The 60,948-nt window shown below is 43.4% G+C and overlaps 1 protein-coding gene across 3 annotated transcripts; it reads left to right on the top strand.

The window, feature by feature from the left end:
• Positions 1 to 537: 537 nt before the first annotated feature.
• On the top strand, positions 538 to 42,116 carry SUOX (sulfite oxidase). 3 transcript variants are annotated; one of them, XM_077297568.1, is made up of 4 exons: positions 538 to 742; positions 7,568 to 7,610; positions 35,418 to 35,592; positions 38,425 to 42,116. In XM_077297568.1, exons 2-4 carry the CDS (start codon positions 7,576 to 7,578, stop codon positions 39,886 to 39,888), a joined length of 1,674 nt encoding a protein of 557 aa, XP_077153683.1. In that variant the 5' UTR covers positions 538 to 742; positions 7,568 to 7,575; the 3' UTR covers positions 39,889 to 42,116. The 3 variants fall into 3 exon arrangements, with proteins under 3 accessions (XP_077153683.1, XP_077153684.1, XP_077153685.1); XM_077297569.1 differs by lacking the exon at positions 538 to 742 and adding an exon at positions 751 to 1,036 and having other exon boundaries at positions 38,425 to 41,877; XM_077297570.1 differs by lacking the exons at positions 538 to 742; positions 7,568 to 7,610 and adding an exon at positions 27,656 to 27,764 and having other exon boundaries at positions 38,425 to 40,272.
• Positions 42,117 to 60,948: the final 18,832 nt, after the last annotated feature.

Here is a 60,948-nt window from a genome sequence, read left to right as displayed (position 1 = left end):
GTGCGCTATGTATTACAGTCACTGCCCGTCCTCCAGCGGCCCGGTGCAGCTGCTTAGACATCGGCCTGGGGGGCATATGCATTTCTGCGACCTGGCCCAGCCCGCCCCTGCATTGATCAGGGGCGTTGTCTGTAGCAAATGCAGGAAAAGAAATCTCCAGCGTGAAACTCCAGTTCAGTAAAAAGTCCAATGTTTTATTGATAAATTTAAAAATCCAGCATCAAAATTGGAAAGACCTGATGACAATGGGGTCCCATAGATAACACTGGGCCGAGTGCTGTGTGATGTTTTCTGGCATACCACTTGTCTGTATGCTAGTGTGACTCCGCCTAAGTGTGAAAAATCCACAGGTAGAATTGCACGTGCTTCCATTCACACGGTCAGTATTTTACCTCAGTAGTTATATGCCAAAACCAGGAGTGGAGCAATCAGAGGAAAAGTATAATAGAAACCCGTCACCACTTCTGTATTTATCACCCACTCCTGGTTTTGGCTTACAAATACTGAGGTAAAATGCTGCCCGTCATGAGTGACTGCCCAGTCTCCTGCACACAGGTCTTCTCCAGAGCTGAACTTCACTTTGCTCCATGTGCACAAACTCATTGAAAGGGTCAAATGGGGTGTCGGGTCGGGCCGCCCCCTCTGACGTCACTCTGTGTCCCCTATATAGGGGCAGATCGCGGCTGAGCTCCCGTGCGATCCATCAGTCAGAGGCAGAAGTGAGGACGTGCTCCGCAGTCAGGTAACTAAGCGCCTGTGGGGGGCGTCCTCCTCCTCCATCATCCTCTGGAGCCTGCGGGAGGAGGCTGCAGCTCCGGGTGGAGGGACACGTGTGCGGCTGTCACGGGCGGGACGGGGAGGACCTGCTGGCTTTGTGGTGACACAGCTGCTGGTTTGGAAACCTAAAAGCTGCGACTCCAGTTCTGCAAATAGAGAGGCTGAGTGTCAGCCAAGGGGGCGTCCAGCTGCCCTGCACGGACCGGGCTCCTCCGTCTGCCCCTGTGCGCACTGCTCTGAGGGGCTCTGCGCTGAGGCTGTAAGTTCCCCGGCTCTGCGGTTTGGGATCTCTGGCGGCTGTGATCCTTTGTGATCCTTCCTCCCTGGCACTGAGGCTCGGTGCCCGGTGTGAGGGATCCGCTCTTCCCATAGGTCGCCGTGTACACGCCCGCTTGCAGCACTGGAGATGCAAAGCTAGAAAGCTGCGACGTGTTCGGTGCGGAGCGCGTGTGTGTGAACACCGGGAATACTGAGGGGTTGGCACAGGCGGCTACCGGGAATACTGAGGGGTTGGCACAGGCGGCTACCGGGAATACTGAGGGTTTGGCACAGGCGGCTACCGGGAATACTGAGGGGTTGGCACAGTGTTTTTTTCCCTTTTGGCAGGAGGGGACGGCTTCTGCTTCAAATACTCTTTGAAATACGTTTTTTTTTTTTTTTCTGTTGGTATAAATGGGAGACTCGGTCTGTAGCTGAGGTGGCGGCAGGGGCAATGAGGGATTTCTGCTTTTAAAAACGAATAATTTGAGGCAGAAAAAAAGTTAAATCCATTCCACTAAAGCTGCATATTTTATATGGGGGAGGGGAGTGAAGTCTTTAGATTTGTGAAAAGCTCTTGTGCTCCACATAGAACATTAATGTCCTTGCCCTTCTAGGTGATGGAGGGGGATGGGATGTGATCTAAAGTCCTGCAGATTCTGTGGCATAGAATGTGACGGCCATGGCTCACAGACAGAAGTAATGTGGAGGGGTTGTTATATATTGTCCTATCTGCTGTCTGGTCTCCTTCCACTAAATGGCTAATCAGGGGGAAGGTGCACTTTGTAGCAGTGGGTACTCAGGACATACTTCTATCCTTTTGACACTTCTTGTAGTATATTGTGTTGTAGTTCTGTATTTCCCCTAAGTATTTAGATACATTATTGCTGAGACAGCCTTGTTTACATGCAGAAGGTAAAGGCTCCACAGATGTTACACTTCTCACAGCTGGTAGTTTGCTACATTTGTATCCAATCTCTGTAATCCTCTCACAGCTGCTGAACTACCTGAAGAATGGATTACCTTCCACTGGGTGCTACGGGGTAACATTCTCCTTGTGTAGTGACGTGCTGGCTGTGGCATGCCAAGGTATGGAGGCTTAGCTGGATGCAAACTCCCAGTCACAACTGCCTGAACACTGCGATTGGCCACCTAACTTTGCCTTCGGCCCCCAGTAATGGAGGGGTGATGTGAGAGGGCACAAAGACCTAGGTTGAAAAAATACTGTAGGTTTGCAGGGAGTAATGTCCTAATCTGTAAGGAACAAACAGCAAAAAAAGGAAAAAAAATCATCCTTTTGAATCCCCTTAATTGATGTACAATCGGCATAGCTGTGACCAGTTGTAACGGTTTATACCCTGTGTACTTTTCTTTGCTATATAAACAGTTACCTGGACAGGAATGCGCTGTAGAAATGCCACCGTACATCGTATGCAGCCGGTGTCCGAGCCAATAGAGATGCAGATACAGCAGCTTAAATAGCACTGGTGCCTTTATCCTGTGGTTTTTGGACCTAAGAGTGTTATTGTGGACTTCAATGTATTCATTTTCCTGATCGCAATGTATACCATGGGATAGTGTCCCGCTTCTTTCTTTTTCAGAATCTTTCTATTTTAAATGTTTTTATACTATGTTTTGAAGATAATTGTACTTCATCTTTACCTGAGTAATAGTTTGCCAATGGTAATCTGGTAGTGGTTAATAGACTGTTTTCTCGTAAAATAATGATAATGTTGGTGATTTGAGTACATTTCCTGCAGAATGTCAAGTTCTCATGTAGTGAATATCGGGGGGGTGGAATGTATGTTTCCCCTGTTAATATAGACATTATGTAACTGACGTCTAGACCTAGAGGCCATATTGGCCTTGTGCTCCATTGCTTCTTCTTCACTTTCTGGTAGTAGAATTGTTGGTTGTACATATGGAGTCACAATTGTAAAGACCGTTGTGCACAGTTTGAGTAAATGGGCCATACAGAAGTAGAGACCATGAAGCTTCCTTTGTTTTACACACTTTTTGGCGGTTTCAGCTGTCCGCTCCTTATCTCCCCCTGACACCTGCGAAGAGAGAATGCTCCCATAGACCTCAGATGGTCGCTGGCCCCTCCATGCATTACATGGTCAGCCGTGAATTTGTTTCTAATGCTCTGAGCTGATTCTTCTCCTGGCATGAAGGTGTTGTATTGATGAGCCAACCCCATTATTATATCTTTGAATATAGCCAGCATTGTAATTTGGGTGTAGCCGAGCTTGCCATCTTGTTTACTAGTTCTTGATGTTGTCGGTGTTCTGTAGAGGGTGCGGTCCCCCTGAAGCTTCTGCCGCTGCTGATAAATGAATAAACATTTCCCCATGTGTGTTTAGAAAGAAAACAAAATCTACATGGAAAATAATTTATTTACAGTTTATTTTCCTACTCTCACAGCCAGAGTGTTAACAAGATGTTCTTACATTTGTAAGTAGTTTAGTTGATCGTATTCATGCGGTAATGTGAGGGTTTTTGTTTTGATTTTAAACACAAATGTTTGGGGAAGGATGAATTCTTGGGGCGTTTGCCAAAGGTCTTTGGCAGAGAGCAGATTTTTACTCTCCAGAATGGGCAGAGAGGATCAGTCATTCATCCAGATTAATCTAAATGGGGTATCCAAAAGAAGAGACTAGGAAAAAGTGAATAACTCAAAGATGGTACAGTATACACCTGTCCATAGGTTTTCTTATATTTTATACTTTTTCTGAGAGCTGTATTAACTTAGTAAAACTTTTGATTTTCAGGGCCCCTTTTATAAAGACCTGATATAAAGAATTGTATGTCCATCTTGGCACCCATACGTTGAAGAAGCAGAACTTCCTCTTTCTGCAATTAATCTTGGTATTTCAGATTAAGGTATCTTTAAGCTGGAGAATTGTACATACTTAGGGATCCTAGAGACAGTATATGTCAGCTGAACAATGGTTTGGCTGACTCCTCCACATTCAGGAGTTCTCGCTCTGCCGAATGCTCCTGTGTTCTGAGACGCTGCGAGACTCCTGTAGCTGATCTCCCTGAGAGCCAAAAGTTCGGCAATTTAAAATCAGACGTACTTGATTCTCATTTCTCTACATAATCACCTGTTGGGAGGCCCCCATACAACTTAGTCTAATGTGTATGGAGAACTTAAGACGTTAGGCTAAGGTTACACATTGGACTGATGTCTTCGGGGACCATAAAGTCCCAAATTGGTTTTGCCTGTGTTGTTTTTTTTTGTTGTAGTTTTTGTTTTTTAAAGTCTTTGCAATAAACTTTACTTTTGACAATACAATTTATTACATCAAATCAGTGTTTGGTGTCTTATTTAGTCTCACACTGACACTGCAGCACTGTGGTAAATGTTGCAGTGAAGTTTATGATGCTACAATTAGCTGCTTAGTTTATCAGTCCTCACTTAAGATAAGCGGTTATATTGATTCCTTATGAACCATCTGATCTAAGCAATGTTATACACTGCCTCTCCTGGAGATTTTCCAAACTTGTGGCTCATTCTAGAATTGTGTCAGTGGTTATCAGATGGTGTTTCCTTAAGCTGATATATTAACTTGCAGTTTTGGTAAAAGAGTCTGCTCTGAAAAGTTCCCTTTCGACTTGTGTACACATTCTGTTCCTGAACTGGAAATGGCGGTGTATTCACATTGGGAGGTTGTAACACCGATGTTGTGTATGCTGTTCATATTTCATTTATCAGAAATGTAAGATGTAGTGTATCCAAACACCACTGAGTGAGCGCCACCTAAAGCTGACCATAGATAGAAAGTTTAGCTTAATGAATGATACTGACCAAATATTTTGAAACGTTATGAAGAGTTTACATTTGCCGATTGCACAGTATCTACAGCTTTCCTACTCCCTGCTCTTTTCACAGCTACCTCCGCAGCGAGCCTAATTTCCCCATACTTTTATGGCTGGACCTGGTGGTTAGGAGCACCCGGAATGACCTGATAGTCAAAACTGCAAAATAGAGCGAGCTCTGGGAAGTGGGAGCTCTGCTGACAGCAGCCCTAATCTATTATCACACACACTAGAATTAGCCGTGGATCGTACCTGACTCTGCCTAGACGACTCTTCACAGCCTGAGAGGTAACTACCCCTAAAGAGAAATATAGCCTCACCTTGCCTCAGAGAAATTCCCCAAAGGAAAAGAGCAGCCCCCCACATATATTGACTGTGAGTTAAGAGGAAGGCACAAACATAGGAATGAGACAGGTTTCAGCAAAGGAGGCCCGACTTACTAAAATAGACAGCAGATAGATAAAGGGATCTTTGCGGTCAGCACAAAAAACTACAAAAGCCACGCAAAGTGAGCAAGAAACCCCCCGCGTTGACTCACGGCACGGTAGGTGCCAATCTGCAACCCAGAGCTTCCACCTAGCGAGACAATATCATGAAAGCCAGCTGGACAAAACTTAGCAGGTACTCAGAAATATATTCAGCACACAAATGAACAACAAATGAGCTTAACAGGGACTTGGCTTCTGCTGAAGTAGACAGGACATCAGGAGATCCAAGAGAGATCTGAACCAGTACAGATACATTGACAACTGGCATCAGGTAACGATCTGAGCAGAGTTAAATAGAGGAACCAGCCCAGTCTTAAACGATGCAGCTGAGGGAGCCACCTCCAGACCAGCAGCTCCACTTTCAGCCACCAGAGGGAACCCACGGACAGAACTCACAGAAATACCATTCCTGACCACAGGAGGGAGTTCGAGAACAGAGTTCACAACACCATACACTGTGTGCAGAATTATTAGGCAAGTTGTATTTTGATCACAAGATACTTTTTATACATGTTGTCCTACTCCAAGCTGTTCAGGCTTGAGAGCCAACTACCAATTAAGTAAATCAGGTGATCTGCATCTCTAATGAGGAGGGTTGTGCTTAATTATTAGGCAACTTCCTTTCCTTTGGCAAAATGGGTGAGAAGAGAGCTTTGACAGGCTCTGAAAAGACCAAAATTGTGAGATGTCTTGAAGAGGGATGCAGCAGTCTTGAAATTGACAAACTTTGAAGCGTGATCACCGAACAATCAAGCGTTTCATGGCAAATAGCCAACAGGGTAGCAAGAAGCGTGTTGGGCAAAAAAGGCACAAAATAACTGCCCATGAATTGAGGAAAATCAAGCATGAAGCTGCCATGATGCCATTTGCTACCAGTTTTGCCATATTTCAGAGCTGCAACATTACTGAAGTAACAAAAAGCACAAGGTGTGCGATACTCATGGACTTGGCCAAGGTAAGGAAGGCTGAAAAACGACCACCTTTGAACAAGAAACAGAAGATAAAACGTCACGACTGGGCCAAGAAATATCTTAAGACTGACTTTTCAAAGGTTTTATGGACTGATGAAATGAGAGTGACTCTTGATGGGCCAGAGTCTGGATCAGTAAAGGGCAGAAAGCTCCACTCTGACTCAGACGCCGGTAAGGTGGAGGTGGGGTACTGGTATGGGCTGGTATCATCAAAGATGAACTTGTAGGACCTTTTCGGGCTGAGGATGGAGTGAAGCTCAACTCCCAGACCTACTACCAGTTTCTGGAAGACAACTTCTTCAAGCAGTGGTGCAGGAAGAGGTCTGTATCATTAAAGAAAAACATGATTTTCATGCAGGACAATGCTACATCACATGCCTCCAACTACTCGACAGCGTGGCTGGCCAGTAAAGGTCTCAAAGCAAAAATGACATGGCCCCCTTGTTCACCTGATCTGAACCTGTGGTCCCTCATAAAATGTGAGATCTACAGGGAGGGAAAACAGTACACCTCTCAGAACAGTGTCTGGGAGGCTGTGGTGGCTGCTGCACGCAATGTTGATCGTAAACAGATCAAGCAACTGACAGAATCTGGATGGAAGGCTGTTGAGTGTCATCATAAAGAAAGGTGGCTATATTGGTCACTAATTTATTTGGGTTTTGTTTTTGCATGTCAGAAATGTTTATTCCTAAATTTTGTGCAGTTATATTGGTTTATCTGGTGAAAATAAACAAGTGAGATGGGAATATATTTGGTTTTTATTAAGTTGCCTAATAATTCTGCACAGTAGTAGTTACCTGCACAAACAGCCAAATCTAAAAAAAACCACTCCAACTTCCAAAAATATTAAGCTTTGATATTTGTGAGTCTTTTGGGTTGATTGAGAACATAGTTGTTGAGCAATAATTAAAAATAATCCTCTAAAACACAACTTGCCTAATAATTCTGCACACAGTGTACAAGTCAGTAACCTCTTTAGGTAGCAGTTTCCTATGTCTAAATAGCTGCTGTAAAGCTGCTCTCTAAATGTTAAGTTACTTGGTCAAGATTGTTGCTTCCATATTAATCGGAAAAGAGAATACAAAAATTGAGATGTATTTAAAAAAAAAAAAAAAAGAGAAAAGAGCAAAATAATGGCCTGTTTATCAAGTGCAGAACAAGTAGCCTTGTTTATGAATATACACTCACATGTTGTGTTTCTGTGTGTGGTTTTTGTTTTAAATCCTAACAATTTGCTTGCTTTTAATTTAGGGTAAAACATGGCCCTACTATGCAGCCTGACCAAACCACATAGGTAAGTAAGCAATCCATTTTTAATTATTCTGTTTTTGGGGTACCTATAGGGATGGCATCATATTTTCAATTTCTGTATTTTTAACTATGTTTTGGGATACAATTGTGTAGACTCTTGCCAATTAATTAAATGTCCTTTTCTAAGAGAACAGACCTGGCATTTGTGGATAAATATAAGTTGGCGCCAGCAATCATGATGCCAGCAATGACCAAACAAACGTGGGACAATCGCTCCATTTGTTTACCTCTTATGGCTGCCATGATGCGTAGAAATCATAGCATTTAGTGGTCAGGATCGGAGTTCTCGAATCCTAATCATTACAACAGGTGTGTGGTTGTCAGTTATTGCCACTTTTCCTCTGGTGATAGAGTGGTCACACTTAAAAGGTTATGCTAATATATGCACAACATGTGGTGATTGCACACTTATGATTTGCTTACTTCATGCTATGCTTACTTCATGCTAGAATTCTCAGCATGAAATTCTGTGTGGGGGTTATGACATTGCTGTCTTGTTTAATAAGTAACACTAGTAACGCAGGCTTCTGCTAACCAGTATGTTTTTATTTGTACGCCCCCCCTTTTTTTTTTTTTTTACCCGTGTGTGCAGTGAGCCTCATCGCCTAATGTTGTTTCTTTATTATACAATACACAACAGTCTGCCCTATATTGTGCCTCATCTGTACAAAATCTAAGCAAGCAAAGACCTATGTAGGAAAGGACAAGCAATCCAGTATTTAGTAAAAACTGTAGTGGCTTAAAAATTCAAGCCAGTACATGGGACTCCTGCACTATTCGTTTTCTTGGAATAGAAGTGCGCTTGACTTCAGTCTCCATTCAAGAGTTGGCACCATGTGGGTTTTATTTTCATCCCTAAGTAGGAAGGAAAGGATATTACAGTCTTGGAATACCCCTATAATGCATGTTAGGCAATATGGTCCTCATATGGCTCATTTACATTGCAAGATAATCGTGAATGAGCATTATTAAAAATGCTCATTTCATGATGCTTGTTTGTTGGGTGAAATGATCTTTTATGCAGCATAAAAGATCATTGATCTCTGCGTTGCATTGTCCTGTTTAAACAGGACTTGAACGGTGAAGAAGAATGGCAGAATAGATCACTTGGTCGCATCTCTTACTTCAGCCTGTGTAAACAGTCATTCAAGTGACTATGGATTGGTATAATAATAATCATCTTTATTTATATAGTGCCAACATATTCCACAGCGCTTTACAGTTTAACAGTTTCAAACACAGCAGTCATAAGTAACAACGTTGACAATACAATAATTAAAGCAAAATAAGACAACCCTGCTCGTGAGAGCTTACAATCTACAATGAGGTGGAGGAGATACAAAGAACAGGGATGTATTTACAATGATGGTCCAGCCATCTTCAGGGGGTGGGGGATAGATGGAAGTAGTGAATGGGCTACACACACAAACATAAAATGACTTTGATTAGGGAACGTGATAGGCCGCTCTGAACAAATGTGTTTTGAGGGAGCACCTAAAACTATTCAAATTGTGGATGGTCCTAATATCTTGGGGTAGAGCATTCCAGAGAATTGGCGCAGCACGGGAGAAGTCTTGGAGTCGGGAGTGGGAGGTACGGATTAGTGCAGAGGTTAGTTGAAAGTCATTTGCAGAGCGCAGCGGTCGGTTAGGCTGATAGACTGAAATGAGGGAGGAGATGTAAGGGGGTGCTACACTGTGGAGAGCTTTGTGGGTGAGAACAAGGACTTTGAATTGGATTCCATAATGAATGGGCAGCCAGTGTAATGACTGGCGAAGAGCGGACACGTCTGAATACAGATTAGCTAGATGGACAACCCTGGCTGCTGCATTAAGGATAGACTGGAGAGGGGAAAGTCGAGTGAGGGGGGAGGCCAATTAATATAGCGTTACAGTAGTCCAGGCGGGAGTGGATCAAGGTGATAGTGAGGGTTTTTGTTGTTTCCATGGTGAGAAAAGGGCAGATTCTAGAGATTTTGTTTAGGTGTAAGTGGCACGAGCGGGCAAGAGATTGTATGTGGGATGTGAAGGAGAGATCGGAGTCAAACATAAAACCCAGACAGCGTGCCTGCTGTCGGGGTGTTATTATGGTGCCACCCACGGAGAGGGAAATGTCAGATTTAGGGAGATTAGTAGATGGCGGGAGCAGAAGAAGTTCAGTTTTGGAGAGGTTGAGTTTCAGATAGTGGACATGATGTTGGAAACTGCGGATAGTGAGTGGCGTTCTGTAGTACAGCGGGGGTAAGGTCAGGGGATGACGTGTATAGTTGGTCTGTCCAATTGGGGCTGTGTAGAGAGAGAAGAGAAGGGGGCCAAGGACTGAGCCCTGAGGTACCCCGACAGTGAGAGGAAGAGGAGATGAAGTGGAGCCAGAGAACAGAACACTGAAGGAGCGGTCAAAGATAGGAGGAGAACCAGGAGAAAGTAGTGTCCTTAATGCCTAGTGACTGGAGCCTAGAGAGTAGGAGAGGGTGGTAAACTGTGTCGAAAGGTCGAGAAGAATGAGCAGGGAGTGGTCACCATTATCTTTTGCTGTCGGAAGGTCATTGGTCACCTTGATGAGTGCAGTTTCTGTCGAATGTAGGGGGGGGGTGGAAACCAGACTGCGAAGGGTCTAGGAGGGAGGGAGTGGAGAGTTAACTGGTAAGGCGGGAGTAGACCAGGCGCTCAGAGTTTAGAGATGAAGTGGAGATTGGAGACCGGTCTGTAGTTATTTGTGCAGGATGGGTCGATGGCGGGTTTCTTTAGTAATGGAGTACTGATAGTGTTTGAAGGAGGAGGGGAAAATGCCAGAGGAGAGGGAGAGATTAAAGATTGTAGTTAGGTGAGTTGTGACAACTGGAGAGAGAGACTGGAGGAGATGTGAGGGAATGGGGTCGGTAGTGCATGTAGTCGGACGAGAAGAAGAGAGGAGCTTGGAGACTTCTTATTCTAAAAGTTTGTCAACTGGCGGTTGTATCGTGCCTCTGGTTGGTCTGTGTAAATGGACACTTCGTTTGCATAGGAGATAGCTGAGTGCTCTACTATGCTTTTTCTAGCCATATAGAGAAAGGGCGTGTAGGTGTGTATGTACTTCCTTTCCATTCAGATTGAGCTCTGCAAATCCCTTTTTCAAGGAATCAGTGGCGTTCCTAGCGATCAAGAAGTTTTCCCTATTCGAGCCCTTGGCAAAGTGCTGGCTGTTCCAGTCCAGCCCGTGAAATTGAGACAGCCGAAGGGCTGAAACAAGGGCACACGGGCTTCCCTTCTGTTGCCGCTGTCTGGATGCTGACAGCGTGTGGAGCGTGTGGACCAGCAGATATGATATCACTTAATCTTTGTACTCCAATATCCCACACCAGGATGGATTAAATGCCCCCTGACGAAGGCAGACGCCGAAACGCGCGTCGGGGCCCGGCACATCCCTGGGACATACTCACCATATAGCAGGTAACACTTTGGCTGGTTCTATCCTATAACAGAAGCACCTTTACTTATTTTAGCACTTGCCACTAGGTGTTTCACATTTATTTGTTCTCCTGGTTATTATGGCCTTTACCTTAGCCTGTTTACAATATCTGTTGGTATTAGTATTCAATATTTATATTGTTACTTGTTCCAGCCCTTACCTATACTTTTGCACATGCACTTTATAAATTTTCATTATTTCAATATATTTTTACACTGCTATATTGTCTCTCAAAACGGTATATTATTACGTATACATACCTTTATACGTTACTACAAGTATTCTTGCATTTTTTATATGTCCCCGGTTTTGTGCGGTTCTGGTATTTTCCCCACCGTTCCACTGTTCATTTTATTTTCATTAATAAATATTGTTGTTTCATACCTTATTTTGGACTTTTTTGTCTGGGTTTTTTCCCGTTGTTCTCTTTGGATTAAATGCCTGCAAATTCTTCCTGGAAAACACAGGGACTGATGCAAATTCTGTGGTGAAACTTATAAAATTCATCCTCACCCACAATTACTTTGAATTTGACAAGAAGATCTATCTACAGGAGACTGGCACAGCAATGGGAAGTAAAATGGCCCCACAGTATGCAAATCTTTTCATGGCCAAGCTTGAAAGCGACTTTGTCCTCATGTCCCATCAGGCCTCTGGCCTACTACCGCTACATTGATGACATTTTAATTATCTGGACGGAGTCTGAACCACAGCTAAAGACGTTCCATGAACATTTTAATCAATTTCATCCCACCATCAACTTGACACTCAACTACTCCTGTACTGAAATTAACTTTTTGGACACCATCATTAAGCTGCAGAACAATAAAATAGAGACATCCCTGTATCAGAAGCCAATCGACCGTCCAACATACCTTAAATGGGACAGTTTCCATCCAAAACACATAAACTCCATTGTCTACAGCCAAGCCATCAGATACAATCGTATATGTTCCAACCCAATGGATAGAGATGAACACCTGGGTCGCCTCAGAAAGACCTTTTTGAATCAGGGCTACCATCCAAGAACAATTGAAAATCCGATCACAAGAGCCACCAGAATATCAAGGAATCACCTGCTACATTACAAGGCTAAAGAAAATAACCGGGTACCTCTAGTAGTTACCTACAATCCAAATCTGGAGGCGCTAAGGGGAGCTGCACGGAAATTACAACCTTTACTGCAAAAAGATGCCCGCTTACAATCCATTTTTCCAGACCCCCCATTACTGTGTTTTAGGCAGCCCCCAAATCTAAGAAGCATCATTGTCAAGAGCTCCCTGTCCTCTCCAACAGCTGCAGGTACCTCTCCTTGCAACCAGAAAAAATGTAAAACCTGTCCATTTATAATGACCACGGACAAGATAAAGATTCCCAACTCACATCAGGACTACAAGATACCAGGTACTTTCAGCTGCGTCACTTCTAATGTGGTGTACCTAATTATTTGTACTAAATGTCCAACTGGGGGTCTGTATGTGGGGGAGACAGGGCAAAAACTGAGAACAAGGATGAACTCTATACCTGTGGCAATACATTTGTCTCCCAAATTATAACATTATGGACACGAAATTACATGTACTAAAAGGTAACTTCAAATCGCAGAAAGACAGGAGAGTCTGGGAATATAAACTGATGACGACCTTTGACACTCTAACTGCAGGAATGAATGTGTCACATGGATTTATGTCTTTTTACATCAATTGCCCATCAGACCATGTGGGGTCATCACAACAGAGACCCTAATCACAGTACAATAAAACATTCCTTATCTAAGAATTGGCCCAATATTTATGGACGTAACTGTTTATCACCCATGGTAATTCTGCTTCATGTCACCTGGCTTATCCATGTTTTTTTTTCCCCTCCTTTTTTTTTTTTTTCTCTATACTATGTTGTGCATAAATATGTGATTCTTCAGAATTTGTTTTAGTCTTTGCCTGATGAAGAGTCGTATGTAGTCTCGAAAGCTTGCAATTTGTTACCATCTTTTCAGTTAGCCATTAAAAGGTATCAACCACTGAGGACTCTCAATTCTAAATATTGGACTTTGTCTGATCATTTATGCCTCCAAGCGCATCTTGTAGCGCCCACACAGCGCCCCCTCACTGTGTGTGTGTGTGTGTGTGTGTGTGTGTGTGTATATATATATATATATATATATATATATATATATATATATATATATATATATATATTATTATAATATTAGACTCTCCGGAACGTACTCTACTCTAGCCTGTTAAATATAAATATATTTGTATGTATTTTTCTTTAAGGGAATGAGTCACATACTTTTTTTTTTTTTTTTTTTTTTTTATGTCCATTAATACCACATACAAGGGACAAATACCGTCACACCATTACCAGACCACATATTGCCACCACATAGTGACCAATAATACCACATACAAGGGACAAATTCCATCACACCATGACCAGATGACGTATTACCACCACATAGTGACCAAATAATACCACATACAAGGAACAAGTACCACCACACCATGGCCAGACCACATATTTGGTCAGTATGTGGTGGTAATAATACCACCTACAAGGAACAAATACCACCACACCATGACCAGATCACATATTACCACCACGTAGTGACTGAATGCTACAATACTGATCATAAATTTTAAAAAAAACCCACCATACTAAGTGTCATTATACAGAGGAACTCTGTATTTACTGTCAGTGTACAGGTAATAGTGATGATCGGTGACATTCATTATACACAGGAGCTCTGTATACAGTGTCAGAGTACAGGTAATAGTGATCATGGTGACATTGTACACAGGACCTCTGTATATAGTATACAGATAACAGACTCACCAGTGTTGTCTCTAGTCCCTCATCTTTGCTTTTCTTTTTCATCCAGCACAGACTGCCGTCACTTCTTCCAACCAGGATTCGTCTCTGCATAAAATAAGTTATCTAGACACCACTTCCAGAGCACATTCCCCACTTTTCTTTCTACTACAGTACACATCTGAATACAGACATGCACCCACCATCAATATATAATTGGTTATTATGCAACCCACCATTCCAAATATAAATTATAATCTGCTACTGTGCCCCACTAACTATAAATAGCCACTTTCCCCTTTTAATATATAAATTAATTAGCACCTGTACTTCCCCCAATTCATTACCAGTCACTTCATCAATACCCCCCACTATGTACCTTCCGCTCTAACCTTAACCCAAATTCATTATATTTACATGCCCCTCCCACCCCAATTCATTGTCATGTCTCTCCCATCCTCTATTCATTATCCACTGCTCTCCTCACCCCCCCCCCCCCACCTTCAATTCTGTCCCTCACACTGAATTCCTCATTTGCAGTCCCCTTTCATCCCCTCACTTCATCATTTGCAGTTCCCCTTCCTCCCTTCACCCATTTGAATTCATTTTATAAAGAAGTCAAAAATGTTTTTTTTATACCCGCCTCACAGACATTCCCCAGCAGGCGCAGATCTGCTTCCAGCGTCCGGTACATGTCGACGCGTACACGATGACATCTGCTCATACGTGCCGTCACCTGACCGGAAGTACAAATAACACGGAGGGAGCAAGAGCTGCGCAGTCGTCAAGTTTAGACGGCCGTGTACAGCTCCAAGAAAGCTTGCGGGCCCCAGCGCTGATGTGTGCACCACAGCACTTTAATGCATTTTGGGGCCCAGTGAGCAGAAGCACAAGAGCAGGGTTTATGGGCCCCCTCTGTACTGTTGCTCATCAGGCCTCATACAGCACGAAGGGCAGTAATGCCCTGATGGCGTCCCTGCCCCTGTTCTATTCTATAGATTGGTATGACATTCTAAGCTTTCTACAAACCCTTTTAATAAAGTCACAATTGTTTCTAAAAAAGAAGAGCATGTCCAGCTTCACCGAATCCGTAAAAAAGAGCTTTCTTTATTCACAAATTTTAGATATGGAGGATACAAACTTCAGCACGAACCATATGGGTAAGAATCTCAACGTGTTTCTGGAGACTAAGCTCCCTTAATCATGACATCACGACATGACACTGAATTTATTCTTTTTCTTCTTTTTCTATTTCCTGCATAAGTGTAGGGTGGGGATCAGCAATCGGCTACAAGTTTTATTGGTGATAGTGTGTCCATCCTGGTAAACAGTAAATTTTTTTTTTTTTTTTTGAGAAATTTATCATAAACTATTGATGGAAACTGACTTTATAATCTATATTGATGTATCATAGGCTCCTCCTGGTGTTTCTCTCTGCTTATCCTTATATTTTTGTGTGTTTGACAATACTTCTATTCAATTGCTTTTTTTTTTTTTTTTTTTTTTTCCATTTATCCTCTACAATCTGCGGCATGTGGCCTCTACATGAAGTAAAGCTGATGTTATGATTTTTAAATTTAATTTAGTACGTTGGGCAATATTTTCACAAATACAATTTTCACATTTTAAATTTTTATTCTGTTAAACCAGAGAGTTATGTGACACAAAATAGTTGATAAATAACATTTCTCACATGTCTACTTTACATCAGCACAATTTTGGAAACAACATTTTTTTTTTTTTGGGGAAGTTATAAGGGTTAAAATTTGACCAGCGATTTCTCATTTAAACAACAAAATTTACAAAACCATTTTTTTTTTTTTTTTTTTAGGGACCACCTCACATTTGAAGTCAGTTTGAGGGTTCTATATGGCTGAAAATACCCAAAAGTGACACCATTCTAAAAACTGCACCCCTCAAGGTGCTCAAAACCACATTCAAGAAGTTTATTAACCCTTCAGGTGTTTCACAGCAGCAGAAGCAACATGGAAGTAAAAAATGAACATTTTAACTTTTTAGTCACAAAAATGATCTTTTAGCAACAATTTTGTTATTTTCCCAAGGGTAAAAGGAGAAACTGGACCACGAAAGTTGTTGTCCAATTTGTCCTGAGTATGCTGATACCTCATATGTGGGGGTAAACCACTGATTCGGCGCACGGCAGGGCTTGGAAGGGAAGGAGCGCCATTTTTGACTTTTTGAATGAAAAATTGGCTCCAATCTTTAGCGGACACCATGTCGCGTTTGGAGAGCCCCTGTGTGCCTAAACATTTGAGCTCCCCCACAAGTGACCCCATTTTGGAAGCTAGACCCCCTAAGGAACTTATCTAGATGCATAGTGAGCACTTTAAACCCCCAGGTGCTTCACAAATTGATCCGTAAAAATGAAAAAGTACTTTTTCTTTCACAAAAAAATTCTTTTAGCCTCAATTTCTTCATTTTCACATAGGCAACAGGATAAAATGGATCCTAAAATTTGTTGGGCAATTTCTCCTGAGTATGCCGATACCTTATATGTGGGGGTAAACCACTGTTTGGGCGCACGGCAAGGCTCGGAAGGGAAGGCTCGCCATTTGACTTTTTGAATGGAAAATTAGCTCCAATTGTTAGCGGACACCATGTCGCGTTTGGAGAGCCCCTGTGTGCCTAAACATTGGAGCTCCCCCACAAGTGACCCCATTTTGGAAACTAGACCTCCCAAGGAACTAATCTAGATGTGTGGTGAGCACTTTGAACCCCCAAGTGCTTCACAGAAGTTTATAACGCAGAGCCATGAAAATAAAAAATAATTTTTCTTTTCTCGAAAATGATTTTTTAGCCCGCAATCTTTTATTTTCCAAAGGGTAACAGGAGAAATTTGACCCCAAACATGGTTGTCCAGTTTCTCCTGAGTACGCTGATGCCCCATATGTGGGGGTAAACCACTGTTTGGGCACACGTCGGGGTTCGGAAGGGAAGTAGTGACGTTTTCAAATAGAGACTTTCATGGAATGCTCTGCGGGCGTCACGTTGTGTTTGCAGAGCCCCTGATGTGCCTAAACAGTAGAAACTCCCCACAAGTGACCCCATTTTGAAAACTAGACCCCCGAAGGAACTTATCTAGATGTGTGGTGAGCACTTTGATCCCCCAAGTGCTTCACAGAAGTTTATAACGCAGAGCCGTGAAAATAAAAAATCATTTTTCTTTCCTCAAAAATAATTTTTTAGCCCGCAATTTTTTATTTTCCCAAGAGTTACAGGAGAAATTGGACCCCAAAAGTTGTTGTCCAGTTTCTCCTGAGTACGCTGGTACCCCATATGTGGGGGTAAACAACTGTTTGGGCACACGTCCGGGCTCGGAAGGGAGAGAGCACCATTTGACTTTTTCAACGCAAGATTGGCTGGAATCAATGGTGGCGCCATGTCGCGTTTGGAGACCCCCTGATGTGCCTAAACGGTGGAAACCCCTCAATTCTATCTCCAACACTAACCCCAACACACCCTTAACCCTAATCCCAACCGTAACCACAACCCTAACCCCAACACACCCCTAACCCTAGTCTTAACCCTAATTCCAACTCTAACTCTAATTCCAACCCTAACCCTAAGGCTATGTGCCCACGTTGCGGATTTGTGTGCGGATTTTTCGGTACCGTTTTTGAAAAATCTGCAGGTAAAACGCACTGCGCTTTACCTACGGATTTACCGTGGATTTCCAGTGGTTTTTTTGTGTGGATTTCACCTGCGGATTCCTATTATGGAGCAGGTGTAAAACGCTGCAGAATCCGCACAAAGAATTGACATGCTGCGGAAAATACAATGCAGCGTTTCCACGCTGTATTTTCTGCACCATAGGCACAGCGGATTTGCTTTTCCATAGGTTTACGTGGTACTGTAAACGTGATGGAAAACTGCTACGAATCCGCAGCGACCAATCCGCTGATCCCTAATTCTAACCCTTTCTATCCCTAATTCTAACCCTATCCCTATGTGCAACCCTATCCCTATGTGCAACCCTATCCCTAACCCTATCCCTAACCCTATCCCTATGTGCAACCCTATCCCTAATGGAAAAACAAAAATAAATATATTTTCTGTACTTTATTATTGTCCTTATCTATGGGGGTGATAAGCCCCCCCCCCCCCCCCTTTATTTACTTTTTTTATTTTGATAGAACTTATCACAGCGATCAAAATGTACAGGGAACGAATCGGCCGGCAGATTCGGCGGGCGCACTGCGCATGCGCCCGCCATTTTCCAAGATGGCGGCGCCCATGTGAGAAGACCGAGGACACCGGGAGGGACACCGGGACTAGGTAAGTATGGGGGGGTGCGATCAGACAGCGGGGGGGGGGCAGAGGGAAGGACGGGGGAGGGTCGGAGGGGAGAGGAAGGCGCTTAGGACAGGACGGAGGGGTAGGGAACACTAACGGTGGCTGCAGATCGCCGCCGTCAGTCGGTGGGGGGGGCCAGATCGGGGTCTCCAGCCATGGCCGATGCTATTGAAGCATCGGCCATGGCTGGATTGTAATATTTCACCAATTTTCATAGGTGAAATATTACAGATTGCTCTGATTGGCTGTTTCACTTTCAACAGCCAAACAGAGCGATCGTAGCCACGGGGGGGTGAAGCCACCCCCCCTGGGCTGTAGCACCACTCCCCCCTGTCCCTGCATGTCAGGTGAAATTGGAGTTAACCCTTTCACCCAGCCTGCGGGGACGCGATCCAGCCATGACGCATATGCTGCGTCACAGGTCGGTTTGGCACTGGTTTTCATGACTCATACGCTGCGTCAAAGGTCGGGAAGGGGTTAAAGAACTGTTCCCTGAATCTGCAATGGGAGAATCTTAAGTCATACACATTAGTTGACTGTCGGACGGCTATCTCTCGGGACATAGACAAAAACTTGTGGCCAATTTAGTTCCTCAGCCCACAACACCTGCCTCCTAGCACCTATATGGCTGAAAAGGAGTCATGTCATATAAGAGAAGTTGGCAATTAATTTTCTCAAGGGGCCATATGAGACCATCACGGTCGTGGAGGTTGAACCAATGGGCTGAAATTAATTTTGCTCAATATTAATCTGTTTTATCTTAATGTTGATCAGAATTAAGTGTGCTGACAGCCCCCTATATAGAGTCTGAGCACACACCTTGTTCCACTCGTGATCCTCCGCTCTGGTCTTTGCTGTGTGTACTAACTTTCCACACAGCAGGTGTGATGTAATCTCCCTGCTAACACCCTTGCACCTCTCCAGTCCATCCTTAACTCTGCTGCCCGACTAATATATCTCTCTCCTCGCTACTCCTCCGCTTCCCCCCTCTGCAAATCTCTTCACTGGCTCCCATTCGCTCAGCGTATCCAGTTCAAATTAGTAATACTGACCTCCATGTACAGTTATATGAAAAAGTTTGGGCACCCCTATTAATCTTAAGCTTAATGTTTTATAAAAATTGTGTTTTTTTGCAACAGCTACTTCAGTTTCATATATCTAAACCAGGGGTGGGGAACCTCGGCTCTCCAGCTGTTATAAAACTACAACTCCCAGCATGCCCTAGCAACTTGCAGCAGTTGAGGCATGCTGGGAATTGTAGTTCTCCCACAGCTGGAGGGCCAAGGTTCCTGACCCCTGATCTAAACTGTTGGACACAGTAATGTTTCTGCCTTGAAATGAGCTTTATTGTACTAACAGAAAATGTGCAATCTGCATTCAAACAAAATTTGACAGGTGCATAAGTATGGGCACCTCACCAGAAAAGTGACATTAATATTTAGTAGATCCTCCTTTTGCAAAAATAACAGCCTCTAGTCGCTTCCTGTAGCTTTTAATGAGTTCCTGGATCCTGGATGAAGGTATTTTTGACCATTCCTCTTTACAAAACAATTCCAGTTCAGTTAAGTTTGATGGTCGCCGAGCATGGACAGCTTTCTTCAAATGATCCCACAGATGTTCAATGATATTCAGGTCTGGGAACTGGGATGGCCATTCCAGAACAGTGTAATTGTTCCTCTGTATGAATGCCTGAGTAGATTTGGAGTGGTGTTTTGAATCATTGTCTTGCTGAAAGATCCATCCCCTGCGTAACTTCAACTTTGTCACTGAATCATGAACATTATTGTCAAGAATCTGCTGATACTGAGAGGAATCCATGCGTCCCTCAACTTTAACAAGATTCCCGGGGTCGGCATTGGCCACACAGCCCCAAAGCATGATTTAACCTCCACCAAATGTTATTGTGGGTAGCAAGTGTTTTTCTTGGAATGCTGTGTTTTTTTGCCGCCATGCATAACGCCTTTTTGTATGACCAAACAACTCAATCTTGGTTTCATCAGTCCACAGGACCTTCTTCCAAAAAGAAATTGGCTTCTCCAAATGTGCTTTTGCATACCTCAACCGACTGTTTGTGGCGTGCTTGCAGAAACGGCTTCTTTCGCATCACTCTCCCATACAGCTTCTCCTTGTGCAAAGTGCGTTGTATAGTTGACCGATGCACAGTGACACCATCTGCAGCAAGTTGATGCTGCAGGTCTCTGGAGGTGGTCTGAGGATTGTCCTTGACTGATCTAACCATTCTTCTTCTCTGCCTTTCTGATGTTTTTCTTGGCCTGCCACTTCTGGCCTTAACAAGAACTGTACCTGTGTTCTTCCATTTCCTTACTATGTTCCTCACAGTGGAAATTGACAGGTTAAATCTCTTAGACAGCTTTTTGTATCCTTCCCCTGAACAACTATGTTGAATAATCTTTGTTTTCAGATCATTTTGACAGTTGTTTTGAGGAGCCCATGATGCCACTCTTCAGAGGAGATTCAACTTGCAAGTGGCCACTTTAAGTAGCTTTTCTCATGATGCACACCTGGCTATGAAGTTCAAAGCTCAATGAGGTTACAAAACCAAAAAAAGTGCTTTAGTAAGTCAGTAAAAAGTAGGTAGGAGTATTTAAAACAAGAAAAAGATAAGGGTGCCCATACTTTTGCACCTGTCAAATTTTGTTTGAATGCAGATTGCACATTTTCTGTTAGTACAATAAACCTCATTTCAAGGCAGAAACATTACTGTGTCCAACAGTTATTAGATATATGAAACTGAAATAGCTGTTGCAAAAAAACACAACAATTTTTATAAAACATTAAGATTAAGGCCGGGGTCACACATGCGTGTTTTACGGACGTAAGAGCGCAGAAACTACGTCCGTAAAACTCGCATTACATACGGCACAATGATTCTCAATGAGTCTAGTCCTATCAGGCGTATATTACGGATCCGTAATATACGGCGTTGTACGGGCGTAGAAAATCGCAGCATGCTGCGTTTGTCAGCGTATTGCGCAAAAAAATCGCCAATGAAAGTCTATGGGGGCGAGAAAAATACGGATTCCACACGGACCAGCAGTGTGACTTGCGAGAAATACGCAGCGGTGTTAGTGAAAAGTCGGTAATTCAATTGCCGGCTTTTCATTTCTCCTGCACAAACCCGACAGGATATGAGACATGGTTTACATATAGTAAACCATCTCATATCCCCATTTTTTTTGCATATTCCACACTACTAATGTTAGTAGTGTGTATGTGCAAAATTTCAGCGCTGTAGCTGCTAAAATAAAGGGTTAAATGGCGGAAAAAATTGGCGTGGGCTCCCGCGCAATTTTCTCCGCCAGAATGGTAAAGCCAGTGACTGACAGCAGATATTAATAGCCAGGAGAGGGTCCATGGTTATTGGCCCCCCCGTGGCTAAAAACATCTGCCCCCAGCCACCCCAGAAAAGGCACATCTGGAAGATGCGACTATTCTGGCACTTGGCCACTCTCTTCCCACTCCCTGTAGCGGTGGGATATGGGGTAATGAAGGGTTAATGCCACCTTGCTATTGTAAGGTGACATTAAGCCAGATTAATAATGGAGAAGCGTCAATTATGACACCTATCCATTATTAATCCAATTGTTTGAAAGGGTTAAAAAACACACACACACACACACACACACACACACACACACACACACACACACACACACACACACACACACACACACACACACACACACACACACACACACACGATTTAAAAGTATTTTAATGAAATAAACACAGCGGTTGTTTTAATAATTTATTGCTCTCTCAATCCATTTGCAGGCCCTCGCTTGGCAAAATAATAAACGCACAAGATACATACCTTCTGATGTCCTATCACGTCCAACGAGGTAATCCATCTGAAGGGGTTAACTAATATTACAGGCACGAGCTGCGATAAACCACTCGCTCGTGCCTGTAATCCCCGGGTGCTGAAAGGAAAGCTAGATCTGTACTTACATTGAGTCGCGGTGATGCGCCCCTGCTGGATGTTCTCATGAACTGCAGCCTGGGAACTTTTTCCCACGCTCCAGGTCATATGAGGACATCCACCAGGGGGCGCATCACCGTGACTGAAGGAAATGTAGGTCAATGACCTACATTTCATTCATTTGCCGGGGAATTACAAGCACGAGCACACAGCTGCATTAGCAGGGCTCCTGCCTGTAAAATATTTTAACCCCTTCAGCAGTGGTGTAACTACAAAGTTATGGGCCCCGGTGCGAACTTCCAAATGGGGCCCCCCCCCCCACCTTCCCCCGCCCCCACAACCCCCCCACCTTCCCCCGCCCCGCTTCCCCTAGATACGCCTCGGACTGTTGCAGGAATCTCCTGCACTGCAACATGGTGTTGGGTGCCAGCACAGCCCGCACAGTGGTATATCCAGCACAGCCCGCACAGTGGTATATCCAGCACAGCCCGCACAGTGGTATATCCAGCACAGACCGCACAGTGGTATATCCAGCACAGACCGCACAGTGGTATATCCAGCACAGACCGCACAGTGGTATATCCAGCACAGACCGCACAGTGGTATATCCAGCACAGCCCTCACAGTGGTATATCCAGCAGAGCCCGCACAGTGGTATATACAGCAGAGCCCGCACAGTGTTATATACAGCAGAGCCCGCACAGTGTTATATAGAGCACAGCCCGCACAGTGTTATATACAGCAGAGCCCGCACAGTGGTATATAGAGCACAGCCCGCACAGTGTTATATACAGCAGAGCCCGCACAGTGGTATATACAGCAGAGCCCGCACAGTGGTATATACAGCAGAGCCCGCACAGTGGTATATACAGCAGAGCCCGCACAGGGATATATACAGCAGAGCTCGCACAGGGATATATACAGCACAGCCCCCACAGGGGTATATACAGCAGAGCCCGCACAGGGATATATAGAGCAAAGCCCCCACAGGGGTATATACAGCAGAGCCCGCACAGGGATATATAGAGCAAAGCCCACATCTCATCTCATCCCCCCCCCCCCCGATAATGGCCCCACAGTCCGGTTAAAAAGAAAAAAAAAAAAAACTCTCCTCACCTTTCCTTTTGCCCGCGCTGCTCCTGGCGGCTGCAGTCTGCCCAGGACACTGCAGGTGCGCGATGATATGACGTCATCGCGCACCCGCAGTGTACTGTCAGAGGCAGAGCGGGGAATGATGGGAGAGGAAGCGTCAGGTGACGCTCTCTCCTCCCATCATTGCATTGAACTATCCCGGTGTCATAGACGCCGGTATAGTTAAATGCGGCGGCGGCGGCACTGGGGGGGGTTCCGGGGGAGGAACAGTGCAGCGGCCCACTACTGGCATCGGCTCTTCTGGCATTTGCCAGAAGTGCCCGATGGCCAGCCTGGCCCTGCTCAGACCTGCCGGCCCGGGGCCCCTGACCTGCGGGGCCCGGTCGCAATGGCGACCGCTGCGACCGCGGTAGTTACGCCCCTGCCCTTCAGATGGATTACCTCGTTGGACGTGATAGGACATCAGAAGGTATGTATCGTGTGCGTTTATTATTTTGCCAAGCGAGGGCCTGCAAATGGATTGAGAGCAATAAATTATTAAAACAACCGTTGTGTTTATTTCATTAAAATACTTTTAAATCGTGTGTGTGTGTTTTAACCCTTTCAAACAATTGGATTAATAATGGATAGGTGTCATAATTGACGCTTCTCCATTATTAATCTGGCTTAATGTCACCTTACAATAGCAAGGTGGCATTAACCCTTCATTACCCCATATCCCACCGCTACAGGGAGTGGGAAGAGAGTGGCCAAGTGCCAGAATAGGCGCATCTTCCAGATGTGCCTTTTCTGGGGTAGCTGGGGGCAGATGTTTTTAGCCACGGGGGGGCCAATAACCATGGACCCTCTCCTGGCTATTAATATCTGCTGTCAGTCACTGGCTTTACCATTCTGGCGGAGAAAATTGCGCGGGAGCCCACGCCAATTTTTTCCGCCATTTAACCCTTTATTTTAGCAGCTACAGCGCTGAAATTTTGCACATACACACTACTAACATTAGTAGTGTGGAATATGCAAAAAAAATGGGGATATGAGATGGTTTACTATATGTAAACCATGTCTCATATCTTGTCGGGTTTGTGCAGGAGAAATGAAAAGCCGGCAATTGAACTACCGGCTGTTCACAGATATCGCGCTGAATGAAATCTAAATACAGAAAATATATATATATATATATATATATATATATGTGTGTTTTCCCGAACATTTGAGCACATAAATCCATTAGATGTCGGTTTTGCAAGCCTGCGCGAAAATCTCGCAGTACGGATTACATACGGAGGATGCCATGCGCAAAATACGCTGACACACCCTGACTACGGATCAATATTTTGGGAACATTTCTCCGTATTACGGCCGTAGTACGGACGTATAATACGTGGCGTATTGTCTTACGCCAAGTGTGACCCCAGCCTTATAGGGGTGCCCAAACTTTTTCATATAACTGTATCTCTGAACTAATCTTTCAATATCTTCCCTCACGTAATCTCGATCCTCCCAAGACCTCTTACTCTCCTCCACACTTATTCGCTACTCACCCAACTGCCTCCAAGACTTCTTCCGAATACCCCCCCCCCCCCATCCTCTTTAAATCTTTGCCCCAACGCGTCCGACTATCAACCACATTCGGATCCTTCAGACGGAACCTGAAAACCCACCTCTTCAGGAAAGCCTACAGCCTGCACTGACCCCGCTGCCTCTTCACAACTACCAAAGCTACCGCCTCACCAACACCGGAGCTCCTGCAACCCTCAACCTATTGTCTCCTTCCCCACCATCCTTTAGAACAGAGGTGTCAAACTGCATTCCTCGAGGGCCGCAAACAGGTCATGTTTTCAGGATTTCCTTAGCATTCCACAAGGTGCTGGAATCCTTCTGTGCAGGTGATTAAATTATCACCTGTGCAATACAAGGAAATCCTGAAAACATGACCGGTTTGTGGCCCTCGAGGAATGCAGTTTGACACCTCTGCTTTAGAATGTAAGCCCGCAAGGTCGGGGTCCTCGCCCCTCTGTATCAGTCTGTAATTGTTAGTTTGCTTACTGTAAGTGATATCTGTAATTTGTATGTAACCCCTTCTCATGTACCGCATCATGGAATCAATGGTTATATATATATATATATATATATATATATATATATATATATATATATATATATTTATTAATCTGCTGCCTCAGTCCCACACAATGAATGGTGGAAGGAGGAGCTGTTATAATTACGGCTATTTAGATCCAAAGGATGCAGATAGCGGTGAAATTGGTGGGCCAATGTTTTTAGCACTTTGGCTGTCTTGTTCCACTGACCACTCTTTGTCCAGATTTGATATGATGATGATTTTTATTTCATCAATAGTACATATGGAAATAAACAACTATGTAATATACAGCTCTGGCAAAAATCAAAACCCTGTCACGGGCAGCCCAATCTCCCGACCTGAACCCCATTGAAAACCTCTGGAATGTAATCAAGAGGATGATGGATAGTCGCAAGCCATCAAACTAAGAAGAAATGCTTAAATTTTTGCACCAGAAGCAGTGTGACAGACTGGTGGAAAGCATGCCAAGACGCATGAAAGCTGTGATTAAAAATCATGGTTATTCCACAAAATATTGATTGCTGAACTCTTCCTGATTAGTATTGTTGTCTCTAAATGATTATTAACTTGTTTTCTTTGAATTATTTAAGGTCTGAAAGCCCAGGGTTTTTGTTTTTTTAATTGAACATTTTTCTTTGTCAGAAATAAAAAAAATGCAACATTTATTGCTTGGAAGTTCGGAGACATGTTGTCAGTAGTTCATAGACTAAAAGAACAATTTACATTTTACTAAAAAATATGCCTATAAAGAGAAAAATCAGACAAACTGAACATTTTACAGTGGTCTCTTTATTTTTGCCAGAGCTGTATCTTATCAGAGAAATTTGCTTCAGCTGCCAAAATTGATCCGTCATTATCAACATTGTCAATCTTGAGCGAAATCTGTATACGGTGAAGACTTTCCCATTACTAAGAGAATCTTACTAGCAACTGCCTTCTCCTATGTAGATAGAATTGATAATGACTGATCAGTTTTGGCAGAGAAAGAAGCAGATTTCTCTGATAAAGTTCCAAGTTGTGTATTTTCTCATAATATTGATTTATGAAATTAAAAATGTAAACGATGGTTACTCTTTAAGTTCCACAATGTGCATGTGTTCTGAATGGCAAGCCACTAAACAAAAGAATTGGGCTTTTAAATTCCAGTTTTCTTAGTCTCATGACCTCTCTTGGGAAATCTCCATACACATTATTAGGGTTGTCAAAATCCAACACAGTGGTTCAAAATAATAATAATAATAATAATAATAATAATAAAAAAAAAAAAAACTGGGACAAAATCGTGAGCCAACACTGACATTTTTATAAAAAAAAAAAAAAAAAAACTACAATTGAGGCAGTTTTTCCTTTTCAAATATATCGTTGAACCTTTTCATATAGAAGCAAACTAAAGCCCTTTCTGATATCGGGCATAATAATACACTGATGTTGGACAGCCCCCTCCCTTTGATGTGGTCTCGGGCGGTGAGCCCACAACTTTTCCGGCACATGTCAGCTGTTTTGAACAGATGTCTCCTGCAGACTTCTATGGTTCACTGCCAGATTGCTATGAGCGCTGCCCGGTGCTCATAGCAAGTGAGTAATCATCGCCTGTATGTATCAGAGTCTATCGGTTTATGGCTGCTTCTAGTCTCCCATGGAAACTATTGAAGCATGCCAAAAGTGAGGAAACGAGAAGGAAAAAGTTTGCAAAATTATTAAAAAATATAAAAGTTCAAACCTACACATATTTGGTATCACCACGTTCAGAATCACCCAATCTATTAATAAAAAAATTCACCTGATCGCTAAATGGCGTAGCAAGAAAATAGTCAAAACGCCAGAATTAAGTTGTTTTTTTTTGTTTAATTCAATGTCGCCACGACATTGAATTAAAATGCAATAAGGAGCGATCAAAAGATCGAATGTGCACCAAAATGGTATCATTAAAAATGTCAGCTCGGTGCACAAAAAATAAGCCATCACCCAACGCAAGATCATGAAAAATGGACACGCTACGGGTATCGTAAAATGGTGCACATTATTTATTTATTTATTTTTAACAAGGTTTTGAATCTTTTTCACCACTTAGATAAAAAGGAACCTAGACATGTTTGGTGTCTATGAACTCGTAATGACCTGTAGAATCAGAATGGCAGGTCAGTTTTAGCAAAAGCAAGCAAAAGAAAAAAACTGTGGGACTACACGTTTTTTGTTTTTTTTCTTGCAATTTCACCACACTTGGAATTTTGTTTTCCCGTTTTTCCAATGGTGTCAGTAAAAAGTACAGCTCGTCCCACATAAAACAAGCCCTCACATGGCCATACTGTCCGAAAAATTTAAAAAGTTATGGCTCTGGGAAGAAGGGGAGCAAAAAACAAGCGCAAAAACGAAAATACCTCCGGTCATGAAGGGGAAAAATGAGTCTGGAAGGGGGCCACGAAAACCTGGTGAGAGATTCCCATCTAAAGGCATCATAATATAGGGGCAGAGACCCTATTTCAGCCATGCATCACTTACTGGGCTGCTTGATATAATTTTGATCGCTTTTTTTCCCTGCTGCAGATGTTTACGTTCACTGAATGTTGAGCCCTGTATAACTTGCCCACACCACTGTTGGGCAGCTTTCAGCCCATGCACAGTGTGCGCAAACTGCTACTATTCCGGGTTATACAGAGATCATGAAAATGCCGGACTACCTGGCAGCAGGGTTACTAGTCATCGAATTTGCTGTTAAATGTGATTTTTATCAAGACTACAACAAGCAGCCCAGTAAGTGACACTGCACTGGAATCGGGGTCTCTGACTCTATTTGCTATTTTCTTTGGTTACAGCCGTGTTGGTTGAAATTGGCAACTTGGCCAACTCTTCCCTTTTGTGGAGCCTTCACTGATGTCTATTGAGGAAGGAACAATAATTTGATTCTTATTCCTTTTGTGGATTTCATGGGTGTGGCTTTATGGCGATGATTATACGCGTTCAACCATCATACTACTGCTATATACAGGTGATTCTCATAAAATTAGAATATAATCAAAAAGTTAATTTATTTCAGTTCAAAACAAAAAGTGAAACTCTTATATAGAGGCATTACAGACATAGTGATCTATTTCAATTTTTTATTTCTGTTAATGTTGATGATTATGGGTTACAGCCAGTGAAAACCCAAGTCATTATCTCAGTAAATTAGAATAACTTATAACACCTGATTGAAAAATTATTTTAAAATCCAAAATGTTGGCCTACTGAAATGTGTGTTCAGTAAATGCACTCAATACTTGGTCAGGGCTCCTTTGGCGTCAGTGCAGCGTGGCATGGAGGTGATCAGCCTGTGGCACTGCTGAGGGGTTATGGAAGCCCAGGTTGCTTTGATAGCAACCTTCAGCTCATATGCATTGTTGTCTGGTGTCTCTCATTTTCCTCTTGACAATACCCCATAGATTCTCTATGGGGTTAAGGTCAGGCGAGTTTGTTGGCCAATCAAGCACAGTGATGCTGTTGTTTTTAAACCACGTATTGGTACTTTTGGCAGTGTGGGCAGGTGCCAAGTCCTGCTGGAGAATGAAATTTCCATCTCCAAAAAGCTTGTCGGCAGAAGGAAGCATGAAGTGCTCTAATATGTCCTGGTAGACGGCTGCGCTGACTTTGGTCTTGATAAAACACAATGGACCTACACCAGCAGATGACATGGCTCCCCAAACCATCACTGATTGTGGAAACTTCACACTAGACCTAAGTCAGATTGTATTGTGCCTCTCCACTCTTCATCCAGACTCTGGGGCCTTGATTTCCAAATGAAATGCAAAATTTACTTTCATCTGAAAACAACATCCACTCCTTGTGAATCTCCCAAAAAATTTTGAATGGCCTTTTCTTAAGTATCCTTTCAGGCTGCGGTTATCCCAGTTGCTTGTGCCCCTTTTTCTACCACACTTTTTCCTTCCACTAAACTCTCCATTAATATGCTTGGATACAGCACTCTGTAACAGCCAGCTTCTTTAGCAATGATCTTTTGTGGCTTAGGCCTCTTTCACACTTCAGTTGTGTGGCGTCAGTTGGGTCCGACATCGTGGCGGATCGACGGATCCGTCAAATTTGGTGGAAAAACGGTTCTAACGGATCCGTTTTTTTAACGGATCAGCTGCCCTGATCCGTTAAAAAGACGGATCCGTTAGAACCGTTGCGACCGTTTTTACGTCCGTTTTAACCGTTTTTTGATGGATCCGTTTTTAAAAAGGGGAGGATTTCAATGTGATTGGCTACTGGAAACTACTGGAACACTATATATAGCGTGTATTTACACCACATCTTTGAAAGGTTGTAGAGAAAGTGGCAGAAATGGAAGGAGTCCTGGCGAACATTGCAAAGATCTATGCGGATTTTACTTTTGAGGCAAATCAGTTGGCAGTCAGCGTTCGAGAGAGGGAGGAACGAAGACTGCGAATCCTACGGCAGCGGCAGAAGAGAAGGCTGTGGATCCATCCCATCACAGCACAACGTATGACCCGTGGTGTTTATTCCACGCTTTACATGGAACTAAGGGAAAACCCTCAAAAGTTCTTCAATTATGTGAGGATGAGAGCTGAAAATTTCGAATTTTTATTGGGCTATGTGGAAGACTGTATACGGAGACGAGACACCCAGATGCGATTCTCAATATCACCAGCAGAGCGTCTCATGGTGACTATTCGGTAAGTAATTTTTTTATTAAATGATTCTCATTCATCAGACTTATAACTGTGTTTTTTTTTGTATTTTTTTTATTAAGTATTGTCTTTTCGTTTTGTTAACAGATTCCTTGCAACTGGAGAGTCGTTCTCATCCCTCCATTTTCAATTTCGACTTGGGATATCCACAATCTCAGGGATCATCAGAGAGACCTGCCGGGCATTGTGGGAGTGCCTACAAGTGGAATACATCCCAGAGCCATCACAGGAGAGGTGGCTGGAGATCGCCCAAATTTTTCATCAAATTTGCCAGTTTCCCAATTGTGTTGGAGCAGTTGATGGAAAGCACATAAGGATCGTCAAACCTTCAGGCTCTGGATCACAGTTTTATAACTATAAGAAGTATTTCTCTATTGTGTTGATGGCCATAGCTGACGCACAATGCAAGTTCATCGCTGTGGATATCGGTGCGTATGGACGTGCAAATGATTCACAAATCTTTAAAAATTCTTTAATGGGGCGCCGTTTATATGGAGAGACATTTGATTTTCCGCCCCCTAGACCTCTCCCTGGAACCACCGGTCCACCGTTACCATTTGTTTGCGTTGGAGATGATGCCTTCCAGCTTTCCCCACATTTGCTTAAACCCTTTGGAAGTAGTGGACTGACTCAGAGGAAGAAAATTTTCAATTACCGTTTAACCAGAGCACGCAGAGTAGTGGAATGTGCTTTTGGCATCCTAACTGCCAAATGGAGAGTGCTACTAACTGCCATTAAACTGCAGACTGAAACTGTCGATGTGGTCAAAGCGTGCGTTGTCCTGCATAATTTTGTTCTATCAAAAGAACAAGTTTCCCTGGAGGATAATGTTTCAGAAAGCACCTTACGGGATTACCAAAACCCCACTTTTCGCAGTCCAGTAGCAGTCTGCAGAATGCGGGACAGTTTTGCAGACTACTTCATGTGTCCTGCAGGATCAGTTGACTGGCAGTATGAAATGGTGTAAAAAAAATTTTCTTTTTATACTTGTAAAAATAACAATTTTTGTTTGCATACAAAATCTTTGTACTTTAATGCAGCATTGTATGTTTTGCAACGGTACCCTTTAAACACTGTTATTGTTACTATTGCCATAACCTTAGTGACTTAAAAAATTAATAAAAAAAAAAAAAAAACACAATAAAATTGTTTTTAAACCAAAAAACTGTTTATTGACTTTTACAGATTCTCATAGTTTGGGGTGGAGATAGTAGCGGAGGGGCGGACCACGTCGAGAGTGGGGGACAGGACATCACGGGGAGGAACAGAAGTGGAATGGGTGGTGAAAACATGAGGTTGTGTAGAGAGTTGAGGTGCAGATGTGGTGTGTGTGAGGTATGAAGGTGTTGCTGGGATTGATAACGGAGAAGTTAAAGGGGAAGAATGGAAGGGGGACGTTAAAAACTGGGAAAGACTAAGGGGGGAAGGAACAAATGACGAAGGAGTAGAATGGACGGGAGGAGGACGTACAGGAGGAGGAGGACGGATGGGAGGATAGACGGCGACTTGAGAGGGGAAAGGTGTTGACACATGAGGGGTAGGTGCAGGGGCATGGGATATCGCCTGCGCTAGAGCTGTGAGGCAGCCTTGCATCACATGCATCTGCAGGTCAGGAGTTAGATTTTCCATGTGCCTGAGGACCGACTGAAAAAAACAGTGTCTTGGTGACTGGTTTGCATCTGATTGCATCCTATCAAGACGACTGCTGAGTTCAAGTATGCTTTTGTTAAGCATATTGTACCCAGTAGACGTTTGCTCAGTCAAAAGCTTGATGGCACTGTGAAAGGATGCATTCAGCTGCAAAAAGTCAGGCGCATAGCTCCTTTCCTGACCTCTCTGGCGCTGCCGTCCTGACCACAAAGTTGGTCTAGATGTTGCGGCAGTGGCAGAGGGGTGGGGTAAAGGGAACTCTAACTCATCACCTGCAGCTTCAAGTGATGAAGTCCGCCCTGCTGCTCCAGCGCTGGTGGATGGGGCTGAGGGATCAAACAAAAGGGAAGGTGCAGAAACAGAGGGGTCAACGTGGTCCCCGGTGGCGGACTCTCGAGGGATCGCTCCAGAGGGCTGCAACTCTGATGCAGGCTCCCGAGTGCTGCAGAAAGTGCTGTTAAAGAAGAAGAAAAACAAATTAGTACTTTGATATTACAATTGCCCTTGCTGCAAAAAAAAATTGAAGGTTTTACACATTTTTACAGTTTGACTGAAAATGTGGTGTTGAATATTTACCTTCTGCTCAGCAGCGTCGACCGGAGGAACGACAGGGCTCTTGCATGTTTGTATCTGCTCCTGCGTCCTCTAGATCCACTCGGGGCCTGCATCTCCTTATTAAACTCCCTCTTGAAGCGATCCCTGATTGACCGCCACCGCACGATAATCCTGTTACCTGGAAAGAGATAGCAAAAATTGGTTACTATACACCACATTAAATCATGCTAAAATAAGGTTATGAAGTGTGAATACTTACGCGCTAGATCCTGGGCCCCAGCATCTAGTTCCTCCCAGTTATCCATAACAGCACTGCACACTTCCTCCCATAGCCGTCGGGTGATTAACTGGTCAGCATGGCGGCGGTCCGACATGTTCCACAGCGGCTCCCTACTTTGTACTGCTTCGATGAGGGTGTTCACATCGATGCCCTCCTCTTCATCATCTTGTTCGGGAGCACGCTGTGAAGCCTACGAAAAATATAAGAATAAAAAGGGAAAGATTACAACACATGAATTTTACATTTTACTAAACACAAAAACAAAAAGGAACTTACTGTTCGGCGACCGCCGCGATTATTATTCCGACGACAATGGGAGGTGCTTTGAGGAACTCTGTCGAGCCCCGGATTGTGAAGACTAATAAAAATAAATAAATAAAATTAATAATGTTCTTTGATTGAGGCATATGTATTGTGTGTGCTGTGCTGAATGTTTGTGTTGGGTGTATTGCATTGTATGTGAGGATCGGTCTGTTCAAAACTTACACTATGCGCTCCCGCTCCTTGTCTTTCTCCACCCTGTCCGTCTCCTTCTGTAAGCCCCTCTGCTTCATATTCCTGTGAATACAGAACACATAAAGGGTTAAAAAACAATGACCATAGTTGTATCACAAAAAAATATTTGAGAGCGAAAAAAAACAAAAATTCACCTCAGTTTGTTGCTGGTGTGCTGGGGGGCTCTCAGAAGAAGACATTATGGTCTTGTGTGAATCTTGGGTTGTTCAGTCCGTACCTCTTGGTCCCAAGTATCTGTAAGTATACAGACAGTTCTAAGCTACTATACACAAGGATAGATGCAGCTGTAGGATTTAACACTTAAATCTTTTTAAAAAACTTTTAGATTTCCTCCAACACAAAATGAAAAATTTTTTTCTAACCGTCATACTTTATATGGTAGATATGCTTTATGCACAAGCTGCCAAACCCTCTAGCCCTGTTTCCCCACCAAAAAAAAACCCCAAGAACCCTTTAAAGCAACAACAAAACTGAAATTGATATGCGCAATGCGCATGTTGGTAAAACCCACCTAAACAAAGTTTCACCTTATCAAAAATGTTCCTCATTCGAAATTAAAATACCAATTCCAAAAATTGTTAATTATGATTACCCTACAGTTTGTTTTTTCTAAAACCGGAAAACATATTCTATACCCAAGATTTGCATTACACATTTATATATATAACCTTTACTGCAGGTTTACCCAATATTACATTTATCTTGAAATGAGACTACTGACAGTTTTGTGCAATTTTTATTACTATTTTTAAAAAAAAAAAATTTTTTTTAATGGTACAGTAGGAGCTACACTGCTCTTTATTTGAAATACTATTACATTTTGGAGAACAACAAAAATGCAGAACACATCACACATCATTTATACACACACACAAATCACATTTTACACCTCAGCTATTAAAAATAACAGCATAGTATGAAAAACATATAAACAGGGCAGGCAGGCGCACGCACACAAGCACGCACGCACACAAGCACGTACGCACACAAGCACGCACGCTGGATGGCAGTACTCACATGGCTGTCTCAGGCAGGGTCTGGCTTGCAGGGCCTCTCTGGCTGGCTGGCAAAGTCTTGCTGGCAGAGTGTCTCTGGCTTGCAGGGCCTCTCTGGCTGGATGGCAGAGCCTGGCTGGTTGGGTCTTGGGTCTTGCTGGTTGGGTCTTGGGTCTTGCTGGCTGGGTCTGGCTGGGTCTCTCTGGCATGGAAGGGTCTCTCTTGCTGGCTGGTACATTTGGGAATGACCTGTCCTCTTTATATAGTTTTTGGGTTGTCTGGGCAAAGTTGCAACTTTTTGGAGCATGCTCAATCAAAAAAAGCGGATTGAGGCGACGGATCCGCCAAAAAACGGATCGCGACGGATCCGTCACCCATAGGTGCCCATTCTAAAAAAAGGCGGACGTGACGGATCCGTCGCGTTCCGCCTTTTAGACGGCGCAAAAAAACGTTACAAAGTCCGTTAATGTCTAGACAACGTCCGCCAAATATCGACGGATCCGTCGCATGGCGGATGGAACGGACGACCATCCGCCACAATCCGTCTCTAATGCAAGTCAATGGGAAAATAGCGGATCCGCCAAAAAAAAATGACGGATCCGTCATTTCACGAAATTGGCGGTTTTTGACTGACGCCGAAAGACTGAAGTGTGAAAGAGGCCTTACCCTCCTTGTGGAGTGTGTCAGTGACTGCCTTCTGGACATCTGTCAAGTCAGCAGTCTTCCCCATGATTCTGGAGCCTACTGACACACACTAAGGGACTTTTTTTATATGCTTAGGAAGCCTTTGCAGGTGTTTAATTTATTCTAATTTACTGAGATAATGACGTTTGGGTTTTCATTGGCTGTAAGCCATAATCATCAACATTAACAGAAATAAAGACTTGAAATCACTGTTTGTAATGATTCTATATAATGAGTCTCACTTTTTGTGTTGCAGAACTGCAATAAATTAACTCTTTGATCTAATTTTGTGAGAAGCACCTGTATTGTGTATGACTACCTTTTAGTAACATTACAAGTGAAGGTCCATATTGGCTGTGTTCAGTGACGCTGTGCAAGGAATAAAAAGAGGTTTCTAGAAATGTATCAGATGAAAAATTTTGAACATGGTCTACTTCTTTCCAGATTATGGCATGCTGCAATAAATTGCTAAAACATTTGTTAAATTTCACCAGATGAATGGCTGTTTTGTGGGAAATCTTCCTTCTTGGTCAAATTTAAGCTGGCTAGTTACAGTGAAAACTGTTTTTAAAGCATGACCTGCCTGTTCCAAGTTTAGCATTACTTGCTTGTTAAAGCTACTGGTGGGTTCCAGACAGTGTTTATAAGAAATGCTTATTTTGTCATACCTAAGTTGCCATATCCGTATGTTTATACATATTTTATATTGCCTTCCAGGTTACAGAAGCAAATCTTCATGTCTGTGCGAATATGCGCAGCCAGGAATGAGTCCAGACAGAACCATAGCACAGGAAAGGAGTCTAGAGCAAACCGCTGGAAATGGGGTACCACCACCGCAGGAGCTTTGTTGGGATTGGGCTCCTTGGTTATCTTTGATACTCAACAGAAAAAAGTAGGTCTTGACATTTACAAAAGCATATTTTGTTTTTCCCTTTTTTTTATATATATATTTATGGCGAGTCATGAAGAAAAATGGCCATCATGGAAGTGCAGATGCCTGGTGCATTCCTGAAGTTGACCATACACATTCAATAGTTGTCTAAAGCAGGGCCGGCCCGAACGTATAGGCGAACTAGGCGGCCGCCTAGGGCGCCGACCCTAAGGGGGCGCCAGAGAAAAATAGAAAAAATTATAAAAAATCTTTTCAAAAGGCAAAAGGTGTATGGAGCGGAGCCGCGTGTGTATGGAGCGGAGCGCGTGTGTACGGAGCGCAGCCGCGTGTGTAGGAGTAGCTGTGTGGCCATTATACGGTACGAAGTATCATGTGCGGCCAATATACAGTATGGAGCATCATGTGTGGCCATTATACAGTATGGAGCATCATGTGTGGTCATTATACAGTATGGAGCATCATGTGTGGCCATTATACAGTATGGAGCACTGTGTGGCCATATTTTTTTTGTTTAATTCTTTATGAAAGTGTGATCAGCAGTGCTAAATGGGTGTGGTTGGGACGTGGATATGGGTGTGGCTAGTTATGAATGGGTGTGGTCAGAGGTGTGGCCTAAAATTTGCCGAAGCGCGACGCAAACTTTGTCCCTCTTTCCCATCTTCAAAAGTTGGGAGGTATGTTAAAAGTAGTAGGGGCGCAACAAAATAGTTTCGCCTAGGGAGCCGTAATCTCTCGGGCCGGCCCTGGTCTAAAGGCCTGTTAGGCCAACAACCATTTCTCTTGCTTTCTTCTCATGCACACATTCACATTAACCCCTTCATGACTGATTTTCTTCTAGAGAAAACATTTTTTTTTCCACTTTCTTACCTTTTTTCTAAGAGCAACACTTTGCTTTCTCCAACATGGTTTTTAAACTTTGTTTCTACAGTGTGTACTGTGTTAAAATTGACCTGGCAATACGATTCTTCAGGGCAACGACCATAGTGATGCCAAACTTATAAGTGAGGGTTTTTTGGTTTTTTTTTTGTTTTGTTTTTTGTGCATGTGTTTTGAATGGAAGAGAGCTGCTGCCAGACACTTTTTCTTAACAAAGGATCAAGGATGTTGAATTTAATCCTGCGCCATTCTTTAGCTCCTATCATCTATTGAGCACTCAAGACTCTTCGCATGGCAATCCAATGCTGCCATTCATCACAGTTGGCTGATGCGTTAAGGTGGTTAGTAGTGATGAGCAAGTGTACTCGTTGCTGGGGTTTTCCCGAGCAAGCTCGGGTGACCTCCAAGTATTTGTAAGTGCACGGAAATTTAGTTTTCGTTGCCTCAGCTGCATAATTTACAGCTTGAATACATGTGGGGATTCCCTAGCAACCAGGCAACCCCCACATGTACTCAGGCTGGTTAGCAGCCGTAAATCATTCAGCTGCGTCAACAAAAGCTAAATCTCCGAGCAGTTACAAATACTCGGAGACCACCCGAGCGTGCTCCGGAAAACCCAAGCAACGAGTATACTCACTAATAGTGTTGAGCGATACCGTCCGATACTTGAAAGTATCGGTATCGGAAAGTATCGGCCGATACCGGCAAAGTATCGGATCCAATCCGATACCGATACCCGATACCAATACAAGTCAATGGGACTCAAGTATCGGACGGTATTCCTGATGGTTCCCAGGGTCTGAAGGAGAGGAAACTCTCCTTCAGGCCCTGGGAACCATATTAATGTGTAAAATAAAGAATTAAAATAAAAAATATCGCTATACTCACCTGTCCGACGCAGCCGGGACCTCAGCGAGGGAACCGGCAGCGTTGTTTGTTTAAAATTCGCGCTTTTACTTGGTTACGTGAAGTCCCGGCTTGTGATTGGTCCGCGTCCCGGCAACATGGCCGCCCTGACCAATCACAAGCCGTGACGTCACGGGAGGCTGGACATGCGCGTATTTTGAAAAGCGCGCGTGTCCAGCCTCCAGTGACGTCCCGGCTTGTGATTGGTTAATGGCGGCCATGTTGCCGGGACGTCACTGGAGGCTGGACACGCGCGCTTTTCAAAATACGCGCATGTCCAGCCTCCCGTGACGTCACGGCTTGTGATTGGTTAATGGCGGCCATGTTGCCGGGACGTCACTGGAGGCTGGACACGCGCGCTTTTCAAAATACGCGCATGTCCAGCCTCCCGTGACGTCACGGCTTGTGATTGGTTAATGGCGGCCATGTTGCCGGGACGCGGACCAATCACAGCAAGCCGTGACGTAATTTCGTCACGGCTTGCTGTGATTGGTCCGCGTCCCGGCAACATGGCCGCCCTGACCAATCACAAGCCGGGACTTCACGTAACCAAGTAAAAGCGCGAAATTTAAACAAACAACGCTGCCGGTTCCCTCGCTGAGGTCCAGGCTGCGTCGGACAGGTGAGTATAGCGATATTTTTTATTTTAATTCTCTTTTTTACACATTATTACATTAATGTTGTTGCGATACCCGATACCACAAAAGTATCGGATCTCTGTATCGGAAATTCCGATACAGCAAGTATCGGCCGATACCCGATACTTGCAGTATCGGAATGCTCAACACTACTCACTAATCACTAGTGGTTAGATCAACATGTGCAGCAAACAGTCTCTGCTCCCCATGTAGGACCATGGGATTCATGTTATGGACATTACTTGTCCAATAGTTGCCTGTCACTTAGAGGGATAGGCTTTGATATTACTCGCCACTACTTGTACAACTGTGTTTTGTATTTGCATTATATTTAAGCTTATTAGAGCACTTTTACAAAGTTATATGTGGCAATTTAGACATATCTTAATATGGCTTTTCTCTATTTTCTCAGGCTGCTCTGGCAGAGTCTAAAAAAGAACCTGTCCCATTACATTTGTTCCCTCAGTATACAAGGGATGATGTGAAGAAGCACAAAAGTCCTTCTGACAGAATATGGGTTACTTATGCTGGAGAAGTATTTGACATCACAGATTTTGTGGATTTGCATCCTGGAGGGAACAGAATCTTGCTGGCTGCTGGGGGAGCATTAGAACCTTTCTGGGCCCTCTATGGGGTTCACAAGAGTGAGCATGTTATAGAACTGTTGCAAGAGTACAAGGTGGGAGTGCTCAGCCCTGATGACAAGGAACCACCACGTGATTTATCTGATCCCTACTCTGGTGATCCTTCTCGACATCCTGTTCTAAAGATCAATAGTCAAAAACCCTTTAATGCTGAGCCTCCACCTGAAATGTTGACTGAGAACTTCATCACTCCAAATGTGCTGTTTTTCAAGAGGAACCATTTGCCTGTGCCAAATATTAACCCTGATGAATATCAGCTTGTTATCGAGAGACCTCCTGGAGCAAAGTGGGTTAAACCGTTGAAATTGTCCCTCAAAGACCTAAAGACCAAATTTCCTCGACATGAAGTGACTGTCACTCTGCAATGTGCTGGAAATAGACGCTCTGAAATGAATGCTATAAAGACAGTTAAAGGACTAGACTGGGGTGCAGCAGCAATTAGTACAGCTCGTTGGGGAGGAGTATGGCTGAGGGATGTCTTATCAAATGCTGGCTACACTGAGGACTTTCCCAATGTGCGCCATGTTCAGTTTGAAGGCTTGGATAAAGACATAACTGGAACAAAGTATGGAGCCTCCATCTCTTTTAAGCGTGCAATGAGCAAGGACTGTGAAGTCCTACTTGCCTATGAAATGAATGGTGAAGAATTGCCTAAAGATCATGGCTTTCCTCTGCGGGTTATTGTGCCCGGTGTGGTAGGCGCCCGGAATGTTAAGTGGTTGGGACGCATTATTGTAAGTGAGGAGGAAAGTTCCAGTCACTGGCAGCAGAATGATTACAAGGGCTTCAGTCCATCTGTGGATTGGGATACTGTAGACTTTTCCACCTCTCCAGCCATACAAGACCTACCTGTGCAATCTGCTATTACAGAGCCACGTCCTGGAGGAACGATCACCCCAGATCATGATGGAAAAGTAACCATCAAAGGATATGCATGGAGTGGTGGTGGGAGAGAGATTGTGCGAGTGGATGTGTCTCTAGATGGAGGGAAAACTTGGAAAGTGGCTGATCTTACTGGGGAGGAGACTAAGGGACCGACATGGGCATGGAAGCTGTGGAAATTGGAGGCAACTATTCCTGATGAACAGAAAGAATTGACCATTATCTGTAAGGCTGTAGATAGCAGCTATAATGTGCAGCCAGATACTGTGGCCCCAATATGGAACTTACGTGGGGTGCTGAATAATGCATGGCATCATATAAGCGTTACAGTAGACAAAGATGAACTTTGATATTAAGGTGTTATTTCTTATGGACAGAGAAATGGGGGGTAAAAAAACCTTAAGACTTGTTACAGTAATAAAATGTGTATAAATAGTGGCCTGTTTTTTACTAATTCTGATGACCTCTATTTATAAATTTGAGATGGTTTGTACTGAAATTTAGTATAGTGTAATTTGTCAATATATAATAATTTTATAGGAATCCTATAGAATCCGCTCCAGTCTAATAGAATCATGTCATTGCAATTGATGAGCATATAATTGAATTGTGTGCGTTTTGTATCCTATACGTACATTGACCACTTTTGAAGTGGCTATAAAATCCTTAAAATATGCAATGTTGTGATTTGTATAGAATTGCATGCCCTGACCAATAAACATGGTCGCTTTTTGAGTGGGGCCTTACTTGGTGGTTGTGTTGGATTACGCACACGGTGATGTTACACCAGTCTGCCAGCACGGCGGTTATTGAGTATACAATGAGTGAACAAAAGTATTGGGTCACCTACAGATTACACCTATGGGAGCTTTTGACAACATATTCTAAATCCATTGCCATTCATATGGAGTCGGCCCACACTTTGCACTTTGCAGCTATCACCGCTTCCACTCTTCTGGGAAGGCCTTCTACATATTTTTGGAGTGTCTAAGGGAATTTTGTGCTCATTTATCCAGAAGGGAATTGAGAGGTCAGCCACTACTGAATGAGTACAGTGTTCACAATTTCAGTTCTTGTTCATCCTAAAGTGGTTCAATGGGGTTGAGGTCAGGACTCTGTTTCCGAATTCTTCCACACCAAGCTAGCCCAGCCATGCCTTTATGGACCTAGTTTTGTTCAACGAGGCAGTGTTTTTAAAACGGCCAATGGCCTTCAAAACTATTCCCACTAAGTTGCAACCATATAGTAGTTCAAAGCATCTTGATATTCCAAAGTACAAAAAATTTCCCTTTAATTGAACTGGGGGGGGGGGGGGGGGTGTCTAAAACAACTCCATAGCAATATGCCACTTGCCAAACTTTACAGTTGGCACAATGCAGTCAGACATGTAGCAGACTTCATCTGGCAGTGGGGAACTGTGTTCTGTGACGTGATGAATCAGTCCATGGGTTAGACCACTTTGACTCTTGGCATTGTGCTTGGTCATGTAAGGCTTCCATGCAGTTACCAAGTCATGTAAACTCATGCAAAGAGGATCCTGGAGCACAGTTCAGCTCTGCAGTTGCGAAGACAGCAGAGCATTTGTTGGAGCAGATCATTCTTGGCAGAGTTGCTGTGGCTTCTAAGCACTTCCACATTTCAATAAAGCTGCTCTTTTAGAATGACCCATTCTCGCACAAACACTAGTGAAGGCGGACTACAAGACACAGTGCTGTATTTTATACACACGGCAATGGTGAAAAGCTTGGGTTCAATGATTAAAAGGTGTCCCATTACTTTTGTCCACATAGTGTGTGTAAACAGGGCTGTAGACTATATCTGATACTTCAAGAGATATTCATGATAGAACTGGAATATTAAAACTAACCTTGGTTACCAAGATGGTACCCAAGACAGTCGGAAAGTACTGATTTAATATTGCATTTTTTTTTCTATGAAGAAGTGTAGGAGGGTCATTCATTGGTTGCCTAAACGTTGTCCCTTTTTCTCTGTTGCGCTAGAATATAAAAATGTTTCCTCTGCTGTGAAACGCACAATCTTGATCAGATTTAATCTTTGAAGAAGTATACTTGTCTAAAGAATATAAATGGGAATGACCAGTGAGGACGTTCCTGAATAGTAACTGGAAATGCTTCCAGCCTTCGTGTACTAACCAAAATGTATTGCTATATTTATAGTAATGGGCTAATATTTTATAATTGGTACATGTTGATTAATACATTCTGATGTAAAGTTCCTAAATTCCTTAGATTGCATATTTTTTGTAAAAGATAACCTTTTGTATTTTATTTGGCTTTACATGCAAATAGCAATGTAATAAAATATAGTTTTATTGATTTTAAAGAGTAAAATCTGTTAAAATGGTGGCTGGCAAGTGCACAACAGAAAGTTAAAGAAATGTATTCGAAAAAGGATATTATAGAGTTGTATTCTCTGAGAAAGGTGTAAGAAAAACGACCACATACGGTAATTACAAGTGAAACCATGGACTGGTGCATTGTATTTTTATTCTGCTTATTCACCTTTCTCCTTGTGTAACACTATAGTAATTTGCTTTTTTTATAAAAATGTCTTGCCTTATCCCTATATCTAATTTTTATTTTTTCTTTACTTCTGGTGACGTTTCATTTTGAAAGATGGCCTTGCAGTCTTCCCCCATGGCTTCAAACACTGAAACATCACATCATCAGGGGTTCGGTGTTACTATCCCTTGATGATTTCTTGCTTCAGGGGGGTTATGGCAATTTTGACTGCACCTTCAATAGCCACCACCCACTTAATTTGTGCCTAACACGTGTTTCAATGGCCACTGCCACGGTCCCCACTTCTATCGCCTATATTTTTTCCTGAAATATGTCGTCATATCAGGGGGTGGTGATTAAAAACTGACTAGCTGAATCCATCTAAGCTCTATGTAGACAGGAGGTCAATTTTCCCTGTATGAGTCATCAGTCGCTGCAAAAGTCCATGGCAGGGGGGACCAGCTGGGTCAGGAGTTGAAGCCAGGAATTATTTATGCAGAGAAAAGAGATTTCCTGTTTCTACATAGAGCAGAGAAAATAGATGAATTAGCTGAGTAGAAAGGCAAAATGACCAATTGTATGTAAACAGTGCTATATAATGTGATTGCAATATAATAAGTGGAAAACAACTTTGAGCGTGCAGACTGACCCTTTTGAATAACTCAAGGTGAGCACTAACATTTAAATTGTCCCTTCCTCTCCCTCCACACATTAGGATGGAGAAATGCAATTTGTGGGGCCAAATGCAAAAAATGGATACAGCGGGATGGAAAAGTATAAACCCTCATTTATATTGCTGTTGCGTTTAAATCTACTTCACTCTTTGCCTCAATAAACTCCATCTGGGATTTCCAGCCAACGTCTTGTAGAAGAACCAACAAAGCGTCAGACTTCGGCAGGGAATGGTGAGGGAGAAGATCAAACAAATGGATTAATTTATTTCACGAGAGAGAGAGAGAAAACCAGAATGGCACCAGGTCGAATGGCAGATTATATTATCGAGGATACAGTCCGTGTACTCCTTTGTTGGTGGTAGTACTTGCACTACTGCAACGTGGTGCTCAACATCATGTGGCAATATATATTTCCATGCATAGTAGAGAAAAGAATAAAGATGTGGCACTCACCAAGTAGTGTTGCAATCAAAGTCCTTTATTTTCCCATTTTTGGGTTGAGGACATTAACCAGAGGCGGCAGGGAAAGTACCCGTTGAAGCGCAGTCGGTGCGAAACGGCCGTCGTCCACCTTCACTATCCTGCACACTCGCCTTTCCCTGCCGCCTCTGGTTAATGTCCTCAACACAAAAATGGGAAAATAAAGGACTTTGATTGCAACACTACTTGGTGAGTGCCACATCTTTATTCTTTTTTCTACTAAGCATGGAAGAAGATCAAACAAATCCGACTGCCAGAAGTAAGCTGTCAACGTTTTCTCATATGCCAGAGATCCAAGGCTGTGGAAAGTCATGGTTTTGTCTCTGACTTGGTGCCGGACTGGCAATTCTAGCAAATGCCAGAAGGGCCTGTCTGGTTGTAGGCTGCCTTGTCTTCTATGTTAACGTTAAGGGCATCTTGAGGATACCGTTTCTGTTCACTGGCTCAGTCACTTACCCCAGCAGGCTGTGGGCATCCCTTCTGTCTGCGACATGCTGGAGTCCAGCACCAAGCAAGGAACATCAGCGGGTCAATGTTGTCACTGCATCGTGCCGCCAGAGCAGAGGAGACATGCTGCGGAGAATGAGAAATCTCTATAACGTGAGTATAGGGATTTTTATATAAAATATATTTTTATTTTTTTTTTTGGGGGGGGGGGGGCTCTGGTGTACTATCACATTATATAGAGCCCTGTGAGTTGGATCACCATAGTATATAAGGGGGTTTGGGGAGACCACCATACTATATAGTGTACTGATGCGGGGACCATCATACTATATGGGGGATTGTGAGGTGGGCCGTTATACACTGTGTTCCAAATTATTATGCAAATTGGATTTAAGTGTCAAAGATTTAATTGTTTTGTTTTTCAAATAAACTCGTGGATGGTATTGTCTCAGGGCTCAATGGATCACTGAAATCAATCTTAAACACATGTGATAATTAGTTTTCCAGGTGATTCTAATTAAAGGAAAACTACTTAAATGAAGTTCCACATTATTAAGCAGGCCACAGGTTTCAAGCAATATGGAAACTAAAAAGGATCTCTCTGCTGCTGAAAAGCGTTAAATAGTGCAATGCCTTGGACAAGGTATGAAAACATTAGATATTTCACGAAAACTTATGAGTGATCATCATACTGTGAAGAGATTTGTGACCTGAATCTGAGCACAGACAGAGTTCATTCAGATAAAGGCATAATGAAGGTTTCTGCCAGACAAATTCATTGGATTAAGAGAGCAGCTGCCAAAATACCATTACAAAGCAACAAACAGATTTTTGAAGCTGCTGGTGCCTCTGGAGTCCCTCGAACCTCAAGGTGTAGGATCCTCCAAAGGCTTGCTGTGGTGCATAAACCTACTATTTGGCCACCCCTAAACAGTGTTCACAAGCAGAAACGGTTGCAGTGGGCCCAGACATACATGAAGACTAATTTTCAAACAGTCTTGTTCACTGATGAGTGTCGAGCAACCCTGGATGGTCCAGATGGATGGAGTAGTGGATGGCCACCATGTCCCAACAAGGCTGCAACATCAGCAAAGAGGCGGAGGAGTCATGTTTTGAGCCGGAATCGTGGGGAAACAGCTGGTAGGGACCTTTTAAGGTTCCTGAAGGTGTGAAAATGACCTCTGCAAAGTAAATAGAGTTTCTGACGGATAACTTTCTTCCATGGTCTAAAAAGCAGAAACATGCCTTCAGGAGAAAAATCATCTTCATGCTGACAATGCACCATCTCATGCTGCAAAGAATACCTCTGAGTCATTGGCTGCTATGGGCATAAAAGGAGATAAACTCATGGTGTGGCCACCATCTTCCCCTGACCTCAACCCTATAGAGACCTTTGGAGTATCATCAAGCAAAAGATCTATGAGGATGGGAGGCAGTTCACATCAAAACAGCAACTCTGGGAGGCGTTTCTGGCTTCATGCAAAGAAATACAAGCAGAAACTCTCCAAAAACTCACAAGTTCAATGGATGCAAGAATTGTGAAGGTGATATCAACGAAGGGTTCCTGTGTTAATGCAGCGCCCCAGAGTCCTGGTCGTTGCAGTACTGTTGCTCCGCCACTAAGGGGGGCTATGGTACATCTGATGGCACTGAAGGAGTTCATCTGACCAGGTATCACAGACACCAACACATTTCACAGTCTGGCCTCCAGGGGGAGCTAAGGGCACTATGCATTAGGCCACTCCTCACAGTCTGGTAAAACTGGGGGTTGGATAGGAAGTTAGAGGAGAAAGCTGACTGGGTTGGAACCAGGCAACACCTTGTGGCAGAGGGTGTTGTGGGGGAAGATTCAGAGGGGTCCCTGTCAGGGGTGGGATCCTGACAGAGACCTAGCAACCAGAGAGAACGTTACGGGACCGCGCCTGCATGATATAGCGGCGGTACCCCAAGAAAGGACGAGAAGCGAGGTTTATTGTGCTGAGTGAGAAACGAGATCAACGCAACAAGGAGAATACCAGTAGGAGTCGTGCTGTAAGACGAGGCAACATCCTACTGAGGCGCGTAACCGGTGGCCGGAACGCCGAGGAAGTATAGAGCTCCAGGCCAAACTTCAAACCTACGGCAGGACAGTCAGTTATAGGCGGGCTGTCTCACCCAATTGACCTAGGAAGACACGGGGGTAACAACAGGAGTGGGGCGAAGCTAGAGTCCCGGAAGAGCTCCGAGCCTCCCCGTCATACGGGTGCATCCTAACCATAAGATCTGGGGGACGTGGAAGAACATCAGAATCGAGTTGTGAGGGAACACGAGAAACAGACACAACAGTTGTGGGGACTATCCCGTAAGCACAGCAGGGGAGGACCACAACACACAAGCGCTAGAAGGTAGGCACAGATTTCCACCTGCAAAGGGAGCTCTGGATGTGCCATCGGACCGGCCAGGCTTGCGCGGCCCGGTTAACCGTATTCCGGATTGAGGATCCTGAAGCCTTCAGTAAAGAGGTAAAGAGACTGCAACCTGGTGTCCTCGTTATTTACCGCGACCGGCACTTCACCGCACCATAACGACATCCCATACCTCCACCTTCATTGTACACCCCTCAGCAGGGTCACGGACCGGGTCTAGCCACCGTGACAACTCCAGAACAGAGACCCGGTACCGGGTACCCCTCGGCCCTGCGACCGTGGGGGCGCTGCATTAACATGTAACTTGGCCTGTTAGGATGTTTTGGAGTTAAATAGCTTTTTTGTGCAGTGATTGTGACCTCCTAATGCTGCAAATTCCACAAATGAGCATTTTCAGTTCTTTAACCCCTTTCTGCCAGCTGACGGAATAGTACGTCAGCTGGCAGATCCCCTGCTTTGAGGTGGGCTCCGGCGGTGAGCCCACCTCAAAGCCGCAACATGTCAGCAGTTTTGTACAGCTGACATGTGCGCGCAATGAGCACGAGTGGAATCGCGATCCGCCCGCACCCATTAACTAGTTAAATGCCGCTGTCAAACGCTGACAGCGGCATTTAACTAGCGCTCCTGGCCGCGCGGCCGGAAGTGCTCGCACCGCTGACCCCGTCACATGATCGGGGGTCATCGGTGCATTGCCATAACAACCAGAGATCTCCTTGAGACCTCTATGGTTGTTGATGGCCGATTTACTTTGAGCGCCACCCTGTGGTCGGCGTTCAAAGCACACCTGCATTTCTGCTACATAGAGGTGATCTGTGCTTCACCTCTATGTAGCAGAGCCGATCGTGTAGTGCATGCTTCTAGCCTCCTATGGAGGCTATTGAAGCATGCAAAAATTAAGTGTTTAAAAATATAAAAAAATATAAAAGTTCAAATCACCCCCCTTTCGCCCCAATCAAAATAAAACAATAAAAAAAAATCAAACCTACACATATTTGGTATTGCCGCGTTCAGAATCGCCCGATCTATCAATAAAAACAAAGGATTAACCTTATCGCTAAATGGCGTAGCGAGAAAAACAAAACACCAAAATTACGTTTTTTTGGTCGCTGCGACATTGCATTAAAATGCAATAACGGGCGATCAAAAGAACGTATCTGCACCAAAATGGTATCATTAAAAATGCCAGCTCGGCACACAAAAAAATAAGCCCTCACCCGACCCCAGATCATGAAAATTGGAGACACTACGGGTATCGGAAAATGGCGCTTTTTTTTTTTTTAGCAAACATTGGAATTTTCTTTTTACCACTTAGATAAAAGAGAACCTATACATGTTTGGTGTCTATGAACTCGTAATGACCTAGAGAATGATAATGGCAGGTCAGTTTCAGCATTTAGTGAACCTAGCAAAAAAGCCAAACAAAAAACAAGTGTGAGATTGCACTTTTTCTGCAATTTCATCGCACTTGGAATTTTTTCCTGTTTCCTGTTACACGGCATGGTAAAACCAATGGTATCGTTCAAAAGTACATCTCGTCCCGCAAAAAATAAGTCCTCACATGGCCATATTGACGGAAAAATAAAAAAGTTATGGCTCTGGGAAGGAGGGGAGCGAAAAACTAAAACGAAAAAAGCTCCGGGGGTGAAGGGGTTAAAACATATCAAATGTATATAAAATCTACTGTGCCTAATAATTTGGAACAGTGCATTTTGAGGTTTTATTCATTTTGGAGATTATACTGTTATCATTGGGAGGTTTCTTCAATAAAATTTGATGTATACTCTAACGGGTGATGACTTTTATTAGACTGACTGTCATTTGCACCAACCATTTAGGAAAATCAGAGAAAAATGTCACTTGCATAATATTATGCATACATGGTGTATAAGGGCTATGAGGTGAACTATCATGTTATATGGGGGGCAGTTGGGGGTACCATCATACTATATAGGTTCTGTGAGGTGTACCATTATAATATATAATGAACCATATGGAGATGGGGGAGACCATCGTACTATGTAGGGGTCTGTTGGAAGGATCATCATACTATATGGGGGGCTGTGAGGTGGACCATCAATCATACTATATCAGACTGATACCTAGCCCCGACCTATTCAAGTGCACTTTGAAAACCCATCTCTTCAAACAAGCCTACCACATCAACTACTCAGTAAACTAACTTTGCCCTGTTCCCTCCTTCCAAATATTATTCTAAATCTGCACCCTACTATTCATCTGTCTCCACACCCTCCATGCACATGATAACTGCACTTGATACTTGCCTATTGCACTTAAACACACGGGCTGATGACCGGATCATGCAGCTTTTATATGAAAATCCCTATTTATTATAATTGCCAGACCTGAAATAACAAGCACTTTTCACCTATTGTGTCCCCCCATTTCCTTGTAGATTGTAAGCTTGCGAGCAGGGACCTCACTCCTAATGTCACTGTTTAAATTGTCTTAACTTGTATTGAATTTGTCTGTATATGTTCCCGCATTGTAAAGTGCTGCGGAATATGTTGGCGCTATATAAATAAAGATTATTATTATTATTACTATATAGGGGTCTGTGGGTGGGCCGTCGTACAGTATTTGGGCTATGGGGGATCTACATGGTGTATAGGGGATCTATCATGCTGTGGGGACCATCTTACACTGTGGGGTGGTTGTGGTGGACATCATACTGTGTGGAGGTTTATGGGGTACATTATACTATGTTCGGGCTGTGGTGACCATCATAGTGTAAGGGATGGTTATGGAGGACATCATACTGTACAGGGGTCTTTGGTGTACATCACACTTTATATAGGGGCTTGTGGTGTCTCTCATACTGTATATTGGGGGTTGAAGATTCTATACTGTATTGGAGGCTGTGTTGACAATCTTACTGTGTGGGGCTATCATATTTTGTGGGGAGCATAATGTTTTACGGGGGTCATGAAAGAGGGGTATCAAAGTGACTAAGACCACTTAGACATTTATTTTGGCCCTAAGTGCTGCAATACATTTCCTTCTCTGTTCGTTAAAAGTTGGTAAGTATGCCCTTTGACTGTGATGCGATGGGACTTTTTCTATGGGGCACCTGCTACTTCTATGTACGCCCCTGCCCAGGAGCATTATTATAATAGGCACTGTGGGTTATTATTATATGGGGAGATTGTCATCATTTTTAGGGGAAGCAAGGAGTCCTTATCCCTTGTGATTTCTTATATTATTAATATTTTTAATATAAGGAAGTACAGAGTCCTTATAAGCAGTCAATGGTGGGCATTATGAAAGGCACAGGGGAATTATAAGGTACCACAAGTTGTGGTTTGTGTAAAGGTGGTAGAATGTGAGGAGGGTCCTGGAAAATCCGTAAAGTCAACATGTCTGTGTGTTACATATTACAGGGACGAGTTATGGATGAATTAAGAGGTTATGGTGGTCTGAGCCGAATGCATAGGAAAGGGGAAAATGACAACAAATCAGTGAGAAACGTCGATGGTGAGAACCAGCACAATGTACACATATTTGGTCTGCAGAGCACTGGTGTAGACCTAATATCACCGTTATATGGTCACTGTATGGTGGCAATATCAGTCTTAGTACAGTGTTTTTAGTTAAAGTAGTTGTCTAAGCTTGAGATTAGTCTGCAGTGACTCTGTGACTGCAGACTTCTGAATTCTCAGAGCTCGCAATGAGGATTTTCCACCTCTGGAAGTTGGTGATCATTGATCATATGCAGTGACATAACTCATAAACAGTATGAGTTCCAATTATGGCCAGTCTTAAATAGCATTGGTCTTTTCATATACACCAAAGGGACTTTTGGGGCCCTCTAGGCTCCAGGGCCCAGGTGCAATAGCGACCCTTGCACTTAATGTAGTTCGTGTGAGCGCAAGTATGAGATTGGCGTACATGCTGTCATGTGTTAACTAGACATGCGCGGCAGAGCTCAATACAAGTGAAATTAGCAAAACCAAGTACAATTAGTGGGAATGTGGCCGGAGGTGTGAAAATCTCATACTTACGGTCACACGATGGCCGCTCCCAATGCTGACACCGGACAATCCTCAGTTTGCGCTATGAGGATTCAGAACAGTCTAAAGCTACATAGACTTTAACCTCAACACCTTTAACGATCAGTATGGTGGTATTATCAATACTCTATATGCAGGTAATATTTGGTTATGATGTGTTGGTATTTGTAATATTGCAATATTATTGTTATTTTGATATTATTATTTAATCTTATATAGCGGTATTACTAGAAATATTGGTCTTGTTGGAAATTTTGATTTCCCCCAGGCAGAGTAATATTAGTAACATATCCCCATCTGGTGCTTGGAGACTGGGACCGCATAGGCATGTGTGATTTCATTCCCAGTCCATCCCTGCTCTGACTCCTATTTCTTTTGAGGCTCTGCTGCCATAATACCTTCATAAATTGTCAATACTTGATAATACCAAATATACTTCAGCAATATATTACTACAAAATATTAACTTCACCTATTTTTTTTTTCTTTTTCCAATTTTATTATTCTATATTCACCCTTTTTACCTTGTTGAATATGGAGCCAAAAAGGCAATTAATCCCCCCCCCCACCCCAAAAAAAGAAAGTGATTTAATATATTTTGGCTCTGAATTCTCATTTGCACTTTAACATCTCTAAACTTGTCTAAATTACTATAAAAGCTGGTAAGTTATGAAACCAATATTAATAACAAGAATATACACTGTGTGCAGAATTATTAGGCAAGTTGTATTTTGATCACATGATACTTTTTATACATGTTGTCCTACTCCAAGCTGTTCAGGCTTGAGAGCCAACTACCAATTAAGTAAATCAGTGATGTGCATATCTCTAATGAGGAGGGGTGTTGTCTAATGACATCAAAACCCTATATAAGGTGTGCTTAATTATTAGGCAACTTCCCTTCCTTTGGCAAAATGTGTCAGAAGAGAGATTTGACGGGCTCTGAAAAGTCCAAACATTTGAAGCGTGATCACCGAACAATGAAGCGTTTCATGGCAAATAGCCAACAGGGTCGCAAGAAGCGTGTTGGGCAAAAAAGGCGCAAAATAACTGCCCATGAATTGAGGAAGATCAAGCGTGAAGCTGCCAAGATGCCATTTGCCACCAGTTTTGCCATATTTCAGAGCTGCAACGTTACTGGAGTAACAAAAAGCACAAGGTGTGCGATACTCGGGGACATGGCCAAGGTAAGGAAGGCTGAAAAACGACTACCTTTGAACAAGAAACATAAGATATTTCTTGGCCCAATCGTGATGTCTTATCTTAAGACTGACTTTTCAAAGGTTTTATGAACTGATTAAATGAGAGTGACTCTTGATGGGCCAGAGTCTGGATCAGTAAAAGGCAGAGAGCTCCACTCCGACGCCAGCAAGGTGGAGGTAGGGTACTGGTATGGGCTGGTATCATCAAAGATGAACTTGTGGGACCTTTTTTGGGTTGAGGATGGAGTGAAGCTCAACTCCCAGACCTACTACCAGTTTCTGGAAGACAACTTCTTCAAGCAGTGGTACAGGAAGAAGTCGGTATCATTAAAAAAAAAAAACAACAACATGATTTTCATGCAGGACAATGCTCCATCACATGCCTCCAACTACTCCACAGCGTGGCTGGCCAGTAAAGGTCTCAAAGAAGCAAAAATAATGACATGGCCCCCTTGTTCACTTGATCTGAACCCCATAGAGAACCTGTGGTCCCTCATAAAATGTGAGATCTACACGGAGGGAAAACAGTACACCTCTCGGAACAGTGTCTGGGAGGCTGTGGTGGCTGCTGCACGCAATGTTGATCATAAACAGATCAAGCAACTGACAGAATCTATGGATGGAAGGCTGCTGAGTGTCATCATAAAGAAAGGTGGCTATATTTGTCACTAATTTATTTGGGTTTTGTTTTTGCATGTCAGAAATGTTTATTTCTATATTTTGTGCAGTGATATTGGTTTACCTGGTGAAAACAAACAAGTGAGATGGGAATATATTTGGTTTATTAACCCCTTTTACCCCCAAGGATGGTTTGTACGTTAATGACCGGGCCAATTTTTACAATTCTGACCACTGTCCATTTATGAGGTTATAACTCTGGAATGCTTCAACAAATCCCGGTGATTCTGACGTTTTCTCGTGACATATTGGGCTTCATGATAGTGGTAACATTTATTTGATAATACCTGTGTTTATTTGTGAAAAAAAAGGAAATTTGGCAAAAAAATTTAAAATTTCGCAATTTTCCAAATTTGAATTTTTATGCCCTTAAATCACAGAGATATGTCACACAAAATACTTAATAAGTAACATTTCCCACATGTCTACTTTACATCAGCACAATTTTGGAACCAACATTTTTTTTGTTAGGGAGTTATAAGGGTTAAAAGTTGACCAGCAATTTCTCATTTTTACAACACCATTTTTTTTTTTAGGGACCACATCTCATTTGAAGTCATTTTGAGGGATCTATATGATAAAAAATAACCAAGCGTGACACCATTCTAAAAACTGCACCCCTCAAGGTGCTCAAAACTGCATTCAATAAGTTTATTAACCCTTCAGGTGTTTCACAGGAATTTTTGGAATGTTTAAAAAAAAAAAATGAACATTTAACTTTTTTTCACCAAAAATTTACTTCAGCTCCAATTTGTTTTATTTTACCAAGGGTAACAGGAGAAAATGGACCCCATAAGTTGTTGTACAATTTGTCCTGAGTACGCCAATACCCGATATGTGGGGGTAAACCACTGTTTGGGCGCATGGCAGAGCTTGGAAGGGAAGGAGCGCCATTTGACTTTTCAATGCAAAATTGACTGGAATTGAGATGGGATGCCATGTTGCGTTTGTAGAGCCCCTGATGTGCCTAAACATTGAAACCCCCCACAAGTGACAACATTTTGGAAAGTAGACCCCCTAAGGAACTTATCTAGATGTGTGGTGAGCACTTTGACCGACCAAGTGCTTCACAGAAGTTTATAATGTAGAGCCGTAAAGATAAAAAAATAAAAATTTTCCCACAAAAATTATTTTTTAGCCCCCAGTTTTGTATTTTTCCAAGGGTGACAGAACAAATTGGACAACAACTTTTGGGGTGCAATTTCTCCTGAGTACGCTGATACCCCATATGTGGGGGGAACCACCGTTTGGGCGCATGGCAGAGCTCGGAAGGGAAGGAGCACCATTTGGAATGCAGACTTAGATTAGTTGGTCTGCAGGCGTCACGTTGCATTTGCAGAGCCCCTGATGTACCCAAACAGTAGAAACCCCTCACAAGTGACCCCATATTGGAAACTAGACCCCCCCAAGGAACTTATCTAGATGTGTTGTGAGAACTTTGAACCCCCAGGTGTTTCACTACAGTTTATAACGCAGAGCCGTGAAAATAAAAAAAAAAATTCCACAAAAATTATTTTTTAGCCCCCAGTTTTGTATTTTCCCAAGGGTAACAGGAAAAATTGGACCCCAAGAGTAGTTGTCCAATGTGTCCTGAGTACGCTGATACCCCATATTTTGGGGTAAACCCCTGTTTGTGCACACAGGAGAGATCGGAAGGGAAGGAACACTGCTTTACTTTTTCAACGCAGAATTGGCTGGAATTGAGATTGGACGCCATGCCGCGTTTGGAGAGCCCCTGATGTGCCTAAACAGTGGAAACCCCCCAATTATAACTGAAACCCTAATCCAAACATACCCCCTAACCCTAATCTCAACGGTAACCCTAACCACACCCCTAACCCTGACACACCCCTAACCCTAATCCCAACCCTATTCCCAACCGTAAATGTAATCCTAACCCTAACTGTAGCCCTAGCCCTAACCCTAATGGGAAAATGGAAATAAATACATATTTTTCCCTAACTAAGGGGGTGATGGAGGGGGGTTTGATTTACTTTTATAGCGGGTTTTTTAGCGGATTTTTATGATTGGCAGCTGTCACACACTAAAAGACGCTTTTTATTGCAAAAAATTTTTTTTGCGTTACCACATTTTGAGAGCTATAATTTTTCCATATTTTGGTCCACAGAGTCATGTGAGATCTTGTTTTTTGCGGGACGAGTTGACGTTTTTATTGGTAACATTTTTGGGCACGTGACTTTTTTTGATCGCTTTTTATTCCGATTTTTGTGAGGCAGAATGATCAAAAACCAGCTATTTATGAATTTCTTTTGGGGGAGGAGTTTATACCGTTCCGCGTTTGGTAAAATGGATAAAGCCGTTTTATTCTTCGGGTCAGTACGATTACAGCGATACCTCATTTATATCATTTTTTTATGTTTTGGCGCTTTTATATGATAAAAACTATTTTATAGAAAAAAGAATTATTTTTGCATCGCTTTATTCTGAAGACTATAACTTTTTTATTTTTTTGCTGATGATGCTGTATGGCAGCTCGTTTTTTGCAGGACAAGATGACGTTTTCAGCGGTACAATGGTTATTTATATCCGTCTTTTTGATCGCGTATTATTCCACTTTTTGCTCGGCGGTATGATAATAAAGCGTTGTTTTTTGCCTTGTGTTTTGTTTTTGTTTTTTAAACTGTGTTCACTGAAGGGGTTAACTAGTGGGACAGTTTTATAGGTCGGGTCGTTACGGACGCGGCGATACTAAACGTGTACTTTTATTTTATTTATTTTTTTATTTAGCTAATGGAATGTATTTATTGGAACAATATTTTTCTTTTTAATTCTTATTTATTTAGGATTTTTTTTTTTTTTCCACACATGTAATTTTTTTTTTTTTTACCTTTTTACTTTGCCCCAGGGGGGGACATCACAGTAAAGTGACAGATCACTGATCTGACACTTTGCTGTGCACTGTGTCAGATCAGCGATCTGACGTGCACTGCAGGGAGGCTTCCCGGCGCCTGCTCTGAGCAGGCGTTGTGAAGCCATCTCCCTGCAGGACCCGGATGCAGCTCTGCGGCCATTTTGGATCCAGGGCCTGCAGGGAGGAGACGCTCGGTACAATTTGAGCACATCGCCTTGTACCGATCGTCTCAGGGAAGCACACAGGGAGCCCCCTCCCTGCGCGATGCTTCCCTGTACCGCCGGAACACTATCATGTTTGATCGCAGTGTGCTGGGGGTTAATGTGCCAGGGGCGGTCCGTGACCGCTCCTGGCACATAGTGCCGGATGTCAGCTGCGATAGTCACCTGACACCCGGCCGCGCTCCCCCCGTGAGCGCGGCCGATCGCTCTGGACGTACTATGCCTCTGGCAATTTGTGGATTAAGATGTCCCTGATGTGCTAGATTGGTTTCAGGTATGGGGAATAGGCAGGCCAGTCCATAGCATAAATGCTATGGGCTCCTTGCACCTTCTCGCCTGACCATTGCACCAGTGACCCCATTCCGTCACATCTCCAGTCCCTTTCCTCTGCTGTCACCGCTCACCTAGCAAAAATATTCAACCTCTCCCGGTATCTTTCCCTCCTCATCCATTACTTAAAAAAACAATCCCTCGACCAAAACTGTGCTGCTAGCTATAGACCTGTCTCTAATCTTCCCTTCATCTCTAAACTCCTGGAACGCCTGGTCCACTCCTGTCTTATCCGCTATCTCTCAGGTAACTCTCTTCTTGACCCTCTTCAATCTGGCTTCCGCTCTTTACACTCTACTGAAACTGCCCTCACTAAAGTCTCTAAAGGTACCGTCACACTAAGCGACGCTGCAGCGATACAGACAATGATGCCGATCGCTGCAGCGTCGCTGTTTGGTCGCTGGAGAGCTGTCACACAGACCGCTCTCCAGCGACCAACGATGCCGAGGTCCCTGGGTAACCAGGGTAAACATCGGGTTGCTAAGTGCAGGGCTGCGCTTAGTAACCCGATGTTTACCCTGGTTATCAGTGTAAAATGTAAAAAAACAAACACTACATACTCACCTTCGCGTCCCCCGGCGTCCGCTTCCTGCACTGACTGAGTGTCGGCCCTAACAGCAGAGCGGTGACGTCACCGCTGTGCTGTGCTTTCACTTTACGGCCGGCGCTCAGTCAGTGCAGGAAGCGGACGGCGGGGGACGCGAAGGTGAGTATGTACTGTTTGGTTTTTTTTACATTTTACACTGGTAACCAGGGTAAACATCGGGTTACTAAGCACGGCCCTGCGCTTAGTAACCCGATATTTACCCTGGTTACCATTGTAAAACATCGCTGGTATCGTTGCTTTTGCTGTCAAACACAACGATACACGGCGATCTGACGACCAAATAAAGTTCTGAACTTTAATCAATGACCAGCGATATCACAGCAGGATCCTGATCGCTGCTGCGTGTCAAACACAACGATATCGCTAGCCAGGACGCTGCAACGTCACGGATCGCTAGCGATATCGTTTAGTGTGACGGTACCTTAATGATCTACTAACAGCTAAATCTAATCGTCATTGCTCCCTGCTAATTCTCTTGGATCTCTCCGCAGCATTCAACACTGTGGATCATCAGCTCCTCCTCACTATGCTCCGCTCGATCCGCTCTTCCACTGAATTTTTTGCTGGTTCCTCCTCTCATATTCCCCTTACTGTTGGGGTTCCTCAAGGATCAGTCCTAGGCCCCCCTCCTCTTCTCTTTGTATACCACCCCTGTTGGACAAACAACCAGTAGATTTGGGTTCCAGTACCATCTCTATGTTGATGACACCCAATTATACACTTCTCCTGATATCACGCTTGCCTTTTTAGAAAACACCAGTGATTCTTACCGCTGTCTCTAACATCATGTCCTTCCTCTATCTGAAACTGAAACTGTCAAAAACTGAACTCCTCGTGTTTTCTCCCTCTACTAACCTACCTTTGCCTGACATTGCCATTTCCGTGTGTGGTTCCACCATTACTCCCAAGCAACATGCCCGCTGTCTTGGGGTCATGCTTGATTCCGAGCTTTCATTCACCCCCCACATCCGATCACTGGCTTGCTCTTCTTATCTGCACCTCAAAAACATTTCTAGAATTTGACCTTTTCTTACTTTCGACTCTGCAAAAAGTCTTACTGTTTCTCTTATTCATTCTCGTCTGGACTATTGTAACTCTCTACTAATCGGCCTCCCTCTAACCAAACTTTCCCCTCTCTAATCTGTCCTGAATGCTGCAGCCAGGATCATATTCCTCACCAACCGTTATTCCGATGCCTGTACCTTGTGCCAGTCATTACACTTGTTACCCATCCACTCCAGAATCCAGTATAAACTTATTACCCCTTCCACAAAGCACTCCATGGCTCAGCACCACCCGACATCTCCTCCCTGGTCTCAGTCTACCACCCTACCCGTGCTCTCCATTCTGCTAATGACCTGAGGTCAACATCCTCAATAATCAGAACCTCCCACTCCCGTCTGCAAGATTTTTCCCGTGCTGCGTCAATTCTTTGGAATGCACTACCCAATACGATTAATCCCCAGTCCCCCCAGTTTTAAGCATGCCCTAAAAATGCATTTGTTCAGACTGGCCTACTGCCTCAACGCATTAACCTAACTATCCCTGTGTTGCCCATTCAAAAAACTTAAACCATAATCAGGTTCCTCGCATCATGCTCTCGTACGCTTTATGCATCTAATAATCCTCAATGTCTGGTGTCTGTACTGTTACATGTTTAGGCTGTTAACTGGTTCATGCAGCTTTACATGAACACCCGATTCTTACACTATGGCTGGTCCGAACAACAAAAGCAATTGTTACCATCCACCTCTCGTGTCTCTATAAGCTTGAAAGCAGGGCCCTCATTCCTCTTGGTATCTGTTTTGATGTTTATTGTTATGCTGTAATGCCTATTGTCTGTACAAGTCCCCTCTATAATGTAAAGTGCTGTGGAATATGTTGGCGCTATATAAATAAAAATTCTTATTACTATTCATCATGCGGGAACTGCTGGCACACTTCAGCAACATGAGGGCTTGCTTTAGAAGGAACCCAGGGCCCAATGCACCTGCATATGGTCTCACAACGGGTCTGAGGATCTCCTCCCAAAACCTAATAGCAGTCATGGTACCTCTGGCTAGTACATGGAGGGCTGTGCGGCCCACGAAACAAGTGCCTCCCCACAACATTACTGACCCACTGTCAAACCAGTCATACTGGTGGATGATCCAGGCAGCAGAACATTCTCAGCGAGTCTCCAGACTCTGTCACATGTGCTAAGTGTGAGCCTGCACAAATCCTTGAAAAGCATAGGGCGCCAATATCAATGGAATCTGCGAATCTTGGTGTTCTCTGGCAAATGCCAGTCGCCCTGCAGGGTGACATCGGGCGTCTTGTGGAACTCAACGCGTTTCTGGAGACTAAGCTCCCTTAATCATGATTAAGGGAGCTTAGTCTCCAGAAATGTGTTGAGATTCGTACCCATATGGTTTGTGCTGAAGTTTGTATCCTCCATATTTAAGTTTGTGAATAAAGAAAACTGTTTTTCACAGATTCGGTGAAGCTGGACATTTACTTCTTTTGGATTCTACACGCCTGGACACAGCGGGTCCGTGCTCCCGAAATTCAGCTTATGCATCACGGGTGAGATGGTTTATATTCCTTCTCTTCAACGTCATCCTTTTTGCCTGGTCTGTGGTCACCCCCTGCACAACCATTCATTTATAGGGGTTGTCTTGCTAATTGCCTATCATTGCAACATGTTGACAGTTCCATTTGCAAAACAGCAGGATTAATTGATTCACAACCAGTGTTGCTCCATAACTGGACAGGTTGATTTCACAGAAGTGTGATTGACTTGGAGTTACAATCGTGTTCAAAATAATAGTAGTCCAAAATGACTAACCACGTTAATCACTGTTTTTGGTATAAATTATATTACCACATGACACACAATTGACCAGTTGGTGCAGTAGATTCTAAGAAAATCACCAGACTCAGCATTCATGAACTGCATGTTTTTGAGTCTGTGTATTAGGCTACTTTCACACTAGCGTTAACTGCAATCCGCCACAATGCGTCGTTTTGCCGAAAAAACGCATCCTGCAAAAGTGCTTGCAGGATGCGTTTTTTCCCCATAGACTTGCATTAAGCGAAGTATTGCGATGGATTGACACACGTCGCAACCGTCGTGCGACGGTTGCGCGTGTTGTGGCGGACCGTCGGGACCAAAAAACGCTACATGTAATGTTTTTTGCTCACGACGGTCCGCTTTTTCCAACCGCGCATGCGCGGCCGGAACTCCGCCCCCACCTCCCCGCACTTCCCCGCACCTCACAATGGGGCAGCGGATGCGCTGGAAAAATGCATCCGCTGCCCCCGTTGTGCGGCGGAGACAACGCTAGCGTCGGGAACCTCGGCCCGACGCTAGTGTGAAAGTAGCCTTAGAATAATTAATTGAAAGGGGGTGTGATCAAAATAGCAGTGTGGAGTTCAATTAGTGAGGTCAATAATTCTGTGAAGAAACAGGAGTGGATCAGGTGGCCCTTATTTAATTGTGAAGCCAGGTCATGTTGTACATGCATTTCTCCTTGAAAATCTGAGAAATATGGGTTGTTTGAGGCCACTGTTCAGAAGAACAACATACTTTGATTAAAAAGTTCATTGGAGAGGGTAAAACTTATAAAGAAGTGCAGACAATGATAGGCTGTTCAGCTAAAATAATCTCCAATGCTTTAAAATGAAAAGCCGAACCAGAGAGAAATGGAAGCAAATGGAAGACTACCATTCAAATGGATGGAAGAATGGCCAGAATGGCAACGGCTCAGCCAATAATCAGCTTCAGGATGATCAAAGACAGTCTCAAGTTACCCAAAAACCTGGGTGGATACGCGGTGACTGACCTATTTTTGTAATATCTAGCAGGTCAAATGCACTACTTAAAGAATTGGATAGTTGGGGACAAACTCTCTAATGCAGAGCAGAGGCTCATCTCATACATCTCCTGGGGGGACATACACCATGGGCAATATTGGATAGTTCCTATAGACCACCACAGGGGTTATTATTTGCACACACCACCTTAGCTATACAAGTGTGGCGAGAAAGTAAGCATAGGAGAAACTCCGATGTGGTACAATCCCGAATTTCCACACCTAGAAAATCTACAAGATCCAATTTTTTGGAAACAAAATGGAATAAAGACACTTAACCAGATTTTTAAAAATGAAACTTTACTATCTTTTGAACAAATTCATATAAAGTTTGGGATCCCTCATAGGGATTTTTATAGATATCTGTAAATGAGACAATGCATCAGTTTCCATTTCCCAGAATTCATATATCCAGATATCCATTGATAGGAGTGTTTTCAACTCAAGGACCCACGGGCATAATATCCTCCCTATATACCTTTCTGCTAAACTCCAGAATTGCGTCTACCCAACTTGCTGCAGAGAGCAAATGGCGGCAATTAATCCCCTCTATTGATGATGATCAATGGGATGATGCCCTAGAGGCACATACGATGGCATCGCTGGCTGCAATTAAGAAGTTAATTCAATTATATATAGATTAGAGTAGACTACATAGATTTGGTAGACTAGTTACTGATGAATATCATGGATGTGGGAAACCGAGAGCAGATTTCTGGCATCTTATTTGGAATTCTGAGATAATACGAGGATACTGGAGTGATGTAATAACTACATTAGAGCGGATAATTGGGATACCAATTGAATGTAGTCCAGAGTTGTGTATCCTGAGAATTGTTGATGAAGAGAGGTGGGTGCATCATGATAGAATATTTCTCCGGGAACTTCTATTTATGGCTAGGAAAGCAATAGCATTGAGGTGGATGGGGAGGAAGCCTCCTACTATTAATCAATAGAAAAAATTGGTGAATGATATAATACCATATGAGAACATATTATATAGAAATAGAGGATGTCCCCAGAAGTTCCATAAGATATGGGAGAGATGCACTTGTCCCCTAATGCCATGACTTCATCTATCTCACGATACA

This window comes from Ranitomeya variabilis, chromosome 3 (assembly GCF_051348905.1).
Source record: "Ranitomeya variabilis isolate aRanVar5 chromosome 3, aRanVar5.hap1, whole genome shotgun sequence".
In the NCBI taxonomy this organism is placed as follows: Eukaryota; Metazoa; Chordata; class Amphibia; order Anura; family Dendrobatidae; genus Ranitomeya; species Ranitomeya variabilis.
This window is presented reverse-complemented; position numbering and strand designations above follow the sequence as displayed.

What these genes read in the sequence shown, in the direction of transcription:
- SUOX (XM_077297568.1), top strand. Translation starts at nt 7,576, where the DNA reads ATGGCCCTACTATGCAGCCTGACCAAACCACATAG. An exon ending in AGCCTGACCAAACCACATAG is followed by an intron (nt 7,611 to 35,417) that starts GTAAGTAAGCAA and finishes ATTGCCTTCCAG; the next exon opens with GTTACAGAAGCAAATCTTCA. An exon ending in TTGATACTCAACAGAAAAAA is followed by an intron (nt 35,593 to 38,424) that starts GTAGGTCTTGAC and finishes CTATTTTCTCAG; the next exon opens with GCTGCTCTGGCAGAGTCTAA.